Source organism: Danio aesculapii, chromosome 8, assembly GCF_903798145.1.
Source record: "Danio aesculapii chromosome 8, fDanAes4.1, whole genome shotgun sequence".
NCBI classification, from domain to species: Eukaryota; Metazoa; Chordata; class Actinopteri; order Cypriniformes; family Danionidae; genus Danio; species Danio aesculapii.
Genome location: NC_079442.1, coordinates 1,557,235 through 1,629,323, shown reverse-complemented (window position 1 = coordinate 1,629,323; position 72,089 = coordinate 1,557,235). Strand labels below are relative to the sequence as shown.

At 35.6% G+C, this 72,089-nt stretch overlaps 2 protein-coding genes across 2 annotated transcripts in view; one reads left to right on the top strand and one right to left on the bottom strand.

Moving 5' to 3' along the window:
• The window catches only part of adgrd2 (adhesion G protein-coupled receptor D2), a 36,087-nt gene extending 14,218 nt beyond the window's left edge, over positions 1 to 21,869 (top strand). The window contains 15 exon segments of the mRNA XM_056464583.1: positions 285 to 390; positions 688 to 740; positions 839 to 962; positions 9,715 to 9,818; positions 9,896 to 9,998; positions 10,130 to 10,283; positions 10,632 to 10,765; positions 11,015 to 11,130; positions 11,824 to 11,944; positions 16,480 to 16,521; positions 17,121 to 17,174; positions 17,634 to 17,787; positions 18,333 to 18,391; positions 19,865 to 19,895; positions 21,217 to 21,869. Of these exon segments, the coding sequence (XP_056320558.1) occupies positions 285 to 390; positions 688 to 740; positions 839 to 962; positions 9,715 to 9,818; positions 9,896 to 9,998; positions 10,130 to 10,283; positions 10,632 to 10,765; positions 11,015 to 11,130; positions 11,824 to 11,944; positions 16,480 to 16,521; positions 17,121 to 17,174; positions 17,634 to 17,787; positions 18,333 to 18,391; positions 19,865 to 19,895; positions 21,217 to 21,224 (1,363 nt within the window). The 3' untranslated portion in view covers positions 21,225 to 21,869.
• A 5,845-nt stretch (positions 21,870 to 27,714) lies between these two features.
• On the bottom strand, positions 27,715 to 50,761 carry nr5a1a (nuclear receptor subfamily 5, group A, member 1a). The gene is made up of 8 exons (XM_056464256.1): positions 50,678 to 50,761; positions 48,734 to 48,841; positions 46,746 to 46,887; positions 41,024 to 41,454; positions 38,971 to 39,129; positions 31,682 to 31,801; positions 31,099 to 31,243; positions 27,715 to 28,006 (listed from the first exon to the last, which is right to left on the bottom strand). The coding sequence occupies exons 2-8, from the start codon at positions 48,833 to 48,835 to the stop codon at positions 27,750 to 27,752; spliced, it is 1,356 nt and encodes a 451-aa protein (XP_056320231.1). The 5' UTR covers positions 48,836 to 48,841; positions 50,678 to 50,761; the 3' UTR covers positions 27,715 to 27,749.
• Positions 50,762 to 72,089: the final 21,328 nt, after the last annotated feature.

The window sequence follows — 72,089 nt, the reverse complement described above, 5'->3', positions numbered from 1 at the left end:
CAGATCCATGCGAAACAAATTGGAAATAAAAACATCTGCTTTTTACTGCAGTTCATTTTACTGGATGTTTTCATGATTGAAGTGTAATAGATTTGAACAATATACAAGGGTTAATACTGTAATAGTTAATACTGTAATACTTCAAACCTACATTGCTGAAGGAAATGTACACTTGGGTCAGAGAGAAATACACAGAGAATTGTTTTTTGTTTCCTGATATAGTGTGGTTACGTTCTGACTGTGTTGTGATTTTGCTTTTGTGTGTGTGTTATTGTTAATATCAGGTTTGTGGGAACAGTTTTGGGCTCGTCTGTCATTTCCAGCACAGTTCTGGCAGATGAGCAGCCCATCAGCGTGGCCATTCACTTCACACTTCAGCACAGGCTTCAGGTAAAGCCCAGAAGCTGCCCATGTTACTGAAATGACCACTAAACCTCTTAAAGGAAGAAGGAAAATGACACTTTTAGAGAATAAACTGTTTCTTCTGGATTCAAGCCAGGTCATATGGATCTGATGATGGATAATGAACTGGCAGATGAGGCAGTTTTTCATAATTATTCGCCCTCCTGTGAAATTTTTATTCTTTATTCTAGAATATTTCCCAAATGCAGATTTTTTTTATGATTAAATTGTGTTTTTTGCCAGTCATGCTTGTTTTTAATGAATGATTTCTTCTTTAATTTTCAGAACACTTCTGTCAAGTTTATTCCAGTCTGTGCATTTTGGGATTTCGGCCTGATGTAAGCGATCCCCACTCATTTACATCTGTAATATTAGTTCATTCTTTGTTGCTGTTCATGAAATGGCTTACATCTTGCCTGTTGTCTTGACTCTTCAGGTCAGACGGAGGAGGATGGTCAACGAAGGGATGCGTCGTCATTTCTACTCAGAATAATTCTACTTCCTGTCACTGCAACCACACTACCAACTTTGCTTTGCTGCTGCAGATCTATGAGGTTCAGGTGAGCAGTTATATTATACAGTCAATTATTCATTTATTTTAATGATTTTTCAAGTATTTTTAAGGGTTTTTTTCTTTCAGTTTGGTTGGAATTAAAGCAGTTTTAACATGTAAAAATGACATGTTTTAATGTGAATATTATTAGCCCCCTTAAGAAATTCAGGGTGTCCGCGGGGTCTTAAAAAAGCTTCAATCTCTAAAGCTAAATTTTAGGCCTTAAAAAGTCTTAAATCTACTGAAATATTGTGTTGTAGGTCTTAAATCTTTTTAATAGGTCTTAATTTTCCTTTGTTTATGTATAGCTACTGAATCTGGCCACTAGTAACACTAGTACAATCCCAATCTCAATAAAACTTTTTATTTAAAAAAAAAACTAAACATTTTTAACTCTATTTATAGTATCTGTAATGTTTTAATTACTTTCCTTACAGTAACATTTGTTTAAAAGTTCTCCATTTATTTACTGCTGAGGATACTGACCTGACCTATATTTTTAATTACTACATGATTATTACTGTATTATTAAGTGTGTTAAATTATCAGTTTTTGATAGGGCAAGTGAAAATCTTTTCCAACTGGGATATTCTAAAAAATCCTTAGCGTTTAATCCTTGTATAAGTCTAAAATTTCATTCATAATGGTCTTAAAAAGGTCTTAAAGTCTTAATGGTGCAGTATGTAAGTTTTACACCCAGTGGTTAAAGTAGGTATTGCACTCCTGGATCAAAACAAACGGAATCACAGGTTGCCAGATTGACGACCAACATGAGCGAGTCTCGAGCCCAAAGGCTGATTTAAGACTGATTTAAATCGTGCTCTAAATAAAAGCAACAGCACCAGATAGAGGAAATATTCTCCATATTAAAAGGAGTTTTTGTCCTAATGAACATCTCAAATTGATATATTAGAAACGGCTTCTGTTTCTCACAGCTGAACAACAGAAAACTGACAATGATCAGCTCAGGGACACCTCATCTTTGAATGCCATTTTACATCACATTATTGCCATATACTGAAAGCAGCAGCAGATAGTTCAGCTCAGATCTGGAACATAAAATAAACCGTTTGAGATTGAACTTCAGAACTGTGACTCAGTGTAAACCAACACATATGAGTGATTCAGCATCTACATTTAATAATGACAGAGAGGTTTAATATGTATTAATTACATTATAAACCTTACCACTTCATGAGTGAGTGCATATTCTGTGCTTCTGAATGGCTGTATTTACATTACTGTCGTGTTTCGTCTGGTGCAAACAGCTAAATTGCTTATCACAATCTCCTGCCGTAGTGTGTTGTTTGGACACAGGGTTACATTGTAACCTGCTCATCTAATGTTTACGCTCGTAATATTTATATTCATATTATTTGCTAATTAATAACCACCTCATGTGTGAATCTGCGTCTGATTTCGGAGTCTGCTTCTGTCCACCAGTGGTCGCATTTTGGTCACGGACGCATGCTTTAAGAGCCTTCCCGACTGACTGAATGAATGAATGAATGAAATACGCTGTTTTCCACTATCTGGCAACCCGGGGTGCTGGAATATAATTGGCTAAACTGGCATTGGGCAGGATAAATGACCAAAACAAAGACAGATGTTCCAGCACGTAACACACATGTTCACAGCAGAATATCTGACTTCAGTATTGTTTCTCAGATAAACAAGTACGTTCACTGAGCATGTTTCTGAATATCTGCTAACATATGATGGTGTTTTTGTGCTTTAGAAGAGTCGAACACTCACACACAGCACCTTTAAATTGAACTTGGTGAAACCTGCAGAAATTGTGTTTTCCAGTCTACAGAACAAACCACTGTTGTCCAATGACTTGCCTAATTAACCTAATTAAACCTTTAAAGGAATAGTTCAACCAAAACAATAATCCATCATCATTTCCTCAGCCTTCAGCTGTTATAAACCAGTTTGACTTTCTTTCTTCGGGTTGAACAGAACAGAAGATATTTGTAAGAATGTTAAAAGCCTGTAAGCATTCAACACTTTTGAAGCAGAACTGAAGCAGATAAACACAACACACTGTTTTTTCTTTTTGTTCAACACAACTTTATTGAGGTTTAAACTTTCCTCGGCCCCCATAATAAAATATGGCGGTTTTTCCCCCGCCGTGCAGCTTGGGCTTTGGAGGCAGGTCTGTTGTTGGGCCACATGTGCTGCCTCTCCATTCGGAGCTTTATCTTCATCTCCTCTTTCAAACTGTAAATTGCCCTTGTCGTCCTCCTCCTCCTGTTCATCACCCTCTCCTCCAACTCCTTCCTCACAATGTCAGTTATAGTCTCTTTCTTCTCCATGTTGTTTTCCACCTCCTCACTTTCCTGCCCTTTCATCACCTCCTCTTCGACTCTAGAGTTTCTCTTTGGCCTCCTTCTCCTCCTCTTCTTCATTTCCTCTTTCTCCATGTCCTCCTCCTCCTCTTTTTCAATGTATTTTATTTCCTCCTCATTTTTCTTCATCTCCTCCTCCACCACACTTTTCATCGCCTCCTCCTCCTCCTCCTTCATTTTCCTTCTCCAAAACTCCTCTTCTGACAACCGGCTGCTTTTGTTTTCCTCCTCCTTTGTCTTCTCTTCCTTTGCATTATCGTTTTCTTTCTCAGTCATCACCTCCTCCTCCTTCTCCACCACCTCCTCCTTCTGCATCACTTCCTCCTCTTTCTCCATCTTCTTCTCATAGACCTCATAATCTGTCCAAACACAAATGATTGCAGTTGCACATAGTCCACAGTCATTTCCAAGGAGACGTTAAACTCCAAATAAGAGTAAAAATACAGTTCATTCATAACATTACAGTCTAAAAAACAACCAAACCCATCATTTACCATCAGAGGATGGAAATCTGAAGGGCTCATCGCTGGGAGAGAAGCAGAACCATCTCAAAGCAGCTCTGAGGAACGAAGCAACTTTGCTCTTCTTTTTCGTCTTTTTCACTTTCTCTTTCTTCTCGTCTGTTAAAAGAGAAGCGATTGCACATCTTGACACTCTTTTCCACAGTAATTCGAGAGGAAATTAAAATGAACATTCACCAAATATATGTAACTAAACCACAAATTTACCATGAGTTTAAACATACTTTAACCATGAAATTTCCCTTTTATTTTGTATTGTATTATTATTTATTGTAATTGACGATAATAATATTTGATTATTCTCATGTTATATAAAACTGGTTACACAAATAAATGATCAATGCACCAAACGATATAAAAATACACCTTCAGTGCACTATTTTTTAAAATAGAAAGGCAAATACTTAATTTTACAGAGGGATTTTAGACTAAAGTTGTATCAGAAAAGCTGAAAATAAGATTCAACATCAATTTGCTCAAACCATGTCATTTAAGATGCTCTTGAACAGCCTTATAATACACCATAATATTCAGCATTTACCATCTCAGCATATTCTGTTTCTGCTATTGATTAACTGTGCAGCACAGTGATTGAGATATCATAAATATGAACTAATAAAGCCAGACGTTATCACATGTACATCCTGCTATAGCCTCACTGTTAACCATTTTAGTAAATGACACTGTATTTAACTGTATTTTACAGTATTTATGTGCTATGTGTCTGTATTTTAAAGTTGCTTTGTGAAAATGACAGTGAAGATATCTGTAAATACATATACCACAGGATAAATACAGTAAATACAGGACTTTTGCTGTAAACTGCTGCAAGTTACTGTGGATTTCACAGGAGTTTGTTAACCGCTCTTCTTGAAACAGCTGTCTATTATACTGTACAAACATTAGGTTTTAATAGCAAGTATCTTATTATGTCAGGAAAACACTGGATATTCATATCAGAATGTAAATATGACTCACTATTAGGCCGTTCTTTGAGCTGCAGCATTTCTTTCTGGCTCTTGGAGATGGCAGCCGATGTGGTGCAGTCAACACTCAGTGTAAGATGCTCAACCATGATGTAAATCGGTTTTCAGGCTTTCACCTGTCAAAAACTCGGGGTTTGCTAGCTGAAATAGGATGAGGATTTCGGTCTTGGACCGTGAATCACTCAAACCGGCAGATGTTCAATCGATGAGAAACACTAGGGCAGTGGTTCCCAAACTGGGGGTCGCGACCCCTGCGGGGGTCGCAGAATAATTTCAAGGGGTCGCGAGAGTTATTTAAAAATTGTGTAATTTTCAGTGATTATAATAAATATTTTTCAGTATTACAAGTGAAAGCTAATATTTTCAGATTTTTAAAAAGATATTACTGATTCATAAAGTATTTAGGACACATTCGGGCAGAATGCATCTTTGTACTTGGAACGCAGCGCTCAGGAACAGTTTAAAACTGTTGTCATGTCAACTTGCCGCAGTAAACAAAGCCTTCAACGCTTGCCCCGCCTTCGCGCTCTTCTTATTGGCCCACTGCTCTAAGAACTGAACACGAATGATTGGTTAAAATCAGCTGTCAATCACTCAGGCAACGCCTCCTGTCTTCAGATGACAGGAGTTACAACCGCGAAAATGTAAAGCGCTGAAGACAAGAGAATGAAAACAACACTGACAGATTTTGTCTTAGAAACACCTAAAGCTACAAATATTGGCACATCTAATTACTGATCATGTGCTGAATGTTAATCCACCAGCTATACTTATTGAAGAGTGGATAAAAGACCTCCATTGGCTTCAAGTCTGCTATGAAAATAACTAGCATTCACTGTAAAGTCTGTGGGATATCTTTTGGGATATCCGTCCGTGTATCTTTTGGTCACTTAATTATGTTATAAAAATGTCTTTTCTTGTGATAACGGGATTTCATTAAGACATATTTTCCTCACGCATGCATATTTATTTTTTTGCTTGTTAGTTTTGATTAGTGTTGATTTTCAAATGCAATAAATCTGTTTATAAAACTTGTAGTAACATTGCGATAATTGGTGGGAGCCACTAAATTTTGGCTGGTGCGTCTACATTTTTAAAGTTAGAAGCACCAGTGTTACCAAGCAAAAATGTTAATTTCGAGCCCTGTAATCTATAGTAAATATAGTTAAAATATTGTGAACAGCTTAAAAAAAAAGCTATTTTTATTGTTTGTATATGCTTTGGTAGTGGGGGGTCGCGAGTTCTTGACGATCTTACAATGGGGGTCGCGGGTTTAAAAGTTTGAGAACCACTGCACTAGGGGACTTAGATATTCACTCACTACGAAAGACACACCTGCTCTACGCCACTACAACAAACCCACAAGAGCTTCTCCTATGCTGCAAGGCTAAAGTACACTTTTGGAATGCGTTCTATTCTCGGAACATGTTCCACGCTTCACTATGGTAACGAGACCCAACACTAAGAAATGGTTTCTTTTTAAGACAAGTGACTGAGGACATGTGCAAATGACCTACAATAAATAAAAAAACTGATAAATAAATAGATCAAAAGCCATCTTGGTAACACTTTATAATAACTACACACTATTAATCATGTGTTAACCATTCACAAATAGTAAATTAATTATCTCATTAACTCTACATTAATAGACGTTAATTAGCAGTTTATAAATACAGATACACATGCTGTATTCTTGACTTAAGCACATTTATAATGTTCTTTGTACAGTACTTTTATTTTAGGTAAGATTGCAAAGATTAATTTTTCATTTGATGCAGTTTCATTTGTGCATCTTCAAATCAATAATAATTAATAAAGTCATTTCTTTTCTTTTTTCCTGTTCAGAATAGAACTGAGCGTTTAATTGTCATTTATTAGGGATTTATAAAGCATAACTAGTCCTAACTTTAGATTAGGTGACAAAACTGCATAAAGTTGATTAATAAAACCTTTATTAACATTCTAATTAACTATTAGTACATGCCTGAATAATAAGATATATATAAATGTTAATTTGAATAGTTTATTAATCATTTACGATTCTTAAATTACTGGTTTGTGAATAATGCAATGCTTTGTTAATGATTATTTTATTATTAATGATGAAAACACAATCATTAAGCACATTATAAATGAGTTTATAAGTCAAGAATACAACATATTTGAATCTGCATTAATAATATGCTCACTAACGGCTATTAATCAGAACCCCTAGTTTTTCACGAATGTTTTTTGCGATTAAAAACGACATATTTTGTGGCGGTAATTCCCAGAAATTTGCAGACAATTTTGCGATTATTATTTATTTATTTATTTATTTATTTATTAATATTTTTTAATAAATAAATATAAATGTACAAAATTATGTGTATTCACCATTATTAGGTAGCCTATGTCAGAAAGCCTGTCCTAGGAACCTTAGTTTAGTAATTGTTTCCCGCACGGACACATTTTACATGACTTGGGTTCCTAGGACAGGCTTTCTGACAGCCTACTATGTTAGGTGTGCAATCTGAAACACTGACAAGGGATTAAACCAAAGGAAGCTTGTATTACTCTCATTTTTATCCACAGTCTCTCAGATTTCCCTCCCCGGAGCATCTGACATCATGTCACACATAGGACCTGCGTTAGGGCCATACACTGTAATACACCTAAAACACTGGATACAGTAAAACTCGTCAATGGCAGGGAAGTGTTTTCTCTTGTTAACTGCAGGAAAAGAGTTCAAATAATATATTGATTTGGCGCACATCATAATACCAGCCATACATGTAAAGCACAAATAATGTCCTTCAATTCAGTCACATCCAGCGGCCGTCACCCTTGTCTGTTCCATTGCTCCGTTTGCTCCAACTTTCTTTTGCAGTCTGAAGCACATCAAACACACAAATCTCCCAATTCACACCACAAGCTGTCTATATTTCATCTTTGCATTGACTTCACATGTAAATCACTCACGCTTCATCTGCATCTGCTTACTGCACAAGCTGAAAACTCGCTCGCCCCCTTCATGTAATGTAATGAGGATGCAGGTGACATGTCATTTTTCAAGAGACACTCAAATACATCCCGTGAGCTGCGTATACAACCTCTATAAGTCACTTAAAATAATTAAATGCAAGCTGAAATAAATATAATTTGATTATATGGTTTGGAATTTGATGTTTTAATAGATTATTTACATTTGTTTTCGATTATTTTGCGTTTAATTAAGAATTTTGGGGGATTGGAAAAATGTGCAACTTTTTGTTGATTTTTGCGTTGGATTTAACGATCATAATCTAGATTAAAATAGCTCTCTGAATTCTGCCGAAGGCTTTCAGAATATGTGTGCTACCCAAATAATGACTGAAAGTAAGTCTTTGAGAACGGGTTTCTCAAGCCAGGTGGCGCATTAGACCAGGGGCTCATCTCCTGTTTCCAAAATGCATCACAATCTGCTGGAGAAACTGATCTACTATGATAATTAGTGATGAAAATAAATAGTGTTTATTAGATGTACTTGTGTTTACTAACTATTCAGTTAAACATAAGTTTTGAACTGTAGACCTACATAGGCTCCAAACAGCCATTTATTTGAAAAATATATCTATTTTATTTTTATTATTATTATTTTTTTGATGACCTTAATCTGACTAAAGTTATAACTGAACTAAACAGAAATGGAATTAAGACATGTGGAGGATGCAGATATTAGTGGCATTATTGAAGTAAACACCGCAATCAAACTATTACCGTCATGTAGGAATTTTCGCCATATTTTCCGAGACACACGCAACTGTCAGTAAAGGACCGCACACACAAACACACACACACACACACACACACACACACACACACACACACACACATTGCGAAATGCGAAAGCTTTTTACTTACCATTCGGCGTGCGTTATTAAATTCCATAGCACTCTCACCAGTCCTTACTCCTTATTGCGTCTAATTCCCGTTTGTTTGTCACGGGGGCATGCATGAAATGTTCATGAGTGAAACGGCCGAACTGCAGTTAAAGTCAGCCAAAATGACAGGAAACTCTTATATGAAAGCACTTCACGTAAACACCTTCATTATATTATTGTCTATTAAGGCAAATTACTAGATTACAGATGTCCATGTAAGCGTAGTCAGTATTGTCTTCGAAGTAAGTGATAGATCCAGAAGGGCATCCTGTTGATTTGATTCAAAAGGGCACTTTTTGACAGACGGCTCACCGTTCAGGTATACATCTGCACTAAAATATCAAGGTGAAAGTCATCATAGCTTGCGTAGAATAGACCCAGCTCCCAACTCAACTTTGAGAATAGATTAACGGTGATATTTTTTTAGCATGCGATAAGAGTTTTTCGTTAACGCAGCACGTTAACACCACTAATATATATATATATATATATATATATTATATGTATTAAAATAATTTTGAAAGATAGTTTTTACATTTTTATCATTATTATTAGTAGTAGTAGTTGTAATAGTATTCCTTGTCGTTATAATCATCATTGTAGTAATAATAATAGTAGTCGTAGTCCTAGTATTAGTAGTAGCTGTAGTTGTCATCGCCGTAATAATAACAGTAGTAGTAGTAGTTCTAGTCATCATCGTCAAAATAATAATAATAGTAGTAGTAGTCATCATCATAATAATAATAATAATAATAGTAGTGTATATATATATATATATATATATATATATATATATATATATATATATATATATATATATATATATATATATATATATATATATATGTATAAAAACTCTAATTCTAGTTTTGGAATTGTATCGTGATGTCTAGAATCATGTCTAATCGTGAAACCCCTAAACTTTCCCATCCCTAATGTCCACACATGTAGTGAAATGCCAATAACCCTCAGGCTTGTTTTGCTCTTGTGTTGTAGAGAGCTGCAGTACACGACGCAGGTCTGCAGATCCTCAGTTTGATCGGCTCTGCTGTGTCTCTGTGCGCTCTCATCTTCACTTTTATTCTCTTCATGGCCGTCGGGTGAGTTTCTCTCCATATATGAGACTTCACATTCCTGCGTCTTCCTGTGTTATTTCTGTCTCTCTGTGGCCCTCTAGTGTCCCGAAGTCAGACCGAACTACAGTGCACAAAAACCTGATGGCAGCTCTGATTGTGGCTCAGTTTCTGCTCATCCTCAGCGACTGGGCAGCGGGAAACCAGGTTTGACTGATTAATCTGACAATATATGCATATACAGGGCTCAATAATTGAATACAGATCTGTCTTTTAGATTAAATAATATCAGCTGAATTTTGCTGAGTGTGTGTGTGTGTGTGTGTGTGTGTGTTCAGGAGGCGTGTTGGCTGGTGACGGCTCTCCTTCATCTCTTCTTCTTGTCCTCCTTCTGCTGGATGCTGGTGGAGGGTTTGCTGCTCTGGAGTAAAGTGGTGTCTGTGAACATCAGCGAGGACCGCAGGATGAAGATGTACTATGTGCTCGGCTGGGGTGAGAACTGCTGCTGTGTATGTGTGTGTGCCCAAATGGAGACCAAATGTCCCCGCAAGTATAGCAATACCAGTAGAAACAGCTCAAATCACACAGAATGAAGTATTTTTAAAAAGGATTGAATAAACAATGCTGATTTGTTTGATGTGAAGGTTGATTTAGGGGTGCAGGGAGAGAATATACAGTCTGTACAGTAAAAAATAATGACATCTATGGGAAATTTCCATACAGATAGCTGTACAAGTGTGTTTGTGTAAGAAAGTATGTGAGAGCGTGTGTGTGCATCTCTAATTTCGACTGATGTTCTGTTTGATTGGTGTTTCTGTGTCTGTTGTGTGTGTGTGTAAGGGCTGCCGGTGGTTATAGTGGCTGTGACTTTGGTGGCCACTCTGGACCAGTATAAAGCACAGCAGCACTGCTGGCTGAACCTCCAGTCCAGTGTCATTTGGGCTTTTGCAGGGCCGGTGCTCTTTGTTTTGGCTGTAAGTTTGTCTTTTATTATTTTGAGCAAATAGGATTGTAAAAACATTTATTTGTTGTACTCTCCCACTCTGCCATTCACTGCGCTCTGAGTTTACCAACTATGACCACTTCTGCTGCAGAGAAACACGCAAATGTGAAAAAGCTCCATACTCTGCTGTGTGTGTCTGTGTGTGTGTGTGTGTGTGTGTGTGTGTGTGTGTGTGTGTGTGTGTGTGTGTGTGTGTGTCTGTGTGTGTGTGTGCGCGCAGGTGAATGCTGTGGTGCTGTTTCGTGTGGTTTTGGTCACAGTGTCCAGTGCGCGGCGCAGAGCCAAGATGCTGACGCCCAGTTCAGACTCCAAACTGCACACGCTGGATCTCACCTGGTGGGTCACACCTGCAGATGCAGCAGCACACAACCGGCAGACATTAACAATAATACATGCTCTGACAGCTCGAGTGAGCAGCTGCAGTGTTTCTGTACTGGGTGCAGATGTAAAGTCGCTCCAATTATTCATTAACTTTACTTAAATATTCAGAAAATAGACTTAAATGAATGTTTTTTTCAAATATTTCCCAAATGATGTTGAACAGATTCAGGAATTTCTCACAGTATTTCCTCTAATATTTGTTCTTCTGGAGAAATTTATTTGTTTTATTTCGGCTAGAATAAAAGCAGTTCTTAATTGTTTTAAAGCCATTTTAAGGTCAATATTATTAGCCCCCTTCAGCAATATTAGTTTTGGATTGTCTCCAGAACAAACCACTGTTATACAATGACTTGCCTAATTACCCTAACTTTACCCTAATTACCCTAGTTAAGCCTTTAAATGTCACTTTAAGCTGAACACTAGTGTCTTGAAGAATATCTAGTCTAATATTATGTGCTGTCATCATGGTGAAGAGAAAAGAAATCAGTGATTAGAGATGAGTTATTAAAACTATTATGATTAGAAATGTGTTGGAAATAATCTTCACTCCGTTAAACAGAAATTGGGGAAAAAATAAACAGGATGGCTAATAATTCTATGTTCAATTTCTATTTCGATATATTTTTAACATAATGCATGTGTGTGTAGGGCAGCGACGCGGCCCGTGTTGATCTTGTTGCCAGTTTTAGGCCTGACGTGGCTCTGTGGTGTGCTGGTCCATTTATCTGATGTCATGGCCTACCTGTTCATCACACTCAATGCTTTTCAGGTAACACACACACACACACACACAGTACTCATGGTAGGCCAACAGACATAGCTGTTAGTAGGTGGTGAAGCGACACAACCAGCTTCAGTAGTAGGAGGAATAAATCCCAATTGTGAATTGGCTTTATTTCCATCTAGCTGGTATAGTGGTGGTTGTGGTAGTTGTAGTAGTAGTAGCAGCAGCAGCTGTAGCACTAGTAGTCATTGTCATCATCGTCATCGTAGTTGTGGTGGTGGTAGTAGTTGTCGTCGTCATAGTATTAAAATAATTTTGAAAGATAATTTTTATTGTTGTTGTTATTGTTGTTATTATTATTATTATTATTATTATTATTATAAGAAATGTTATTTTTATTAATAACAGTAGCGTACATTTTTAATATTATTATTATTAGTAGTAGTAGTAGTCGTAATAGTATTCCTCGTCGTTATAATCATCATCATCGTAATAGTAGTAATAATAATAGTAGTGGTAGTCCTAGTAGTAGTAGTAGTAGCTATAGTTGTCATCGCCGTAATAATAACAATAGTAGTAGTAGTTCTAGTCATCATCGTCGAATTAATAATAGTAGTAGTAGTCATCATCATCATCGTCATGATAATAATAATATTAGTAGTAGAAGTAGTTGTCATCATCGTCATAATAATAGTAGTAGTATTAGTCGTCATCGTCGTAATAACAATAGTAGTAGTCATCATCATCTTCATAATAATAATAATAGTAGTAGTCGTCATAGTAGTCGTCATCGTCAAAATAACAGTAGTACTAGTCGTCGTTATCGTCGTAATAATAATAGTAGTAGTAATTGTAGTAGTAGTAGTAGTTGTAATCGTCATTGTTGTAATAATAATAGTAGTAGTCGTTGTAGTAGTAGTCGTCATCGTCATAATAGTAGTAGTAGTCGTCATCGTCATAATAATAGTAGTAGTAGTAGTCGTCATCGTCATAATAATAGTAGTAGTAGTAGTAGTAATAGTAGTCGTTATCGTCGTAATAATAATAGTAGTAGTAGTCATCATCATCGTCATAATAATAATAATAGTAGTAGTAGTAGTCGTCATTGTCGTAATAATAATAGTAGTAGTAGTCATCATCATCGTCATAATAATAATAATAGTAGTAGTCGTTGTAGTCGTCATCGTCGTAATAATAATAATAATAATCGTAGTAGTCGTTGTAGTAGTAGTAGTCGTCGTCGTCATCGTCGTAATAATAGTAGTAGTAATTGAAGTAGTAGTAGTTGTAGTCGTCATCGTCGTAATAATAATAATAGTAGTAGTCGTCATCGTCATATTAATAGTAGTAGTAGTCATCATCATCGTCGTAATAATAATAATAATAATAATAGTAGTAGTCGTTGTAGTAGTAGTCGTCATCGTCATAATAGTAGTAGTAATTGAAGTAGTAGTTGTAGTCGTCATAAGAAATAATAATAGTAGTTGTAGCATTTGTCTTAATATTAATATTAATAATAATAATAATAAAAATAATATAACAATAGTATTAGTCATAGTCGTTGTATAAAAATATACTTAAAGGGATAGTTCACTCAAAAATGTTAATTCTGTCATAATTACTCATCTTTCATTTGTCAACAAACCTGTTTGAGTTTCTTTCTTCTGTTGAAAACAAAAGCTATATAAATGTTTGAAACTGGTTTCCATTGACTTCCATAACATATATTTTTATACCATGTTTGTCAGTGGAACGTTCTTCAAAGTATCTTCTTTTAAGTTTAACAAAAAAAAAGAACTCCTAAAGGTTTGAAACCACTTTCAGGTGAATAATTAGTGAGTAAATGTTCACTTTTGAGTGAACCATCCCCTTAATATTGACCCGTTTATGATTTTTCTTTTTTCCTGTATCCGGGCAGCTGTAACTCCTACATGTTCTGAAAGGCTCAGATCCGTCAACACATTAGAAATGAACTTCATGCAGTTGTGTTTCTGTCTTTTTCTTCCTGCGCCGCTGTAATAAATGAGAGTGGAGTTCCTCCCTGAGCTTGTTAATGTAGATTTACTGTGAGCGTCTGGGAAACAGATAAAAGCAGCAGGAGGAAGATAGAGACGCTTGAGCAGCTCCATCATTGCTGGAAATCTCTTCTGTCACGAGTGTTTTATAATGCAAGAGCTACACTGTGTTTTAATATGAATTATATTTAGAAGTAAATAGCAAGTAGTGAGTTATTTTGGGGTTTTGGCTCAAACAAAAAGCCATTTAATTTGTTATGGGTATTATTTAATGACTTTTAGACTTGTATTTTTCTTGTTTAATCATAGTATATTATAATACAAGAGCTGCAGTGTGTTTCAATATGAAATATATTCATAAATAAATAGCAAATAATGAGTTGTTGTTGTGTTTTTGTATTTTAGCTAAGCAAGTGCAGTCTTTTAAATAGTTATGGTTAATATTTAATCACATTTAGACCTGTTTTTTTCTATCATAATATATTATAACTTGATATTTATTTATAAATATAATTCATGTTAACACACACTTTAGCTCTTGCATTATGAATTATTTTTTGTGTTTTTTTTTGTATTTTGGCTCAGAAAATAGTGTTTTAATTTGTTACGGCTATAATTTAATCAGTTTTAGACTTGTTTTTTCTGTTTTATTATAATATATTAGAATATAAGAGCTACAGTGTGTTTTAATATGAATTATATTTATAAATAAAGTGCAGCTAATGAGTTATTTTTGTATTTTGGCTCAATCAAAAGCCATTTAATTTGTTATGATGATATCTATCTATCTATATCCATCCATCCATCCATCCATCCATCCATCCATCCATCCATCCATCCATCCATCATTAAAATGCAGTTTTATTTTATTCTATTTATTTTTTTTGCATTATTTTGGCCCAATTTCTTATTACTGTAATGCAAAAAAATAATTAATTATAATTACAAATTAATAGCAGCGATTAATCGCATCCAAAAAAACCTTTTTATGCTGTGTATATTTATTAAGTTTATATAAATAAACACAGGCATCCATATATTTGAGAAAATGTTTATTTATGTTTAATGTAAAATATATATGTTTCTGATACAAATTATATTCATCTAGTAGGACATGTTCCTGGGTTACCATCTATGTTGATCCTGGAACAACATTCCTATCAGCCAATTGGAACAACATTCCTATCAGCCAATCAGAATGAAGGTATATGTTTAGCATTTAAGTTTACGGTTAGGTTCATGCTCTTCTACATGATTGTTATGTAACTATTATTCCCCTGATTTTGGGAGTAATTTATAGTTATGATTGGGTTTAGGGGTAGGGTAGGTATGGATTACATTTTCCAATGAAAATGATGTTCCAGGATCAACATAGATGTTAATGCAGGATCGCATTGTACTTGGCAAAATCATGACGAGCTTATCACATATACATAATAAATATATATATATATAATAGACAAACGCGCATGTCAAAACAAACTTTTATTTTGGATGTGATTTAGTCTTTGCCCAGCACTAGAATGAATGAAAACATATAAATGGATAATAATGAATAACTATCTGTCTGTCAATCTGTCCATTCCATAATGCAAAAATTGGAAGTTGAAGTATATTAAAAATATGACTGCATCAATGATAAACAATGATTATAATTATAATGTGGTTCATTATATTAGAGTGCTTATTGAAGTTAAACTGCTTCTGGAGAGGATGATTTATAGCCTTATTTTCTTTATGCAAAATATAATTTCTTATATATATATATATATATATATATATATATATATATATATATATATATATATATATATATATATATATATATATATATATATATATATATATATATATAAAAACAGTAGTCAATATTGACGTGGATCATCAATGTTTTTAATCTACTTCAGATGTTGACTCGACTGTTTATTAGGAGTCAATCTAGGACCATGTATACTTGCAAAATAAAAGAAAGTTTTGCAAACAAAAAATAAAGTATTGAGCAAAAATAAATAAATAAATGCAAATTTACAAAAATCACAAAGCGAAATTTTATTTTTGAGAAATAAAAATAAATTTTGCCAACAAAAATAAAGAACTGCAATGGGAAAATTAAGTTTTGAGAAAAATAAAAATGAAATTTGCAAACAACTGCAAAAAAAATAAAGCAGAGCAAGAAAAAATAAATAAATAAATAAATAAATAAATAAATAAAATATTCGCAATAAAAACCTTCCCTTTGCAGTTTTTTTATATTTGTTAGCAAAATAAATTTTTATTTCTCAAAAATAATTTTTGCTTTGTGATTTTTGGAGATTTGCATTTATTTATTTTTTGCTCAATACTTTGTTTGTAAAACTTTCTTTTATTTTGCTAGTGTATATATGGCCCTAGATTGACTCCATAGTTTATGGTGGAAAATTGTGCCAAAATCTTTAAACCATCAGTGTTGTTTTTGACATTACAGTGAGCCATAAACACCTTAATGAATCAACAGCAGATAAAAGCATCTTATAATTGTGTGAGTGTTCACGATGTTCACTAATCATGCAACTCTTCTCACTGCAGGGCCTGTATATTTTTCTGGTGTATGCGGTTTACAACAGCGAGGTATGAACTGTAGCTGCGTCTCAATTCCCAGGCTGCATCCTTCAAAGTACGCAGACTTCCCTTTAAATCAACAAAGGCTGAAGCGAGTGCGGTGATATGAGACGCTCTCGCCTGAAAGGTCCGCCGTTAACCCTTAAAAGGGATCGTTTGCACCTGGTTTGCGACTCTTTAGACTTTTAAACAACTTGACTGACTCAACGTCAGCAGATATTCAGACTCTGATTGGCTGTTTTGTTTTCACATCTCGACTCCTGCCAATAGTGTTTATTTGCAGCTTTGGTCTGCTCCAGCCAATAGCAGAACAGCACCTACAGGGGAGGCGGGGATAAAAATACTAAAGCCCCATCTGATTGGTCAAATTTGAATAACCTATGCATGCAGCACATAAATGTGTGCCACATAAAATACATTTAATTATTGCGGCACAGATATTGCATATACTAAGATTGTGATGATGATAAATTTACTTCGGATGCATGCTTTGAAGGAGACAGCGATGTTAATATCTCAGAGCTTTTCCATGTTGTTCTTTAGTGGTGCAACTTACATGACTTTCAATGTAAGTGTCATACAGTATGTGCTTGTTTATGATATCGCAGGTGCGCAACGCTATCAGGAGGATTCAGGAGAAGAGGAAAGCTCTGTCATTTACAGTAAGAGTTCTGTTTGCACACTTCTGAGGTCTCATTTATATATAGATTAATCATAAATACAAACACAACACTAGACATGAGAGCTATTTCAAAAAACCTGTGCATAACTAACATATAATATATAAGATACTTCAAAACTATACACATAAGACAGGCCATACAAGTACTCTTACATGAGACTGAACAATGCTGTGCAGGATATTGTGCAGGAGAGCTAATAAAGCTGAATATTGTGCAGGAGGTATTTAAGGTTGAAGCTAGAAGTGCAACCTGATTGCGGTACATGTAATGACATTAATCAAACTGTACTATACGATGTAAAGGGATCATGTAACTAACATTCAAAAAGCCGCTCATGTAAACACCTTCATCATATTACTGTCTTATTCAGATTAGGGTGAATCATTCGAATATGGGTGTCCATGTAAACATACTGTGTGATGTCATTTCCTCCTGCAGAACTGCTCTCAGCCAATCAGCTTCTTGCCCTCACAGAAGTCCCCCAGAGCATCGTGGGTGCACAGTCTGCAGACGCACTCCAGTCGGGACAGCAGCGAGAGCTCGACTCCCATGAGTTCCTGCAGCGGCGGAGGTTCACTCGTGTACAAGAACGGTGTGTGAAAATTAAATCAGGGTCACACTGAGGTGTTTAACGTCCACAGTTGAAGAATTATTCACCCTCCTGCTAATGTTTATTTCCAAATATTTCCCAAATGATTCAGGAATTTCTCACAGTATTTCCTATAATGTTTTTTCTTCTGGAGAAAGTCTTATTTGTTTTATTTCAGCTAGAATAAAAGCAGTTTTTAATAGTTTTAAAGTCATTTTAAGGTCAATATTATTAGCTCCCTTAAGCAATATTAGTTTTGGATTGTCTCCAGAACAAACCTAGACTTGCCTAATTACCCTAACTTTACCCTAATTACCCTAGTTAAGCCTTTAAATGTCACTTTAAGCTGTATAGAAGTGTCTTGAAGAATATCTAGTCTAATATTATTTACTGTCATCATGACAAAGAGAAAAGAAATCAGTTATTAGAAATGAGTTATTAAAACTATTATGATTAAAAATGTGTTGAAAATCTCTCCGTTAAACAGAAAATAAATATACAGGAGGATTAATAATTCTGACTGTGTGTCGCTTCTCTTTATCCGGCAGAGCGTTTTAAAGAGGACAGCATCGTGAGCTTCCCATTAAAAGCAGCCAGCAGGAGTCAGGTGGGAAAACTTAAGCTTTTCATTTGTCACTGAAATATTAGCCTGTCAATCACCTACAGCAAACCACACCCATCCAATCAATTGCAACAGCAAACCACACCCATCCAATCAATTGCAACAGCAAACCAAACCCATCCAATCAATTGCCCTAAGAAAAAAATAAGCCCTGCCCACTGTACACACCGCAAATAATGCTTTTCTTACTGCATTTTTAGTCAAACATCTACACATTCTGACATCCAGAAGCATTCTCTGGATGCGTATGGAGTCAATCTAGTACAGGGATGGGCAAACTCGATCCTGGAGGGCCGGTGTCCCTGCATAGTTTTGCTCCAACCCTAATCAAACACACCTGCTTGTAGCTTTCTAGTGATCTTAAAGACACTAATTAGGGTGTTCAGGTGTGTTTGATTAGTGTTGGAGCAAAACTCTGCAGGACACCGGCCCTCCAGGATCGAGTTTGCCCATGCCTGATCTAGGACCATATATATACATGCAAAATAAAAGAAAGTTTTTCAAACAAAAAATAAAGTATTGAGCAAAAATAAATAAATAAATGCAAATTTCCAATAAAATCGCAAAGCGAAATTATTTTTATTTTTTTGAGAAATAAAAGTAAATTTTGCTAACAAAGAAGAAGAACTGCAAAAGGAAAATGAAGTCTTGAGAAATAAGAATGAAATTTACAAACAAAAAAAGAAGTGCAAATAAAAATCAAGCAGAGCAAGAAAAAAAAACAAAAACAAAAACATATTTGCAATAAAAACCTTTCTATATTTGCAAAACATTTTTATAGCATTTCCTTTCCAAACCCCGTCCAGTCAGTTGCAGTGCTCATTTCTATTAGCTTTTCAGTCAACCGTGAGTTTGTGATGCTGTTTTCACTTTGTGGCCCTGATTTGACAAGGGGGCGGAGTTAAGGAAACTTGGGTGTTTACGGCAGGCCCGCCCCTACTGGGCTGTAAGACCACCTCGGTGATACGGTGTCTCCAGGTGATGACATCACCTAAATGTAGGCAGGTCCAGGCCTGCTTTAAACACCCAAGTTCCCTTGTCAAATCAGGGCCGCAAAGTGAAAACAGCATCACAAACTCACGATTGAGTATATGCAGATATAGATATCTTTTACTGACTCTGCTTGATTTTTATTTGCACTTCTTTTTTTGCAAATTTCATTTTTATTTCTCAAGACTTAACAGCGACCTTCTTGCTGTGAGGCAATCATGCTACCCACTGCACCAATGTGACACCCTATTTATCAACAATAATTAAAAAAAAAAGCTAAAAATTGCAGTTAGATGCGTTTCAGTTTGTTCTTCCTTATTAAATACCTGCTTGTGGATTAAATGCCAGTGTATAATAGTTAAAGCCACTAAATGTAAAGAAAGTGTGTGGTATTTTGTATGTGAAGTGGCCTTGTCTTGAAATGACAGGTGTGTGCGTGCGTGCGTCTGTGTGTGTGTGTTGTTTCAGGTGGTTCAGCTAACAGCCTTTAAACCCTCAGGTAAGCAACTGCATTTTTTAATCACTGGTAGAATACATCAATTTAGAGGAGTCAAATATTCCTGCGCATGCATGTAAATATCATTAGCAACCCTGATACAAATACACTACAGTCCATGGTGTAGCAAATAAACTCTACACAACCTGACTAAAGTCTTGTCGTCTAGCCAAGCTTTAGGAACAGCAGATGATAACTTGACTTCTAGTTGATGATTTGGTATCAGAAGTGTCTTATATGAAAGGTAAAGACCTCTAGATGACGCTTATTTGAGCACAATAAAATCTGATCATGTCTTGATGTTGACTGATTTCATTAGGACAGTAAGGTCTGACTCTGCTTAGACTAAAGTCTGCTCACTGAACCTTCAATAATGTCCAGTATAGAATATGTGCTCATGCTGCAGTGGAAACAGAATGAATATTGTGTCTGACTCCATCATGAGCTTGGAGGACTGCATCCATACATCTCTGACATGACTCAAATCACTGATTAATAAAGTCATCTGGAATGGTGAAGAAAGCCTTCTTGCAGGACTCCCAGAGTTCATCAAGAGTCTTTGTGTTCATCTTCAACGCCTCCTCCTTCATCTTACCCCAGACGTGCTCAATAATGTTCACCTCTGGTGACTGGGCTGGCCAATCCTGGAGCCTCTTGACCTTCTTTGCTTTCAGGAGCTTAGATGTGGAGGCTGAAGTATGAGAAGGAGCGTTATCCTGCTGGAGAATTTGCCCTCTCCTGTGGTTTGTAATGTAATGGGCAGCACAAATGTCTTGATACCTCAGGCTGTTGATGTTGATCATCCACTCTGCAGATCTCTCACACACCCCCATACTGAATATAACCCCAAACCATGATTGTTCCTTCACCAAACTTGACTGAAAACTGTGAGAATCTCGGCTCCATGTGGGTTCCAGTAGGTCTTCTGCAGTATTGGTGATGATTCAGCAGAAAAATCCACCTTCTGACACTTTTCTAAATGATCAACTAGAAGTTGAGTTTGTTATTTGCTGCTCTTACAACTGAGATCCACCACAAGGCATTTGTTAGGTAGTGTATTTAAACCAGAAAAACACTTAACTTTAGATGTGCACAAACATTATGAAGCTTCTTTTTTTAATGATGCACTGAAAATAGAGCTTGCTGATTAATGTGCATTTTGTCAGTAAAGCCGGTTCTAGTAAATCTAAAACACATGCTTTCAGATGGAGCAGCATTTACTATACAGAGCCATAAGCTGTGCAAAGTTTTGCTAAATCACTTTAATCAGACCATAGTGACATTGAAATAATCGTTCTGTTTGCTCTCTCTCTGCTCCACACAGGCTGCTGAGGAGAAATGACTCAACGCTTGTGCACGGATGAAGACTGAAAACTGCTCCACAATCCTCCAGAGTGAGTGAATAATCCAGAACAGCAGCGTTCAGAGACTTGACATGGGGTTTAATGCTCCTAATACACAGACTGAGACTTATGTTCACACCGTTAACCATGACCGACCACACAACACTGGCTTTCTCTGCAGTTGTGAGTTAGCGTTGATTCGGGTTGAGATCATGTGCAGCCCGTTCATCAACATGTAAAAAAACCTATCAGCTGATTTACCAGAGTATTACACCGTGTCGTAACTACATGTGATGCAACAAGATTTCATTGGTAAGCAACTTATGTGCCTGCATGACAAAACACGACAGAAACATTTAAATACCAGCCACTGCACCTCTAAATATTATCTAAATACATATTACACCTATTTCACATTATTAAAGTACGTAGGCTACTGAGTGGCTGAGGGTGTTGGTTTGCACTGAGTTTGACTTTTATATTCAAAGCGTCTGCTAGTTGTTTTATTTTGCAGATCTGAGGTGAACTATCTGCTGCTGCTTTCAGTAGTATGGCAATAAATGCCATGTAAAATGGTATTCGGACTCACGTTGGGAGCATTTAACACTGAATAAAGCCCATAATCAGTACCTGAGGTGATTGTCATTGTAGTTTATGCTGTTGTTCTGCTGCGATGTCACGGAAAAAAAGAGTCTATTTCTAAAATAGAAGTTTTGCATGACTCCTTTTAAAGATCGCGTTTTGGATGTCACGTAGCGTTTGAACACAGTTTTAGAGTATCATTTCAAAAGCATGTTATTTAATTTAGGGATGCACGATAAATCGCCAGCCAGGTGTTAATATTGACCGATGAATGGTATTTTTAATGTTATCATTATCGGTGTGATCACACACTTAGGCTGATATCTTTAAGCTGATTAATTATGTATCAATCAGAAAAATGCATGTTTTTAATTATCGGCTAAAATATCGGCTGTATTGATATCGGCCGATAAGTGGTATTTTTAATGTTATCATTATCAGTCTGGTAACACACTTAGGCGGATATCTTTAAGCTGATTATGTATTAATCAGAAAAATTCAGATTTTTTTAAAATTATCGGCTAAAATATCGGCTGTCCGTCATATTGATATCGGTCAATAAATGGTATTTTTACTGTTATCATTAGAGGTCAGTTTAAACTTTTTCTGAAGTAAAATAAAATCAGTTGTTCACTGTGTGGGTTTGCCTTTGGTTTCGTAATCATGAAGAAAACGAACAAAAATTCACACTAATAATTATCGGCTAAAATATCGGCTATCCGTCATATTGATATCGCCCGATAAAGGGTATTTTTAATGTTATCATTATCAGTCTGGTAACACACTTAGGCGGATATCTTTAAGCTGATTATGTATTAATCAGAAAAATGCATGTTTTTAATTATCGGCTAAAATATCGGCTATCCGTCATATTGATATCGGCTGATAAAGGGTATTTTTAATGTTATCATTATCGGTCTGGTAACACACTTAGGCGGATATCTTTAAGCTGATTATGTATTAATCAGAAAAATGCATGTTTTTAATTATCGGCTAAAATATCGGCTATCCGTCATATTGATATCGGCTGATAAAGGGTATTTTTAATGTTATCATTATCGGTCTGGTAACACACTTAGGCGGATATCTTTAAGCTGATTATGTATTAATCAGAAAAATGCATGTTTTTAATTATCGGCTAAAATATCGGCTATCCGTCATATTGATATCGGCCGATAAAGGGTATTTTTAATGTTATCATTATCAGTCTGGTAACACACTTAGGCGGATATCTTTAAGCTGATTATGTATTAATCAGAAAAATGCATGTTTTTAATTATCGGCTAAAATATCGGCTATCCGTCATATTGATATCGGCTGATAAAGGGTATTTTTAATGTTATCATTATCGGTCTGATAACAAAATCAAATTACTTCTGTATTTTTCCACTGGTTGAAACTGTGCTGTTGTTTTTCACTGGTATTTTCATTTTGGTGAATATGCATGCATTATTTTATTTTAGTAGATTTTATTTACTGATATATAAAAGAAAGTTGGCCATAGAAAAGTTCAGAGATCAGTTTAAACTTTTTCTGAAGTAAAAATAACAATATTTTTATTTATCAGATAAAATATTGGCTATCGGCCAATTTTTATTTATTAATGTAATTTTTACTCTTGATTATTTTGGGTAATATGCATGCATTATTATTGTTTTTGTCAGGCAGTGGTTTTTATTTGTTTAAAAGAAAGTTGGCCATAGAAAAGCATAATAAAGTTCAGAGATTGGTTTATACTCCTCAAGGTAAATTAAAAAATTTAAATCAGCTGTTCGCTCCTTTTGTTTTTGCAATCATGAAGAGAAATTGGCTAAAATATCGGCTATCAGCCTCCAAACCTATAGTCATCGGTGCATCCCTAAATGATTTATTTGATAAAAATATGTTCAGCTCTATACTCATGTGTGAAACGAGGTTATCTAGTTTTGGTGCATGATAAAGACAATAAATAACACTCACCGGCCACTTTATTAGGTACACCTTACTAGTACCGGATTGGACCCTCTTTTGCCTTCAGAACTGCCTTAATCTTTCGTGTCAGATTCAACAAGGCACTGGAAATATTTGCTCCATATTGACATGATAGCATCATGCAGTTGCTGCAGATTTGTCGACTGCACATGCATGATGCCAATCTCCCGTTCCACCACATCCCAATGTGTCCTCAGGAATTTGTTTTCAATGTTAAACTTGCGAAGTATGAATTTAAGGAAAGGATGAAGACTGAACTTTGTGCACTTGATATTGAGGAAAAAGCCCCAATTAGACATGTGAATGTCTGCAGCCCCGCCTCCGTTTTCAGATGTCTCTGTTTCCCCCCCATCCACACTGACACACAGCAGCAGCGTTTTAAAATGAAAATGGCCTCTTCAGCGTTTCCGAACCGCTCCGTTTTCAGGGCTCGAAAACTCCGGGGTAGTGTGGACGAAAGGTGCATTTTAGGCTTCACACACATGCACACACACACACAACGAACAAACACAAGTTGCAATTCATTTTATTTTATTGCAACCAAATAGTTGTGAGTTGAATGTTCAGAAATAAAGGTGGTCATCTGTGTAAAAATGTGCTTTAAATACTCGTCACATCATTTCAATAAATACCTTCTTCTCTTTCATTACACTCATTTCTGGAGCTTCTGTAATGTTTGTTTTAAATAGCTGCTGAATAAATGAATTCGACAAACAAGGAAAGTACAAAACTCCTCATCTGCTGGAAAGCAGAACGAGACAGAAAGAAGCCTTTAAATGAACCGCTGCTCTCAGACGGCAGAGATCAGACAATAATGTTGAGTATTTCTCCTGTTTTCCAGTCCAAACATCTAAACGCTGTTAAATCAAGATGGATTTACTGTACAAGTCTGAAATGGATCAATAATCAAGTCTGAAAGTGTGTAAATCAAACACACAATGGACACTGGAACGATTCATTCAATCAGAACAAAATGATTATTTTTGTATTAGAAAATAGGGCGGCACGGTGGCTCAGTGGTTAGCACTGTGGCCTCACATCAAGAAAGTCGCAGGTTCGAGTCCCGGCTGGGTCAGTTTTTGTTTCTGTGTGGAGTTTGCATGTTTTCCCCGTGTTGGTGTGGGTTTCCTCCGGGTGCTCCGGTTTCCCCCACAGTTCAAACACATGCGCTATAGGGGAATTGATTAACTAAATTGGCCGTAGTGTACGTGTGTGAATTAGAGTGTTTGGGTGTTTCCCAGTACTGGGTTGCATCTGGAAGGGCATCCGCTGCATAAAACATGCTGGAATAGTTGGCGGTTCATTCCGCTGTGGCGACCCCTGATAAACAAGTTACTAAGCTGAAGGAGAATGAATGAATGACTTTAGACCGTGATGGGTATTTGATTATAAGTTACAAACACTTGTCAAACTTCTATATTTAATTTAAATGTAATGAGAGACATATTTATAAATAAATAATAATTAGTATAAAGAATTTTAATGTAATCTTATTTTGTGTGTAACAGTACGTCATCAATGTTTACAAGTGGTGTAATAACTCCAGTAACACACTATATGAAGCGTTCAATAAAATGCATCTTAAGAATCTGTAGACATTTGCAATGGAAAACAGGCACAGAAACACTTAATAAGAAAAGAGCACTATGAAGGAAACACTATGTGCATATAGAAACAGCCCAGCGTCCTCAGTGATTGTCTTGCTGGAGGAGTGTGTGTGTGTGTGTGTGTGTGTGTGTTCACACTGCAAAATATGCTTTTCTTTGAGTTTTTGTCTCGTTTCTAATACACATATCTACAAATTCTGAAATCAAGAAGCATTTTATAGGCAAGCGAAACATATTGTATATATTATAAAACACAGCTGTTTTCAGGAATAATCAAAATGAAGAGAGTTTTCCCTTTAAAACAAGCAAAACAATCTTTTTCCAATCTGAAACCAACATTATATTTAGTTTACCTTAATGACAGATTAGTTTGCTTGTTTAAGCCTTGTGTATTGTTCAGATTGACTCCTCTTTGGTTATGTTTTGGGCTGTTTTTGCCCCATTGATTTCCATTATAATCACATGTTTGAAGTCATGACAGCATATAATCATGCGTTCTTGATTGTTGCTGCTTCTCACCTGTTGGGAAAAGGTACAATGTGTGTAAGGTGCCGGACCGGCTCTCTTTGTTTTTATTTTAACTTGCCCAATGCCAGCTTAGCCAATTATATTTCAGCACCCCGGGTTGCCAGATGAAGGAAAACAGCATATTTCATTCATTCAAGTCAGGAAGGCTCTTAAAGCATGCGCCTGTGAGTGAAATGTGACCTCTGGTGGACAGTAGCAGACTCCGAAATGAGTCGCAGATTCAGAGTTCCACATGAGCTTATTAATTAGCGAATGATATAAATATTACTAGCGTAAACATTAGGTGAACAGGTTATATTGTAACCCTGTGTCCTAACAACACCCTATGTCAGGGGTGCTCAAACTCGGTCCTGGAGGGCCGGTGTCCTGCAGAATTTAGCTCCAACTTGCCTTAACACACCTACACGGATGTTTCTAGAAAGCCTAGTAAGAGCTTGATTAGCTGGCCCAGGTGTGTCTGATTGGGGTTGGAACTAAACTTTGCAGGACACTGGCCCTCCAGGACTGAGCTTGGGCACCCCTGCCCTATGTGACGAGATTTACAGTGATCAGCAATTTGGAAAGTAATTTTCCAATGATTTATTTGATTTTCCAGATCTGAGCTGAACTATCTGCTGCTGCTTTCAGTATTTGGCAATAAATGTGATGTAAAATGCCATTCAGACTCACATTATTAGCATTTAACACTGAATAAAGCACATGAGGTGTCCCTGAGCTGATCATTGTCAGTTTTCTGTTGTTCACCTGTGAGAAACAGAAGCCATCAGATGCCTCTGCTTTTAGTCAGAAAACAGCTCAAATCAGCCTTTAGGCTCAACAGTCAGGCCCACTCCTGTTGGTCCTCAATCTGGCAACCTGCCCTCGCTAGTGTTTTGATCCAGGAGTGCAATACCTAGTTCAGCCACTGAGTGTCAAACTTACACACTGCAGCTTTAACCCTTTAGATGGGCCTGTGCTGAAGAGTTTCTGGCTTTTATATGGGGTTCTGTGGAGTAAAACAGCAGATTATAGTGTGTGTGTGGAGAAATACACTTACAGTACTGTGTTTACTGTGTTCTGAGGGGCTTATTTTTTGTTTTCTCAAATATATCAAGGTGAGTGTGCATCTTTTACACTCTCACACACACTGTACTCCATATAAAAGCCAGAAACTAAGCTTTTTATGCACTGTAACTAATAATCAACATTAAACATGACAAATGTTACCTCTTCCCAACAGGGAAAACCAGCAACAATGAAGAATGCATGATTATATGCGGTCATGGCTTTGCCAGCAATAAATGTGATTATAATGGAAGTCAACGGGGCAAAAACAGCCCCCAACATAACCAAAGGGGGGTCAATTTGCCCAGAATGTATTGTTGAAATTTTGAAAAACTCCTCACCATTTTGATATGCATTAAAATTAGATTTGGCAGCAAAAAAATCCCATTTGCTGAAGCACAAGAGAAAGTTGTGGCCAAATTAAGACTCAGAATCACCTCAGAGTGCATGAAAACAGCCAACAGCACAGCAAGGGTTAATTTTAACGCATTATTTCTGGAAACGATGGGAATTGATGAACTTAATTGGCCGTAGTGTATGAGTGTGTGTGTGAATGAGTGTGTATAGGTGTTTCCCAGAGCTGGGTTGCGGCTGGAAGAGCATCTGCTGTGTAAAACATGCTGGAATAGTTGGCGGTTCATTCCGCTGTCTGACATACAGACTAAACCGAAGGAAAATGAATGAATGAATGAATTTCTGGTAAAATGCTTCTTGATTTCAGCATCTCTAGCTTACTAGAATCCAGACCCAAACGTGTGAAAAGCATGTCTATGTGTGTGTGTTCACTGTGCGCTGGACCTCTTGGCGTGCAGCATCTCGATCAGCAGGTTGTTGCAGGGCACTTCTCCACACAGGTGTTTGTAGCAGAGGAAATCTTCGGCCTCGGCGCTCAGCGAACGCAGCTCGGGCAGCCGCAGGATCAGCTGACTGAAGCGCTCCACACACTGCGGGTACGAGAAGAGTGTGTACTCCAGCAGAGCCCCGTTCACCTGCTCCTGAACGCTCTCCACAAACTGCGGGTTCTCCAGGAGCTTCACGTCTGAGGAGGACACACACACACACATGTATTCATCATCACATCTCAAGATTAAGTCAGAATTATTATCTGAATTATTTCAATCATAATAGTTTTCCCCCCACAGTCCAAACACATGCGCCATAGGGGAACTGATGAACTAAATTGGTCGTAGTGTAAGTGAGTGTGTATGGGTGTTTCCCAGTGATGGGTTGCAGCTGGAAGGGCATCCGCTGTGTAAAACATATGCTGGATAAGTTGGCAGTTCATTCCCCTGTGGCGACCCTAGATTAATAAAGGGACTAAGTCGAACAGAAAATGAATGAATGAATTTGTGAAGAGCTTGAAACAACATGAATATATAGAACCCTTATAAACAGACAGCTCTCTGTTATTCATCAACAATATCTTTTAGAGGTAAATAATGTACAAATGTTGTCGTTTTAAGATTGTGCTCCATTGACAAGCTGTTGTAACTCATTTTTTTCCTGTCTGTGTGAGTGTGTGTGACAATAAAGGCATTAACGGAGCACTTTAAAGCATTAGCGGAGCTCATCAGGAGAGCCATTCACACACTAATTAAAATGTTGAATAATCTTTTCACTGCGTCTGAAGGACATAAATGACTCAAAGCTGCGCACATTTGGCCGAAGAATGAAGAAAATCAATGCAAGCGAATGTGTGTGTGTGTGTGTGAGAGACAGAGCAGACGATAAATTCTTCAGCTTTCAACACGTCTTTCTGCTTTCAGATGTTTGTTTATTGTGCCTCGCCAAACTGTAATTGGACATTTCCAGGAACGCTTTCAGATAGCGCTGAATTTATTTGTGTGAATGTCTATGATTTATTGCATTTAGGCTATTAATATCAAGTGGCTCATGAAATCAGAGTATGATGAACAGACAAACATTGGAGCAGAACGATCTTTCAAATCTGAATTCTGTCTTGAGAATTAAAATCATATATTTTTTCGTCTAAATAAATGTGATGATAATTATAAAACCAAACTGGGAAACATTTATATACATTGCTCTAATTTCTAATGCACTGAATTACCTTTATTTTAGGAATTGATCATTTTTTTGTACTTATAATTAAATATAATTATAATTTCATTGTGTTCCTTGCTGTTTCTGCTGTAACTATATAGCATTCATTCCTTCATTTTCCATTCGGCTTACTCCCGTTATTAATCTGGGGTCGCTACAGTGGAATGAACCGCCAACTTATCCAGCATATGTTTTATGCAGCGGATGCCTTTCCAGCTGCAACCCATCACTGGGAAACACCCATACACACATAACACATACACTACGGACAATTTAGCTTATTCAATTCACCTATAGCGCATGTGTTTGGACTGTGGGGAAATGCCAATTGACCCAGCTGAGGCTCGAACCAGCGACCTTTTTTGCTGTGAGGCGATCATGCTACCCACTGCGCCACCATGACGCAATAATTTACTAGCTATTTCTGAATAATTTCAATTGTTAGTAATTGTTTTTAAGGTAGTTATTTCCAGTTTGTTTACATATTGTAATTTTACATCATTCATTTTCCTTCAGCTTAGTCTTTATTTTAGGGGTCGCCACAGTGGATTGAACTACCAACTGTTCCAGCATTTATTTAAGCAGCGGATGTCCTTTCAGCTGCAACCCAGTACTGGGGAACACCCATACACACTCATTCACTACGGCCAATTTAGTTAATCAGTTCCCCTATAGCGCATGTGTTTGGACTGTGGGGGAAACCGGAGCAACCGGAGGAAACCCACTCACCTACCCAGTGACCTTCTTGCAGTGAGGCCACAGTGCTAACAGCTGATCTACCAAACTCCACTTTATTATAAAGTTTTTTTTATTGCAATAAGTTTTATAAACATTAGTTAATACAATTTAATGTTTTCGGTCTATTTGTACACATTATGAAATAAATTAGATAATGACCTACAGCAAATTGAACTCTCAATGATATTTGGTTTTTGATACTTAATAGGGGTGTAAAGGATCATGGTTGATCCGTGATTCATACAGATCACAACCCACGGTTCAGAACACAAGGACCCAAGGACTAATACCTTTTTTTACTGGTAGATAAATCCTAAATTTGTAGCGATCGCAGAGAGATCGCCTCTTGCTCATTCAAATCACATGTATGAAAGCATTTAGGCTTTCCTGTGAAATATAAGGATGTGGTGGGTTATTGGGGATGTGGAGGGTTTCTAAGGTTATTAAAGGTGTTTTCTGTCACGACTTGTTTAGCTGCATTAATCCTACAGCGTACACTGAATGCATTAATCATTAAAAGATCGGGATCTCAACACCCACGCAACATAAACAATATATGATGGTGATTTGCATATGTTTAATAATCCTTCCAATAGCTGCACTCAAATCTGTGATTGAAAAACACAAAGATCAAGAAAGAGCTTGAGTCTTTAGTGTATTGAGTTAGTCATGAAGTTACAAACAGTCAAATAACACAGCAGTACTGAGAGAACAGTGTATAGTTTAGATATAATCACTGATGTTTATGGTAAAGATTAAAATCACCCTCATATGCGTTTAACTCGACGCTCAAAAATGAAAGTTGTAGGCAGCAGTTACATTATTTAACCAATAGGTGGCGACAACCAGCCATCAAAAATACACCACTGAATAATTCCTCAACAATGATCATCTAGCAATGAAGATTTATGAGTGAAAACTGAATCATTTACTGAAGAAGAGACTAAAAATAAATATGGGTTGTACAAATGATGGTAGATTTCTACATTGAGCGTAATCAGCAACAGTAGTAGTAACCGTGAATTTATCACAGAGTATTTGATGATTTATTTTTATTCAGCTGATTGTTTCTTTATTTTATTTGTAATAAAATTGCAGCTTCTAAGTTTTGTTTGGTTTTGTTTGGTGTCTTGCAGAACTGTTTCTGTAATTAATGAAAAGCTAATTACTTTAGTCTCCTCCCCTATTTGGTTGATCTGAAAAATGACTGAAACCATGACGTGACCTGAACCGTTACACCGCTAGCCCTTAATATGAAAAAAGTTTGGCCACCCTTGATTTAGCATTTCTAGCTTGAAGTGTGAGTGTGTGTGTTGCAGTGAGACTCACTGGGGTTGAAGAGGATGAGGAACTTCAGACAGGCCATCTCTCTGCTGTCCACCTGCAGCAGCTGGAGCCGGCGGGACAGATCCTGCCCTCGCTCAACCATGCTGGACAGAGGAGGACCAGCGTCCAACGCTGCTGACAGCTCCACCTGCAGCACAACACACACACACACCTGATTCACACATGCTCCGTCTGCAGTGGGTGTTCGTGTGCATTTGCAGTTGATGTCAGAAATGATTCGCCTCAGAGATTTTGCTCCATATTGACATGATAGCATCCCGCAGTTGCTGCAGATTTACATTTCCATGATGCCAATCTCCCGTTCCACCACATCCCAAAGGTGCTCTAATGGATTGAGATCTGGTGACTGTGGAGGCCATTTGAGTACAGTGAACTGTCAGATCACTTTATGCAAATACCCCAGCTCAGACAGTAGCCGATTGCGGTCTAATTTCATTGGTCAACTTCAGACACGCCCTCCGTCAAGCATTGACGCTGACGCCCAATGTGAATCGGGCATAATACAGTACACACTGAGGAAGGAGCATGTGTGAAACATGTTGATGATGTTCATGCAGGTGCTCACCTCCTGTCCTGTGATGAGCAGCAGGCTGCCGTCTCTCCCATGATGCACCTGTCTGCAGATGTGATCCAGAAGCAGCAGCTCGCTCCAGCAGTTGTGCAGCAGACGCATCTGATCACCCACCTGAATCACAAATCAACACTTATGATCAACACACAGTCTTATGATTCTCATATAGAGCTGAATATTATAGTGGAAAGTCAAAAATATTATTCAAAATCTTTATGACATTATTGCTTTAATAATTAGTTTCTTTTGTCTCGGCCATGATGACAGTATATCATCATTTCACTAGATATTCTTCAAGACACTAGTATTCAGCTTAAAGTGACATTTAAAGGCTTAACTAGGTTAATTAGGGTAAAGTTAGGGTAATTAGGCAAGTCATTGTATAACAGTGGTTTATTCTGGAGACGATCCAAAACTAATAATAACCCACATGAACAAAAATACTTTAGTCATTAATAGTAAATACAACAGTGTTAATGTGGCTCAGTGGTTAACACTGTGGCCTTACACCAAGAAGGTCTCTGGTTCGAGTCCCGGCTGGGTCAGTTGGTGTTTCTGTGTGGAGTTTGCATGTTCTCCCCGTGTTGGTGTGGGTTTCCTCCGGGTGCTCCGGTTTCCCCCACAGTCCAAACACATGCGCAATAGGGGAATTGAAACTAAATTGATCGTATTGTATGTGTGTATGGGTGTTTCCCTGTACTGGGTTGCAGCTGGAAGTGCATCCGCTGTGTAAAACATATGCTGGAATAGTTGGTGGTTCATTTTGCTTTGGTGACCCCTGATAAACTAGAGACTAAGCCAAATGAGAATGAATGAACAAGTGTTTTTGAACAATACTATAGTAAAGTACATGAATTAATCTGTTGTGGTGATTCTACAGTTGCTATACACAACAACTGCAGTCATATAAGCAAATGACCCAATAATGTAGTTTTCTATAACTATATGGTATATTATACTTCAGTACACCACAGTTTACTGTAGTAAATAATAAAGTATATTACAGTATTCATTACAGTTTATCAGTTCACTATAGTAACACTACAGTATATAAAATATATACAGTTTAATATATACAGTTTAATATATACAGTTTAATATATATACAGTTTAATATATACAGTATAATATATAGTTTAATATATACAGTATAATATATACAGTTTAATGTATACTGTATAATACATACAGTATAATATATACAGTATAATATATACAGTATAATAATATATACAGTATAATAATATATACAGTATAATATATACAGTATAATATATACAGTATAATAATATATACAGTATAATAATATATACAGTATAATATATACAGTATAATATATACAGTATAATAATATATACAGTATAATATATACAGTTTAATATATACAGTATAATATATATAGTATAATAATATATACAGTATAATATATACAGTTTAATATATACAGTATAATATATACAGTTTAATATATACAGTATAATATATACAGTATAATAATATATACAGTATAATAATATATACAGTATAATATATACAGTTTAATATATACAGTATAATATATACAGTTTAATATATACAGTATAATATATATAGTATAATAATATATACAGTATAATAATATATACAGTATAATATATACAGTTTAATATATACAGTATGATATATACAGTTTAATATATACAGTATAATATATACAGTATAATAATATATACAGTATAATATATACAGTATTATAATATATACAGTATAATATATATATAGTATAATATATACAGTATTATATATACAGTATAATATATACAGTATAATACACTTTACTATAGTATGGTTAAAAAACTGTACTATACTTTACTATAAATTATTTTTGAAGCATTTTTTCATGTTGGAATATTCAATTAAAATATATAAATACAGTACAGTCAAGCCCAAGATTACTAATACCACTGGGGTATGATTAGTTTCGGGCTTGACAGTATTTTATGTCAAGAAAACTTTTATTTTGTATGTGATTAATAGTGATTAATCTTTGCCCAGCATCAATATATACAGTCAAGCCTAAGATAATTTCTGGCTGAACTCTATATATCTATTTTATTTAATACTCATACCACATCTATTCCAGCAAAACTAAAGAAATAAGAGTTTGTTGGCATTAAATAATTATAATACTGAGGAAATACTGTAAACATGTTCCTTGCTCTGTTAAATGCCATTTTGCACATAACAGCTGCACATATAACGTTGTATATAGCAATATAGCTCTACATACACCTGTCAATCTGTATATTTGCATTCACTACTTACTTTTATTTTTTATAATTCCTCATATGTGTGAACATACCTGCCAATAAAACTCTTTCTGATCCTTATTCTGATTCTAAATATCACTTGGCAATTACATTTCACAGAAGGACTCATCATTTTGTTCTCACCCGTATTGCAAGGCCTTGTCAACATTTTAGCAGTCATAAAAATAAATAAATAAATAAAAAAGCACGTTCTGCAGTTGGTTTTCCTCTTGTTGCATGACCTCTGACCCTAAAACCCTGAGATCCAGATGAAGAGCTCAGTGGACAGACATCATAAAGCCAGAAAATCAGAGGCCTTGTGTCTGATCTGTATTTATGAGCCGCTCACTCCTCCTGTCCTTCATCAAACCCTCATCTTCATCCACATACTGTAAATCTTACACACACGCACACACACAAACTCCAGATGATCCTCCACACAGCTCCATAAAACCCTTTTCATTATATATATATTTACGTACAGTCACTCACCGGCCACTTTATTAGGTACACCTTACTAGTACCGGGTTGGACCCCCTTTTGCCTTTAGAACTGCCTTAATCCTTGGTGTCAGAGACTCAACAAGCTACTGGAAATATTCCTCAGAGATTTTGCTCCATATTGACATGATAGCATCACACAGTTGCTGCAGATTTGTCGGCTGCACATCCATGACGCCAATCTCCTGTTCCACCACATCCCAAAGGTGCTCTATTGGATTGAGCTCTGGTGACTGTGGAGGCCATTTGAGTACAGTGAACTCATTGTCATGTTCAAGAAATCAGTCTGAGATGATTGGTGCTTTATGACATGGTGTGTTATCCTGCTGGAAGTAGCCATCAGAAGATGGAGACACTGTGCTCATAAAGGGATGGACATGGTCAGCAACAATACTCAGGTAGGCTGTGGTGTTGACACCATGCTCAATTGGTACTAATGGAGCCAAAGTGTGCCAAGAAAATCTCCCCCACACCATTACACCACCACCACCAGCCTGAACCGCTGATACAAGGCAGGATGGATCCATGCTTTCAAGTTGTTGAGGCCAAAATTCTGAGCCGAGCATCCGAATGTGGCAGCAGAAATGGAGACTCATCAGACCAGGCAACGTTTCTCCAATCTTCTATTGTCCAGTTTTGGTGAGCCTGTGTGAATTGTAGCCTCAGTTTCCTGTTCTTAGCTGACAGGAGCGGCACCCGGTGTGGTCTTCTGCTGCTGTAACCCATCCGCCTCAAGGTTGGATGTGTTGTGTGTTCAGAGATGCTCTTCTGCAGACCTCGACAACGAGTGCTTATTTGAGTTTGAGCCCACAGAACTGCCGCTCACTGGATATTTCCTCTTTGTCGGACCATTCTCTGTAAACCCTAGAGATGGTTGTGTGTGAAAATCCCAGTAGATCAGCAGTTTCTGAAATACTCAGAGCAGCCCGTCTGGCACCAACAACCATGCCATGTTCAAAGTCACTTAAATCCACTTTCTTCCCCATTCTGCTGCTCGCTTTTAACTGAAGCAGATCGTCTTGGATGAATAATTCTTCAGCTGTACACAGAACTGTAATGAAACTTTCTAAAAATGATGATTTAATAAATACTCTGAAACTCATCACACCAAACACTTTCCCTGATGAAAAATGCGACAGGATTCCTGCACAGATTGCCATTAAGCGTCTCTGAAAGCAGGGACGTGCGTCTTCATTTCCGCGCTCATTTCCATGGCTACAGAGGAATGCACTGTGCGGGAAAATATGCGACAGTCATGCCGGTGTGAATGTTCGAAGACAAAAAGTTTGAAATTCTGCTTGAATTGGTCAGGCCAGGCCGTCATTATTGTGTGTAATGTGTGTGGAGACGGATGATTGAGGCATTTATATGAGCTGAAGCAGACTGTACTGGTGTCCACACTGTAGCTGTTTGGCAATGGCAGCAACAATGAAGCTCCTGTGATTTACTGCTCTGAACAGAAACTAAGTGTCCAGATTCTGCTCAAATTCCTCACAGGATATCAATCAGAACCAAAACTCGGTGCTGTAAAGATGCTGGGTTGTATATTTGACCCAATGATGGACAAACCTAAATATTGGGTTAAAAATGTGCCCATATTTTAAAATAAGGTTCCATTAGTTAACCCTTTAATGCATGATTAAGACAAATATTATCCAGATTTTAACTGTTTTATTTTAGTACTTTAATATGATAGTAAAATATTAATTCATTTTCATTTTTAACAAAATTCAGTTTTATTTGACCCAAAAACTGGGTTAAAAATGTGCTCACGTTTTACAATATGGGTCCATTAGTTAACCCTTTAATGCATGAATTATGGATCTAGATATTTTAGTACTTTAATATAAAGGTAAAATTAAAATTACATTTTTACAAAATTTAGGTGTTTTTTTTACCCACTTTATTTAAATCCATACACTGGGTTACAATTTGTGGTAACACTTTACAATACTGTTCCATTAGATAACTCTTTAATGCATGAATTATGGAAATATTATCCAGATTTGTTTTAATAGTACTTTAATATGGTGGTAAAATTGAAGTGCAATTTCATTTTTACAAAATTCAGTTTTATTTGACCCAATTATTTTAAACCCGAACACTGAGTTAAAACATTTGTGATCACACTATACAATAAGTTTGCATTAGCTAACACTTTAATGCATGAAATATAGATCTACATTTCTTTTAGTACCTAAAGTTTGTGGTAAAATTGATACCCATTTAATTTTTTTTACAAAATTTTGTTTTTTCTTTTACCCAATTTTTTAAAAACCAAACCACTGGGTTAAAAAGTGTGGTCACACTTTACAATAAGGTTCAATTAGTTAACCCTTTAATGCACGAATTATAAAAAATATTATCTAGATTTTTTTAAGTACTTTAATTTGGTGTTAAAATTTAATGCATTTTCATTTTTACACAATTCAGTTTTACTTGACCCCATTTTGTTTTTTATCCAAACACTGGGTTAATATTTGTGGACACACTTTACAATATGGGTGCATCAGTTAACCCTTTAATGCATGAATTATTACAAATATTATCTAGATTTTATCATTATTATTATTATTTAAATGTTTAGACTTTAATATGATTCCATTATATGAGTCCATTAGTTAAACTTTTAATGCATGAATTATGGAAAATATTATAGAAAAAAAAAAAAGATTATTTTTATTATTATTATTATTAATTATTCTTTTGTTTGAATGTTAGTACTTTAATATGGTGGTGAAATTTAAATGCATTTTCATTTTTACATAATTCAGTTTTGTTTTACACAATTTTTTAAAACCCAAACAATGGGTTAAAATTTGTGGTCACATTTTACAATACTGTTAAATTATGCATAAATTATGAAAAACATTATCTTGATTTATTTATTTTTTTTAGTAATTTAATATGGTGGTAAATTATAAATAATTTTCATTTTTACAAAACTTTGTGTTATTTGACCCAATTTATTAAAACCCATAATTGGGTTAAGTGTGGTCGCACTTTACAATATAGGTCCATTTGTTAACCCTTTCATGCATGAATTGCGTAAAAGACTATCTAGATTTTTTTGTACGATAATTATTGTAATGTTAGTACTTTAATATGATTGTAAAATTAAAATACATTTTCATTTCTACAAAATTCTATTCTAAAGTTTAATTTGAGCCAATTTTTTTAAAGCCAAACACTGAGTTCAGTAGCTAACCCTTTAATGACTGAATTATGGAAAACATTATCCTGATTTTTATTTATTTTTTATTATTGTACTTTAACATGATGCTAAAATCAAAATCTATTTTCATTTTTACAAAATTCTGTTTTATTTAAAAATGACTGAACCATTCACATATGTGGACACCATGCAACAAAAGTGTAAAATGGGACATGAAATCAAAGCTTTTCCCAGAGATGGGTTGCAGCTGGAATGTCATCCGCTGCGTATAAGTTGGCGGTTCATTCCGCTGTGGCGACCCCAGATTAAGAAAGGGACTAAGCCGAAAAGAAAATGAATGAATCAAAATCAAAGCTGAAATCACAAATCCTTTTTTTTTGACATGTTATACTAATTATACTAGCTCAATATAGGTATCAATAAACCTACAATATAATAACAATACAATTAATAAGTAACAATGAACAACTGCATTTCTATTTACTAATTAATTAATGTTAACATTTATATAATAATTACTATTTAATAAATGCATTGTTATTTTTTTCTCATGCTAGTAAATGTATTATCTATCGAGACCTTATTGTGAACGTGTCATTTAAATTTAAAGTCCCTATGAAAAGAGACAAAAATTGCATTAAGAATGACCTCATACTTCAGCTTCTCATCAAATCTTCTGACCAATCAAACGATCTCTAGTATCTGACATGCCCCGCCCCTCTTCAACACACTATTGCTAAATACACTTGAGCTGAACCCCTCTCACTAGCAGAGCTGTGATAAAAACAAAGTGTTATTGGCTGTTTTACACAAAAGGGGGAGGAGCTACTATATGCCCCACCCCCTCATTATGCACCAGTTCAAATTACATCACACATCCAACAAAAATGCATATTTTAAAGTACTTCATAGGAGATAATAGATATTTAACCACATGTTGGGTTAAAACAACCATACATTTCTTTAAAAAGTAGGACTTGAACACAGATATCAGCAATACTGTGAAAATAAGACTAACAATAGCATCTTGGTATGTTTTATAATAATGTTGTGAAGCTTTTATTTTAAATGTTACTCAGATCTGTCTCTTTTTTTGTGTAAAGCGCTTCGAGAATTAAGTTTTAAAGGCGCTATATAAACATAAATGATTATTATTATTATTAATTTCAGAACGCCCTACGTCTTATCTTCACTCAATGCATGATGTGGCGACAAAATAGCCGGCGTTCTCCAAAATAGCGTCTTTGATTAGACACAACACTGGTTTGTCTGATGGGAGCTGTGTCAACACGCAGGGTTTGTCTTATCTGCGAGCCGTACCTTTAGTTCCTTGAAGAAGACACAGCTTCTCGCCCACTCCACGATAGAGAAGAGCGTCTGGTCGGCCATGACACACAGCAGGCTGAAGGGTCGAGATTTCTCCAGCTTTCCTCTGCCGCTCTGCTCCTGGTGGAGATACGCACAGATCTTTCCTCTCACCTGCAAACACACACACACACACACACACACACACACGCATTTGATTATTTTATTCAGAGTGACTAATACTAGGGCATGGTGGCTCAGTGGTTAGCACTGTGGCCTCACAGCAAGAAGGTCGCTGGTTCGAGTCCTGCCTGGGTCAGTTGGCGTTTCTGTGTGGAGTTTGCATGTTCTCCCCGTGTTGTTGTGGGTTTCCTCTGGGTGCTCCGGTTTCCCCCACAGTCCAAACACATGCGCTATAGGGGAATTGATTAACTAAATTGGCCGTAGTGTATGAGTGTGCAAGTGAATGTGAGTGTACGGGTGTTTCCCAGTACTGGGTTGCGGTTGGAAGGGCATCAGCTGTGTAAAACATATGCTGGAATAGTTTGTGGTTCATTCCACTGTGGTGACCTCTGATAATCAGGGACTAAGCTGGAGGAAAATAAATGAATGAATTTATTCATTCATTCATTTTCTTTTCTGCTTAGTCCCTTTATTAATCTGGGGTTGCCACAGCGGAATGAACCGCCAACTTATCCAGCATATGTTTTATGCAGCAGATGCCTTTCCAGCTGCAACCCATCACTGGGAAACATCCATACACTCCCATTCACACTCATACACTACAGACAGTTTAGCCTATCCAATTCACCTGTACAGCATGTCTTTGGACTTGTGTGGGAAACCGGAGCACCCGGAGGAAACCCACAACAACACGGGGAGAACATGCAAACTCCACACAGAAATGCCAACTGAGCCAGCCGAGGCTCGAACCAGCGACATTTTTGCTGTGAGGCGACAGTGCTACCTACTGCGCCACCGCGTCACCTTTATTTTATTTTATTTTATTTTATTTTATTTTATTTTATTTATTTTATTTTATTTTATTTTATTTTATTTTATTCTTTAGGCATTTCTCTGTCAGCATTTAATTTAATTTAATTTATTTTTTATTATGTGTTTATGGATGTTTCCCAGTGATGGGTTGCAGCTGGAAGGGCATCCGCTGGATAAAACATATGTTGGATAAGTTGGCGGTTCATTCCGCTGTGGCGACCCCAGATTAATAAAGGGAGTAAGCAGAAAAGAAAATAAATGAATGAATGAATGAAAATAAAATAGAATAAATAAAAACCTGCAGAGACCACATGAAAATGTTTGGTTTCTCTGCATTTATTAGGTACTGTATGGGTTTGGGTAAAAAGCAAATGTTTGTTTTATTCTACAAAGATCTGAAAAAATAAAATAAAAAAAAATTGAAAATAACATAAAATAATAAACATTAAACTAATCGTCCAAATAAATATGGGTGTAATAAAATAAAACACAATTATTTTTTAATAAAATACAAGTCAGAATTATTAGCCCCCCTGTATATTTTTACCCCAATTTCTGTTTAACACAGAGCAGATTTCTTCAACACATTTCTAATCATAATAGTTTTAATAACTCATCTCTAATAACTGATTTATTATCTCTTTGCCATGATGACAGTAAATAATATTAGACTAGATATTCTTCAAGACACTAGTATTCAGCTTAAAGTGACATTTAAAGGCTTCACTAGGTTAATTAGGGTAACTAGGCAGGTTAGGGTAATTAGGCAAGTTATTGTATAATGATGGTTTGTTCTGTAGACTATCAGGGAAAAATATAGCTTAAGGGGGCTAATAATATTGACCTTAAAAACTGCTTTTATTCTAGCCGAAATAAAACAAATAAGACTTTCTCCAGAAGAAAAAATATTATCAGACATACTGTTAAAATTTCCTTGCTCTGTTAAACATCGTTTGGGAAATATTAAAAAAGAAAATAAAATTCAAAGGGGGGGCGAATAATTCTGACTTTAACTGTGAATAAATAAATACAAATCAAAAACAATCAAACAAAACATAAATCATGTTCATACCTGCTCCTGATCCGGGTCGCAGCTCTGTAGCTCCAGCACGAGCGGCGGCAGCGCAGGGTTTATGGAGACGCTGTGTGGTGAAGCGCTCAGGCATCCATCAGCGTACGAGTATCCCAGCGTGGAGTCCGGAGAGCTGGAGTATGCGTCCGGGTACTCTGCTTTGATGGATTTGGGTAGAGATGGAGCCGTGTACTGATACTGTGCCGGGAATGAGCCGTAATTCTGCAGAGCGACTCCGAGAGCAGGCGGAGGACAGTCATATGGAGACTGCAGACCCACAGAACCGAACTCCGTCTGCAGCGTCCCGTTAGCCTCTAGTTTGAAGCCGCTAGCTCTGATTAAAGCTCGCTTCTGCTGCTTCAGGGCTCGGTCTCGCTTGTACATTGGGCCGAACTTATTTCTTCCACCTCTCATCCGGTCTGCACGCACAGCTGAGAAGACACAGAGAGACGGAGAGAGATAAATAAAAGAGAGAGAAATAATGCATTTGTGTGGTAGAGCTTTGTGTTAAAGACACAGAAAATTGGCAGAACAAAACATTCAATTGAAAGTAAAATAAAAACAAATAAAATAAAATATAAATAAATAAATAATTAAAAGAGAGAGAAATAAAGCATTTGTGTGGTCAGACTTTATGTTAAAGGCACAGACAATTGTCAACAAACATTTAATTAAATTTAAAATAAATAAACAAAGAATAAAATAAAAGAGAGATAAATAATACATTTGTGTGTCAAAGTTTATGTTAAAGGCACAGACAAAATTAGTTTGATTCTACAATGGTCTGATCAAATTTCTCTCAAAAATGAAATAAAATAAAATATGTTAAATAATATCATGGGTGTAATAAAATAAAATAAAATTTAATTAAATATGCACAATAATATCATGGTTAAAACAAAATAAAATATCCAAAATAATATCATGGTTAAATTAAAATAAAATAAAATATGCACAATAATACCATGGTTAAAACAAAATAAAACATGCACAATAATATCATGGGTGTAATAAAATAAAATAAAATAAAATAAAATAAAGCATGCACAATAATATCATGGTTAAAATAAAATTAAATTAAATATGCACAATAATATCATGGTTTAAATAAAATAAAATTAAACAAAACAAAACAACATAAAATAAAATAAAATAAAATAAAATAAAATAAAATAAAATAAAATAAAATAAAATAAAATAAAATAAAATAAAATGAAATAAAAGTAAAATAAAATATGCACAATAATATCATGGTTAAAGTAAAATAAAATAAAATAAAATAAAATAAAATAAAATAAAATAAAATAAAATAAAATAAAATAAAATAAAATAAAATAAAATAAAATATGCACAATAATATCATGGTTAAAATAAAATAAAATAAAATAAAATAAAATAAAATAAAATATGCACAATAATATCATGGTTAAAATAAAATAAAATAAAATAAAATAAAATATGCACAATAATATCATGGTTAAAATAAAATAAAATAAAATAAAATAAAATAAAATAAAATAAAATATGCACAATAATATCATGGTTAAAATAAAATAAAATAAAATAAAATATGCACAATAATATCATGGTTAAAGTAAAATAAAATAAAATTAAATTAAATTAAAAAAAATAAAATAAAAGTAAAATAAAATAAAATAAAATAAAATATGCACAATAATATCATGGTTAAAATAAAGTAAAATAAAATAAAATAAAATAAAATAAAATATGCACAATAATATCATGGTTAAAACAAAACAAAACAAAACAAAACAAAACAAAACAAAACAAAACAAAACAAAACAAAACAAAACAAAACAAAACGCACATTAATATCATGGTTAAAATTAAATTAAATTAAAATGAAATAAAATGCACAATAATATCATGGGTAAAATAAAATAAAATAAAATAAAATAAAATAAAATAAAATAAAATAAAATAAAATAAAATAAAATAAAATAAAATACAAAAACAAGCAAACAATAAACTAATCATCCAAACACATATGCACAATATTATCATTGGAGTAATAAAAGAAAATGGAATATAATAAATGAAAAGCTGTATTCCACTTTTACTGATATTGCTGCCTAAAATGAAAACTAAACTCAAACACAAAAATTACAGCAAAATTAAAAACAACAAACATCAGTAAATAAATTACTCTAGTATCTGACCACAAACACCTTACTGTAAATGCACCAGAGCATACTCTCACAGGGAAATCAATTATAACAAACACAAGAGATGAATTCCTAAATAATATTTACATTCTCCAAATGAACTTTTTCTGATACAACTAGAAAAGCAATTCAGTGTTATTTTCGGAGCAGCGTGATTAAAAAGCCAAATACAGCCAGGAATGCTTGGCACGGTTTACAGGGCAAAAAAGCAACTGTATCTTTCTCTTCATATGGAGATTTTCTGCTGGTTTGTGAACTCTGAGACTAAAGTCTGCATGAATCCGCGAGTCTTATCAGCGCGTGAGGAATGTGTCACAGCGCGCGCGGAAACAGGTGCTTCTCTGCACTCGGCCTGGGAATCGCACACACACACAGCCAAATACGAGACCCACAAGCCTCCAAGTTACATGCAAAATTAACCAAGTGCAAAATATTCCAGCATATGTTTTTTACCCAGCCGCAACACAGTACTGGGAAACACCCATACACACTCATTCTCACACACACACACACATACACTAGGGTCAATTTAGTTCATCAATTTTCCTATAGCGCATGTGTTTGGACTGTGGGGGAAACCCTGGAGCACCCGGAGGAAACCCACGCCAACACGGGGAGAACATGCAAACTCCACACAGAAATTCCAGCTGGCCCAGCCGGGACTCAAACCAGTGACATTCTTGCTGTGAGGCCACAGTGCTAACCACTGATCCACCATGCAATTTCATTTGCAGCCAATATAGTTTCATAAAAGGCTGTACAACATTATGACACCAAAATGTTTACTGCCTAGTGTTAAAGATGTGTTAAGCCTGGAAAAAAATATGTATATTCATTTTCATTTGAGTTTTAAATCTAGAATAAGTGAAAGGCATTCGTCAAGCTTTTCCAGAACATAATTTGATTCTTTTCAACAGGTTGCCTCGTATTGATATTAGTGAAACTTTATCATCCAAAAATGAACAATAGATCTGCTAATATCAGCATATATTAATCCATTAATGAAATCAAATGTTACTGCAGCGTCAGCTAACATTAACACATATTAATGAACGCTAACTGAGTAAAGCTAAATGGTCAAATAATATCTCTTCCAAATTATATAAACACACATATACACATATATATATATACACACACATATATATATATATATATATATATATATATATATATATATATATATATATATATATATATATATATATACATTATATATGTATATATATATATATATATATATATATATATATATATATATATATATATATATATATATATATACATTATATATGTATATATATATATATATATATATATATATATATATATATATATATATATATATATATATATATATATATATATATATATAGCATTTTTTTGCAAAAACTGTCAGAGGTCAGACATATTTTTATCTAACATAATTCTAACATTATCATAAACATAATTAATCCACCAAATATTGCTATCTTGCCTCCTGTGTTGATGATGGAACAGTTCATTTAGATATCCCATAAACCAACTTTATGTAACTTAATGAAAGGAAACATGCTATAAATGATAATTTTATGTCATATCTGGAAGTATTTGGAAATCTTAAGAAACTGGGAATTCACATAGTCTATTATTATTTATTTTTTTACACTTTAATGTGTTTTTTTTTATTGTTTATACTGTTTTTACTAACTAAAAGTCCTTATAATACATGATATGATCATGTAATAAAGCATTGCACTGCTCCACATTCAAACACTTGTAGTAATACAATCAATGCACTCAAGAAGAATTCATTTTCCACAAGAACAAATACTATAGTGGTTTAGAGTAAACTCTCTCTCAGTAGTGATTATTAAACCACACTGAACTGAGCTAAACTGAACTGAACTTAAACTCTACAAACTGAACTACACTGTTCCAATTTACTATGATCTTTTATGTGAAGCTGCTTTGACACAATCTACATTGTAAAAGCGCTATACAAATAAAGGGGAATTGAATTGAATTTAACACTAGTTTGTTCTTGAAGCATACTATAGTAAAGCACTTGGATTAAGCTGTGGTCACACTGGGCTTTTCTCCCCATAGACCTGCATTCATACGCATGTGAATCCGTCAGACCATCACGTGACTGTGTGAGACCAATTGAGGATCAAAACATGACCTCTCAGGGCAGAAATGTAAAATATGGACCAATTGCTCGCTTTTTTAAATGTCTAATCATCCTTTTCACCTCACTGTACAACAGAATTTCGCAAGCACAAACTCTAGTGTGACCGCAGCATTTTTCTGTTGTGGCGATTCCACAGTTGCTATGGTAACACAACAACTACAGTACTTAATCTGTTGTGGTGATTCTGCAGTTGCTATGGTAACAACAACTACAGTATTTAGTCTGCTGTGGTGACTAAGGATGCTATGGTAACAGAACTACAGTATTTAATCTGCTGTGGTGACTCCACAGTTGCTATGGTAACACAACAACTACAGTATTTAATACGTTGTCGTTATTCTACAGTTGCTATGGTAACAACAACTACAGTATTTAATCTGTTGTGGTGATTCCACAGTTGCTATGGTAACACAACAACTACAGTATTTATTCTGTTGTGGTGACTCTAAGGTTGCTATGGTAACACAACAACTAAAGTATTTAATCTGTTGTGGTGATTCTACAGCTGCTAAGGCAACACAACAACTACAGTATTTAATCTTTTGTGGCCAATCTACAGTTGCTATGGTAACACAACAACTATAATATTTAATCTGTTGTGGCGAATCTACAGTTGCTATGGTAACACAACAACTATAGTATTTAATCTGTTGTGGCCAATCTACAGTTTCTATGGTAACACAACAACTATAGTATGTAATCTGTTGGTGTGATTCCACAATTGCTATGGTAACACAACAACTATAGTATTTGATCTTTTGTGGTGATTCTACAGTTGCTATGGTAACACAACAACTATAGTATTTGATCTTTTGTGGTGATTCTACAGTTGCTATGGTAACACAACAACTATAGTATTTGATCTTTTGTGGTGATTCTACAGTTGCTATGGTAACACAACAACTATAGTATTTAATTTGTTGTGGCCAATCTACAGTTGCTATGGTAACACAACAACTATAGTATTTAATCTGTTGGTGTGATTCCACAATTGCTATGGTAACAAAACAACTATAGTATTTGATCTTTTGTGGTGATTCTACAGTTGCTATGGTAACACAACAACTATAGTAATAAAAACAAATGACCCAATACTGTTTCTACAGCTATATGGTGTTTTATACTAAAACACACCACAGTTTACAGTAGTAAACCTAAAGTATACTACAGTATTTATTACGATTCCTCACTATCTTTAATACTACAGTATGCCAAAGCATTCATTAAAATTGTGTAGTAAATACTATAATATGTACAGTATATTACAATTTAGTTTGGTTCAAAGGAACTGTAGCATGTACTGTAACTGACTACAGTAATAGACATTTGTTGTGTTTTCCTCCACACATATAGTAGTGCTCACCCTCGAGTCTCATGCCGACACTCAGACACTTCTGGAAGCGGCAGAACGGACATCTTTTCCTCTGGGTTTTGTCGATGCCGCAGTCCTGGTTCTGTGTGCACGTGTATCTCTTGTTATTCTGAACCGTCCTCTTGAAGAAACCCTGGCAGGGTAAAGCACAGTGTGTTCTGTCAGACGGTTTAAAAACGCTTTATAGCTTATAATCGTGCTTAGACTGTTAAATTAACATGCATTTCTTACAATATTTTGCAAACACAACAACAAATTTCTAAATATTCTCGGAAAGATCAATAGATTTAGCTTTTAAAAACATCAGTTTTTTTAAACACTATATTAGTTGTCATTCTAATAACATTATTGGAATATTCGGTAACACTTTAGGTCACTATTCTTGCTATTAACTACTGGCTTATTATCTGCTTATTATTAAGATATTAACTGTTCATTAGTAGCTAGTATGCTCTTATTCTGCATCCCTAATCCTACCCAAAACCTAAACCCAAGTTCTACCTTACTAACTATTAATAAACAGCTAATTAGTAGTTTCAGTTAATGTTTTGTTAATACAGTGAATTGTGACCTAAACTACCGAATATTCCAACAAAAAAGATACATTGCAAAAGAAATATTATATTAATAATTTCTCAAACGTTACTTTAAAATGTTCTCTGTACATTCTGAACCAAGTAGTAACTTTTCAAATAAAGTACATTATAAAATCATCGTTTTTATTATTAAATACGCGAGTATTTAACTGAAACGTTGCTGAAACAAACAACAATGTATAAATCACGTTTTTGTTTACCTTTCTGAGAACGTAAAGACAAGAAAGCGATGAATGGACGTTATATTAACATTACATAACATTAAGTACATTTTTAGGAGTGACATGACGAACTCTTAATGTTAATTAATCAAAAATATATACAGAAACAAAACATGACACCCATTAGCTCATATATGAACGTTTCTTCATTAGCTACTTGTTGCTAGATGGCTTATATTTGAACATTACATCTTATAAATTAATTCTGAAGTTCCAACAGGAACATTAATCTACATTTTATTGAGATTTTGAGCCATTGTGGAAATCCGCGAGCATTATTGCTAACAAATCACTGAATAAACGTCGTTTAAAAAAATAGCAAACACCGCAGCGCAGCTAGTGATGCCAATAGAAGGGATACAGCTGCGGCCGGAAATTAACGATAATTATTGATATTATTTATTAAATTACGCATTAATTGTATTTTATTAACGTCTCCCCCTACCCTAACCTTAAACACAACCATCACACTAATCTAAAAAAGTAATTATACCGAGTATTATTTATATTATTATTTAAATTACTCGTATTTTATTAACGTCACACCGGCAACCCGCCCAGTAATGTAAAACAATTCACTATATTAACAAACCCTTAACTAACACTACTAGCTTCATAAACTACTAATTAGCTGTTTATTATTAGTTGGAAAGGTAGAAGTAGGGTTTAGGTTTTGGTTAGGGATGCAAAATAAGATATAGCTACTAATGAACAGTTAATATGTTAAAAATAAGCAAATAATAGTAGTTAATAGCAAAAACAGTGACCTAACTTAAAGTGTTACCACATATTTCAATAATGTTAACAGAATAATAACTAATAATGTTTAAAACAAGAAGTATTATTCATATTATTTATTAAATTGCCCATAAATAGTAATTTATTAACGTCAACCCAAACCCCAACCTACACAGTAATGTTAAAATATTAATTATTGTTTTACAGCGTCACAAAAATGTTATGCTAACGTTATATTGATGTGAGTATCCGCAGCTGTATCTCATCTAGACTTTACCGTCAATGGAAATCCGCATGCATTATTACTAACGAAATTACTGAATAAACGTCGTTAATAAAAACTAGCTTTGCTTATATTATACTAACTAGCATTGCTCATGAAAAAACCTTTCCGATAATAAAGGAAAGAGAAACTGTGTCGTACCTTACAACTTTCGCAGGTCAGAAGGCCGTAATGATATCCGGACACTTTATCTCCACACACCGGGCAAAGCTCCTCCAAATCCTCATCTGCTCTGAAGTCCATCACCGTCTGACACCACACACACACACACAAATTAATAATTATAACCCAATCATACCGTTTCAAAAATCACTGACACACTAAAACAAAGCATGGCATTATCTAAAGGCGATTAATTTAGCACGTGCCTTCAGACAATGACATAATATTCAATTTATCACTTTAATCTACTGTAAAATACCTCAATCTTAAAGTGTCACACTAAAATGATGCGTCTTAAAATAAGAATGGAAATGTTAAGTTCTCAATGCATCCGTGTGTCATGTCGACTGATAGAAGAAAAGATGGATATGATCGACTCTTGTCAAGCCTCCTATATGGACATGACCACCCACTGGCCCACTCCCACACACACACAACCAACACACACACACGAGCTCATCATGATCTTAAGTTCATTAATAGTTTATCTAATTTCTTTTAACCTAAAAATGACAGAACAAGCCATTAGTCGCAATTAAAATCCAAATTACTAACAATTATTCGATATAATTCTATTAATTATAATTTACTGATGAATAAATAGCCATTTCTGTCGTTATTAGTCTTATATATGTGGCTAAATAATTAGACAAGTGGTAGAACACATGGTTATTCTCTTTCTTTTTTTTTCTCCGAATATTTTAGGATAAATAAAACCTTGAGGCATTGCAAATCTACTCAACAATAAAAACGCTTGCTGGACAATAAAAAGACAAAGGTAGTTTACATATTTTAAATGCAAGAGACTATATTTGGACCCCTTTGCTTTTAGTGACTGTGAAAAAACTATTTAATTGACATCTATGATGAATAACTCACAAGTGAAAGCTTAATTGTTTGATAGGCTAGCATATATCTAAAATAAAATGTATATTAAACAATAAAGCACAATGTAGTGTGGCTATTTGTATAGCATATTATTTAAATGTTATTAACCATGTATTTTGATGATGAATTTTTGGTGTGATCTAGGCTAACAGGCTATATTGAAAACAAGACGCTCAAATGCTAATTATCAACAATAAAATACGTTAATAGCTTACTTTCGCATTGCATTTTAATGTAGTTAGTCTCTAAGAAATCAAAATCAATAAGAAATAAATAAGAAATCACAATGTAGTGTGGATATTTGTATATTATGTTATTAAATGTTTTTTACTCAATGTATTTTAATATATAAAATCAGATTTTGCTGTGATCTGTGCATCTAGGCTAATATTAAAAACTAAATGCTCAGATTATCAACAATAACCTACCGGTAATCTACTTTACTTGCATTGTTATGTCTTTTATCCCTAAGAAATCAAAGTCGATAATGGGAAATCACAATGTAGTGTGGCTATTTGTATATTAAGCAATTTAAATGTTATTAACTCAATGTATTTTAATAAATAAATTCATATTATGATCCGTACATTTAGGCTAACACATCGAAAACAAGACGCTCAGATGCTAATTATCAACAATAACGTTAATCTACTTGCATTACGATGTCTTTATATCTAAATCAAAGCTGATAGAAATCACAATTTAGTGTGGCTACTTGTATATTAGACTTTTTAAATGTTATTAACTCAATGTATTACATTTATACATTCATATTGATTGCACTCCGTACATGTAATATGGGCTAACATATTAAAAACAAGACGCTCAGATGCTAATTATCAACAATAGCCGTACGTTAATATAGTTTTCTAGCATTTTGACGTCTTTTATCACTTTATTTGTATTTATAAGCACTCCACCACGTCAGAAGTGAAATCTAAAATGTGTTACAAAAAAAAAAAAAGACACTAGATGATACTCATTCTTGTTCATAATGATTATTTTGGGAGGTTTAATCCCCCTAAGCGCACTCACCGTTGAAATGCGCGTCCAGCATGCGCGTGCTCGTCACTCAGCTCCGGTGTCCGGTAAAGAAGACACAGCGACGGATTCGTTTAGTCGTTCAGAAAGTTCAAGAGTAATTCTTGCAGGTCAGGAGAGAATCTTACAGGTCTGAGGGATTTTTTTCTCGGTGTTTGATGGTGTGGATCTGATTCAGAGAGCTGGTCTTCATTGGACAGCGCGCGCTCATGTGACAGCGCTCCGGTGCACGCATTTTATCATCGGAGAAAGAGAGAGAGAGAAAACATGTCGTGTCCATTTACATCATCATAGTGATTTATTAAAGTACAAAAAACACACAAACAACTCTGTAGCAACATTTTGTTCTGTTACACTAATTGTTTACCTCGCTTACGCTTCATTGTTTTCAGCTTATTAGCATATTATTAGGCAAAATAATCGCATTTAATTACAATTTTGTTCTTTTTATAGGATTTAAAACAGATTTATAGCTGATATTTATGATAAAGGATATAAAGTGATATTTTTTAGTGATATAAAGAGTTTTTTATGTTAATTATTCAAAAATAAATAAAATAAAACGCTTATTATCTAGTATTTCCTCATAATGCAATAATAATATTAATAATAATAATATTAATGATAATAATAAATGCGTTATAAACACGTTTTAAATGTCTAGTCTATAGTTTTAAAACTAAAAGAAACTAAATAGTAAATTAAAAAGAAAAGAAACAAAAGAAACTAAATAGTAAATTAAAATCAAACTTCCTGTGTAACTTTTAGCAATTTTTTTTACCTTGATAACTTCTTTTAAAAATGATTAAGTGAGAATTCGAGGAAAATAATCTATAGCACTTGCCATTTTGGAGTCATAATGGATGCAAATTAATGAATGCAGAAAATAAAATGAATGCATTTGAATACATAATACATAGACTGTGTTTAAACAAATGAAGGTGCATTTTAATTTGCTAAAATATTCCTGTTTACTAGCCTACATCAGACGTCCTTTGTCAGAGACGTATCCATTTTTACTAAATGAATGCGCACAGCTTCAAATAACAAAAGGAAGAAATCAAATAAAGCCAATTCATATACCTAACTAAAAGAAGAACATATATGCATTAAATAGCATTGATTTATGATTATGATTAAGTAGGCTGTGACTGAATAGCACAACTGAAGAAGACTAAGGATCCTACAAGCTCGATCTATAGTCTTAAATCATGCTTGTTGTGTGGTGAAGTGCTCGCGCAATTAAATGCATTGGATTGCGCGCCGCTGAGAGTCGTGATAGTGTATCAGTTACCGCTTGTCAAGGTTATAGTCGTGTTATGTTATGCCGGGCTGATGTGACTGGGTTTGGCTTTCTGTCCCTGATATGAAGCGCAAAGCGAAGACATCACCGCCGTGCTTTGACTCCGGAGAGACTATTTTTGCTTGACGAGCATTCCTGCGTCTTCTAGAGCCAGAAGGCTGATAGAGGAGCCGCAGATCTCTAATTGTGCATGCAAACCAATGCTGATTTATGACAAATAACTGAAGGTACAATAGAGTAGAAACGGATACTACAGCACTTAAAAATGCTATAATATAGTTAATATTCATTGTTTGTGGTTGTAAACTGCATTATGGGATGTTGATCTCTGCTCTGTTCACTTTTAATGTTGAAAAAACAACTCTACAGTTTAACAAAGTGACTTTTGTTGACATTTAAGTCGTTTCAAATAATTTAATTTATAATAATATCTAGAGAAATGAGTCTGTAATATCAGAAAATGTGCTGCAGTTTATTACAAGGTGTTTGTAGCGTAATATACAACACCAACACAGACAATATAGCACTGCAAACTATTACAAATGTCAATAAAAGTCACTTTGATCAAACTTTTTAATCTGAAAAGCTTTTGGAGGAAAGATCAAGCTCCCATAATGCAATTCAAAAGCTTAAATAAGGTGGGGAAAATCATGAACCACAAAATACAGTCAATTTAGATGCAGATAAACTGTCAATTTAGATATTTTTGCAGAGGTAAATTATGCAATAATGTGTAAAAAAGGGATGCTAATGGTTTTTGTTTTGGTTTTATACCCCCAGACTTTATTTTTATCATCTCCCACTCAGCAGGATTCACAAATACAATTACAGATTGAAAAACGGAATGATAAAATTAACAAAATACTTCAACAACAACACACACAATCCAAACAAATATGCACAATAAAAATCGACAGATGCACTGTAAAAATATCTGTAAATTAGCAGTTTTTCTTCATAGTTTTTATTTTTCCGCATTTATTTATGATTTTGATAACATTTATGCATTATGAGTTCTTGATCTTTCCTCCAACAATTTTTAACCTTAAAAGTCCCAAAAAGGTGACTTTTATGAACATTTGTAATATTTTACAGATTTATTTCTCTATTTATTATTAATTATTATACATTATATTATTTAAAACTACTGAAATGCCAACAAAAGTCACTTTGTTAAACTGTAGAGTTGAATTTTCAACATTAAAAGTGGACAGAGCAGAGATCAACATCCCATAATGCAATTCTCAACAGTAAATAAATGAAAAACACTTGCGAATCACTAAATACAGAAACTTGTAATTAACATATATTTATTAGTGCAGTTGTGCATGCAAAGAAATGCTGATTTATGACAAATAATTGAAGGTGTTGAGTAGAAATGGATATTAGCAAATAAAAAAAACACTACATTAATTTATAGTTGATATATTAATGTTGTTGAACCTTACTACAATTATACATTCACATGAAAAATATACTGTAATTTATGGTACATATTACACTAAAAAATATCTGTGAATTAGCAGTTTTCCATATTTTGTGATTCCCCCCACCCCCCCACCCCCTATTTATTTATGATTCTCAATTGCATTATGGGATACTAATCTTCCAACAGCTTTGAACCTTGAAACATTGTAAAAACAGACTTTTCTGAACATTTATAATAGTTTGCAGTGCTATATTGTCTGTGTTTGTGTTGTATATTAGACTACAATAACCTTGTAATAAACTGCAGCACATGTTTTGTGATTTTACACACTCATTTCTCTAAATATTAATTCTTATACCTTTTTAAAACGACTAAAATGTCAGTAAAAGTCACTTTATTAAACTGTAGAGTTGAATTTTCAACATCAAAAGTTGACAGAGCAGAGCTCAATATCCCATAATGCAATTCACAACCTTAAATAAATCGAAAACACTTGTGACACTGTTAATTAACATCTATTTTTTACACTGCACTTGTGCATGCAAAAAAATGCTAATTAATGACAAATAAGTGAAGGTGTAGATTATAAACAGATACTAGCACATCAAAAAATACTATAGTAATTTATTTTAATGTGTTTGAACCATACTACGAATTATACATTGACATGCAAAAAAAATTGCTATTGTAATTTATGGTACATACTACAGTGCTTTTTTCACTCAAACTTTATTACTCATAAGTAATTACATATAATGAAATTTGATAGGCCTACAGAAAAACTGAATGATAAAATACAAACTATAGCAACATTAATACAAATAAACAAATAACAACGACAACATGGTCATCCAAACAAATATGCACAATAAATTCACAGGTAAACACTCACCGGCCACTTTATTAGGTATACTTTACTAGTACCAGGTTGGACCCCTTTTGCCTTCAGAACTGCCTTAATCCTTCGTGGTGCAGATTCAACAAGGTACTGGAAATATTCCTCAGAAATTTTGCTCCATATTGACATGATAGCATCACGCAGTTGCTGCAGATTTGTCGGCTGCACATCCATGATGCCGATCTCCCGTTCCACCACATCCCAAAGGTGCTCTATTGGATTGAGATCTGCTGACTGTGGAGGCCATTTGAGTACAGTGAACTTGTTGTCATGTTCAAGAAACCAGACTGAGATGATTGGTGCTTTATGACATGGTGCGTTATCCTGCTGGAAGTAGCCATCAGAAGATGGAGACACTGTGCTCATAAAGGGATGGACATGGTCAGCATCAATACTCAGGTAGGCTGTGGTGTTGACACCATGCTCAATTTGTACTAATGGACCCAAAGTGTGCAAGAAAATCTCCCCCACACCATTACACCACCACCAGCAGCCTGAACCGCTGATACAAGGCAGGATGGATCCATGCTTTTATGTTGTTGAGGCCAAATTCTGACCCGACCATCTGAATGTGTCAGCAGAAATGGAGACTCATCAGACCAGGCAACGTTTCTCCAATCTTCTATTGTCCAGTTTTGGTGAGCCTGTGTGAATTGTAGCCTCAGTTTCCTGTTCTTAGCTGACAGGAGCAGCACCCGGTGTGGTCTTCTGCTGCTGTAGCCCATCTGCCTCAAGGTTGGACGTGTTGTGTGTTCAGAGATGCTCTTCTGCAGACCTTGATTGTAACAAGTGCTTATTTGAGTTACTGTTGCCTTTCTATCAGCTGGAACCAGTCTGGCCATTCTCCTCAGACCTCTGGCATCAACAAGGCATTTGCGCCCACAGAACTGCCGCTCACTGGATATTTCCTCTTTGTCGGACCATTCTCTGCAAACCTTAGAGATGGTTGTGCTTGAAAATCCCAGTAGATCAGCAGTTTCTGAAATACTCAGAGCAGCCTGTCTGGAGCCAACAACAATGCCACGTTCAAAGTCACTTAAATCCCCTTTCTTCCCCCTTCTGATGCTCGCTTTGACCTGCAGCAGATCGTCTTGACCATGTCTACATGACTAAAAGCAGTGAGCTGCTGCCATGTCATCGGCTGATTATAAATTTACGTTAACGAGCAGTTGGACAGGTGTACCTAATAAAGTGGCCGGTGAGTGTATATATATAAACTATCAAAATAATAAAGTGACACAATAATAATTTTTTTAGCATTTAAAATATTGTATGAATGAAATTCCACTGGCATATTTTGGTAAACATAACTCAATTACAGTCATACAATTTAAAAGGTGACTTGATTGCCCAAATATTTATCCTGCGCCTATTATTTTACATTGCAGACTTGCTGTGTGTTCTAGCACTTTTCCCCTTGTTTTATTCTGATTTTAGATGGACGTTTGTGACCTTCACATTTTTTATTGTGCAGAAGCATTTTATAAATGCAACAAAGCATGCAATACTATGACGCTAGGCTTCTCAGCTTTTTAACGATGGTGTCCATATTCACAATGTAGCACAGAAAAATAGCAGACAATTAAATGAAACACCATTGAACTCAGAGACCTATTCATATTGCACAGAAATATTAATATTATTAGTCTACAAAGAGTGTGCGCAAATGCCGTAGCTTAGTGCTTCTAGAAGCATAAGACAAAACATGTGCTTAAAAGTGAAAATATTTTCAGATGTAAATATTCATTCATATTCCTTCGGCTTAGTCCCTTTATTATCAGAGGACGCCACAGCGGAATGAACCACCAACTTATCCAGCATGTTTTACGCAGCAGATGCCCTTCCAGCTGCAACCCAGTACTGGGAAACACACACTCATAAACTGGCCAGTGTAGTTCATCAATTCTCCTATAGCGCATGTGTTTGGACTGTGGGGGAAACCGGAGCACCCGGAGGAAACCCACACCAACACGGGGAGAACATGCAAACTCTACGCAGAAATGCCAGCTGGGACTCGAACCAGTGACCTTCTTGCTGTGAGGCCACAGTGCTAACCACTAAACTACCATTGTAAATGTTATGAGGAATTAATAATAGAATAAACTACTCAGATTTAAGTCCAGAGGTCCAGTCATTCATATGCAACTGAATGGATAACAAGTATTGTTGTAAATAATGAAAAAGAGCTTGTTTTATCAAAGCAACACTTAATGATATCTCATATCAATGCAAGGTTATTTTTCAGTGACACATGCATGTAAGTTTTATTTTTTGTCAACACTGTCAGACCTTTACTGAAATGCTATAAAATCAGGCAGGTTCAGCTAAGGTTGTAGCTTTAGAATATTTATACACTCACTGGATATTTCCTCTTTGTCGGACCATTCTCTGTAAACCATAGAGATGGTTGTGCTTGAAAATCCTAGTAGATCAGCAGTTTCTGAAATACTCAGACCAGCCCGTCTGGCACCAACAACCATGCCACGTTCAGAGTCACTTAAATCCCCTTTCTTCCCCCTTCTGATGCTCGCTTTGAACTGAAGCAGATCGTCTTGACCATATGCCTAAATGCATTGAGTTGCTGCCATGTGATTGGCTAATTACCTATTAGGTGTACCTAATAAAGTGGACGGTGAGTGTAAATGTGATATCTAAATCTTAATTTGTCAAAAATAAATCTTAAATGCCAAAAATAGCATTAATATATGCTCCTCTAACATCTTTACATAAAATATTTTTATACATGTATATTATCTGTTTTAAAAGTGCATTTTAATATCTAATGGAAATAAAAACATTAGAAATGTATGATATATTTGTCATTCATCCTCTCTTTGTTTAATTATTATTATCCCCATTTATTTTTCTCGCTTGTGAAGTACTTTTGCTGTATAATGAAGTAAGGGACTGTACTGGATATGCTAGTTCTTGTCAATGAAGCATACAAAAATAATAATAAAATTCAACATACGTCACCCATTGTCCTTTGCAGGGCTAAAAACCCAAAGAATGGCCTCAACAATGGTCTGACAGCAGGCGGAGATGTTCTGGTAAGGGGTCTTGGGTTTGAGAAATGTCCTGCCCTTGAGGGGTTTCTAAAACTACAACATGCTCTTTTCCCGTTTGGTGCCCGTCCGAAAGATTTACTTTGTCCATAAACAACAATGTGGACAGTCGCAAGGCCAATTCCATAGGCAACCTTGGACGCGTACTACGGTATAAATATATTTACCGAAGTCTACAGCTTTTTTTCTATCTCCACAGGATGTTCACTTGTACAAAGCTAAGCACATTGAGTATGCCTCAATATAGAAACAGTCATCGTCATAAGCGCTGCAGGTTTGTACTATTTAATATATTGTGAGGTGTTTAAAAAACATTTTAAGCGTGAAGAAGCGAAGTGAAACTCTAATATTGAGGTAAAGTTGGTTTATTATTCGCACATTCGTTAATATTTGAATAGTGACAACCTGTGACGCGGCCCTATATTGTTTACCGCCACTTTAAATATTCATGTAACGTTATGACTTCAAAACACAGTATTTATTTGACTTAACAATGTTGAACGATAGTCATTGGCTGCTAATATGATTAATTAGAGTTTAGAAAAGAATGCTTTTCTGATATTAAAACTAAATTATTAAGGAGAACTTCCGAATGTGCGAATATAGAACCAACTTTACCTCATTAAGTCTAGAAGGGATTCAGCTGCGGTTACTTGCGCATGCGCATATCAATATAGCGTCATTTTTCTGACATTATATACAACTAATTACTATTTTTACGTTACTGTGAGGGGTAGGTTGAAGGTTGTGGTAGGAGTAGACATTAAAACACAATGTAAATGGTTATTTACTAAGTAATATAAATAATTTATGTTAACGTGCGTCTGGAGGATTGCAGATGCTTTCACAGCAAACGCGTTTCCTTAATTTTATCTATCTATCTGTCTATCTGTCTATCTATCTATCTATCTATCTATCTATCTATCTATCTATCTATCTATCTATCTATCTATCTATCTATCTATCTATCTATCTGTCTGTCTGTCTGTCTGTCTGTCTGTCTGTCTGTCTGTCTGTCTGTCTGTCTGTCTATCTATCTATCTATCTATCTATCTATCTAAAGATATTTTGAAGAATGCTGAAAACCTGTAACCAAACAAATATTATAGAAGTCAATGGTTACAGGTTTTCAGCATTTTTCAAAACATCTTTTTATTCTCCCTCAAGTGTTTTCAAACCTTTATGAATTTCTTTCTTCTGTTAAACACTAAAGAAGATTTTTTGGAGAAAGATGAAAACCTGTAACCACTGACTTCCATAGTAGGAAAAACAAATACTATAGAAGTCAATGGTTACAGGTTTTCAGCATTTTTCAAATTATCTTCTTTTAGTGTTAAAAAACTCACAAAGTTTTTTTTTTTTTAAAAAAGGTAAGTAAATGATAACAGAATTTTCATTTTGGGTGAAATATCCCTTTAAATGACTAATAGGAGATAATGTACAGATGAATTAAAGGGACAGTTCACCCAAAAATAAAATGTTACTTACAATTTACTCTCCCTTCAGTGGTTTCAACCTTTATAAGTGTCTTTATTCTGTTAAACACTAAAGAAGATATTTTGAAGAATGCTGAAAACCATTGACTTCCATAGTAGTAAAACCAAATGCTATGAGTCAATGGTTACAGGTTTTCAGCATTTTTCTAAATATCTTCTTTAGTGTTTAACAGAATAAAGACACTTATAAAGGTTTCAAAAAAAGTAAAGGGTGAGTAAATTATGATCAATTTTAGTATTTGGGTGAATTACCCCTTTAAATGACTAATGGGAAATAATATACACATGAATAAAAGGGAGAGTTCACGCAAAATGATAATGTTCTCATTATTTTTGTTTCATTATATTAGTTTCTTTCTTCTGTTAAACACTAGAGAAGATATTTTAAAGAAAGCTGAAAACCTGTACCCAACCCAATACTATAGAAGTCAATGGTTATGGGTTTTCAGCATTTTTCAAAGTATCTTCTTTTTAGGGTTCAACAGAAGAAAGACTCAATTTTTCATTTTTGGTTGAACTATCCCTTTAAACATTAAATTAAATAACATTTTTTTGATTCAAAATCAATTTTTATATTACAGCATATTAAAAATTACAACACAAAGGGATCTTAGAGTGCTGCACACACCTGTTTTGTACTGGAAATGGATAATGTTCCTCAAATACTATCAAAATGTTGCTCTGTGCAGACAGTGGTCTTTCTACCCATGATATCAGGACTCCAGCAGCTGTTAATATCCAGCGCCAGAAAAACCTCCTCATCCCCCTCACTGTCAAGGCCACGAGCATGTAGGTACAACACACACACATGCACACACACACAGCATTCACTCTCTTTCCCTTCTCATTCATCTCAATGAGTGACCCGACTCTCAGAAAGCGCTCAGAAAACACAGTCATGGCCAAATTAGCGCAGTCAGACAATAAACAGCTTTCATAGCTCTGATGCTTCATTAACTACTTTAAAATGCGACTTCTGTATAATTTCTGTTCTTCTTTTCAGTCCTGAAAGTTTATGTGTATATGTTTTTACAGGGATTTAAATCTGATATATAGCAGTATATTAATGAACTATACAGTGTTCAGCACTACTGAGTTCAGCCCTTAGGATATATAGGATGCTTTACAGTAATATACAGTATTTGTGCACATACATTAGATTTGTCAGTGGCAAAGACTGATGAACTATTCTAACAAACAAAACAACAACTGAAGATCAGCTCAAATATTATTACATCCAAATTAACATGGGCAGAACACTATGAAATTGTAAGAAACTGAAGAAAAAAAATCAAGAAAACACACATTTCATTCATTTATTCATTCATACATTCATTCATTTTTCTTTAGTACCTTATTTATCAGAGGTCGCCACAGCGGAATGAACCACCAACTACTACAGCATATGTTTTATGTAGTGGATGCCCTTGCAGCCACAACCCAGTACTGGGAAACACAGATTCACACTCATTCACACACACCCACACCCACACACACCCACACCCACACCCACACATAGTAGGGCTGTGCATGATTTAGTTCTATGGGAACTGAATGGATTGTTAAAAGATCAGTGTTGCTTACTAAATTAAATCCGATTGACAGATGGACAAATTAAGTGCAGAAACGAGACACGCCCTGATAGCCACACCCTAAATGACTGATAGACCCACCCTAAATGACTGAAAGACCCACCCTAAATGACTGATAGACCCACCCTAAATGACTGAAAGACCCACCCTAAATGACTGATAGACCCATCCTAAATGACTGAAAGACCCACCCTAAATGACTGATGGACCCACCCTAAATGACTGAAAGACCCACCCTAAATGACTGATAGACCCACCCTAAATGACTGATAGACCCACCCTAAATGACTGATAGACCCACCCTAAATGACTGAAAGACCCACCCTAAATGACTGATAGACCCACCCTAAATGACTGATAGACCCACCCTAAATGACTGATAGTCCCGCCCTAAGTGACTGATAGACCCACCCTAAAGGACTGATAGCCCCGCCCTAAGTGACTGATAGCTCCACCCTAAATTATTGATAGTCCCGCCCTAAATGACGGATATTTCCGCCTTAATTGACTGATAGTCCCGTCCTAAATGACTGATAGTCCCACCCTAAATGACTGATAGGCCCACCCTAAATGACTGCTAGCCCCACCCTAAACGACTGATAGGCCCACCCTAAATGACTGATAGGCCCACCCTAAATGACTGATAGCTCCGTCCTAAATGACTAATAGGCCCACCCTAAACGACTGATAGCCCCACCCTAAATGACTGATAGTCCCACCCTAAACGGCTGATAGCCCCACCCTAAATGACCGATAGTCCCGCCCTAATGACTGATAGCCCCGCCCTCAGTGACTGATAGCTTCGCCTAAAATCACTGATAGCCCGATCTAAATTTCTGATAGTCCCGCCCTAAAGGACTGATGGCTCCACCCTAAATGACTGCTAGAACTGCCCTAAATGTCTGATAGTCCCGCCCTAAATGACTGGTAGTCCCTCCCAAAATGACTGATAGTCCCGCCCTAAATGACTGATATCTATGCCTTAAATGACTGATAGTCCTGCCCTAATTTTATAATAGTCCTGCCCTAAACGACTGATAGCTCCACCCTAAATTATTGATAGTCCCGCCCTAAATGACGGATATTTCTGCCTTAATTGACTGATAGTCCCGTCCTAAATGACTGATAGCCCTACGCTAAATGACTGATAGGCCCACCCTAAACGACTGATAGCCCCACCCTAAACAACCAATAGTCCCACCCTAAACAACTGATAGCCCCACCCTAAACGACCGATAGTCCCACCCTAAACAACTGATAGTCCCACCCTAAATGACTGATAGTCCCGTCCTAAATGACTGATAGCCCCACTTTAAAGGCATTCCATGTGACCAGGAAGTGAAGAAAGTAATTTCAGGGGGGGAGAGAAGGTTCTAGTATTTGATTAAAGTTTGTGAGGGCAAATACATTTTTACAAAATAATGGAGCGCAGAGATACAATGTTTATAACAAGAACATCTGTTCATTCATTTTCTTTTCGGCTTAGTCCCTTTATTAATCTGGGGTCACCACAGTGGAATGAACCGCCAAGTTATCCAGCATATGTTTTACCCAGCTGAACCAGCTACCTTCTTGCTGTGAGGCGAACGTGCTACCCACTGCGCCACCGCACAGCCTAAGGACCTCTATATACATTTGAAAATAAGAAGAGTAAATTTTGATTTCCTCCTTTGATATCCTCCACATTTCTGTGTGCATGTTCTCCCCGTGTTGGTGTGGGTTTCCTCCGGGTGCTCCGGTTTCCCCCACAGTCCAAACACATGTGCAATAGGGGAATTGATGAACTAAATTGGCCGTAGTGTATGACTGTGTAAATGAGTGTGTATAGGTGTTTCCCAGTACTAGGATGCAGCTGGAAGGGCATCCGTTGTGTAAAACTTATGCGTTAATAGTTGGCGGTTCATTCCACTGCGGCAACACTTAATAAATAAGGGACTAAGTCCAAGGAAAATTAACTGTATCAACACAGGCGGCATCGTGGCTCAGTGGTTGACACTGTGGCCTCACAGCAAGAAGGTTGCTGGTTCGAGCCTCGGCTGGGTTTGTTGTCATTTCTGTGTGGATGTTTTGCCCGTGTTGGTGTGGGTTTCCTCCGGGTGCTCCACAGTCCAAACACATGCGCTATAGGGGATCTGGGTAGACTAAAATGTCCGTAGTGTGTGTGTGTGAATGAGTGTGTATGGATGTTCCCAGTACTGGGTTGCAACTGGAAGGGCATCCACTGTGTAAAACATATGCTGGAATAGTTGGTGGTTCATTCCACTGTGGTGACCCCTGGGAAATAAGGGACTAAGCAGAAGCAAAATGAATGAATCAACACACTTTTTGAGGTTTTTTGGGACAACTTGATTGTTTTATGTCCACTTAAATTTGTCAAACTACTTCACTTATTTGCTTCAAGTCGTGTCAACACAAATGGAGTGTGTGTGTTTGTATCCAACATATTTTAGAGTGCAGCTGTAGCAGAGAGCGCGTTTGATGAGGATCTGGCGCTCCCTCAGACACACTCCTGAAGTGTGGTCCTGCAGGTGTGGTCCTCTCCTCCTCTGCATCTCTCATCAAAACCCTTTAGCCCTGACACACGCCGAACGCCTGCCACACACACACACACACACACGCTGGCCTAAACCGAAGCCACCGCACACATGCATGTCCTTACCCCTCGACCCTGACACACGCCAAACCTCAGAACTGATAGCAGCAGAGCACGCTCAAATCCACTACACACACACACACACACACACACACACACACACACACACACACACACACACACACACACACACACACACACTCATACAAACAGAAACACACATACTTATACATACATTCACTCATACAGAAACTCACATATACTCTGACACACACACACACTTACACAAATTCATTCAAACAAACACACGCACACACACAATTACACACAGACACACTCAAACAAACACACACACACACACACACACACACCATTTCTCTCTCTCTCTCTCACACACACACACACACACACACACACACACACACACACACACACACACCATGCACACTCTTTTTACACACACACACACACACACACACACACACACACACACAAACATCATGCACACTCTTTTTACACACACACACGCACAAACATCATGCACACTCTTTTTACACACACACACACGCACAAACATCATGCACACTCTTTTTACACACACACACAAACATCATGCACACTCTTTTTACACACACACACACACACGCACAAACATCATGCACACTCTTTTTACACACACAGACACACACAAACATCATGCACACTCTTTTTACACACACACACACACGCACAAACATCATGCACACTCTTTTTACACACACAGACACGCACAAACATCATGCACACTCTTTTTACACACACAGACACACACACACACACACACAGTTTCTCTCTATCTCTCTCTCTCTCTCTCACACACACACACACACACACACACACACACACACACACACACACACACACACACGAAATCCTGCAAACACTCAGATCAAAGTGTGTTGTGCTTTTTAATAATTGTGTGTTATGACAGATCAGGAACGCTGGATGAGCAGCTGTGTGTGAAACCACCCAGCAGACCAACACACACACAGCAAATATACTGACTCTCACACACACATATATCCCATGTCACAAAAACTGCTTTCTTTCATCTGAGAAATATCGCTAAGTTACGAAGTATGCTATCCATCCCAGATGCAGAAAAGCTAGTCCATGCTTTTATGACCTCTATACTGGATTACTGTAATGCTCTGTTTGCTGGCTGCCCAGCATCCTCTATTAACAAACTTCAGCTAGGTCAAAATGCAGCTGCCAGAGTTCTTACCAGGTCTAGAAAATTTGATCACATCAGCCCAATGTTATCCTCCTTACACTGGCTGCCTGTTAAGTTTCGTATTGAATTTAAAATATTGCTTCTTACATATAAAGCTTTAAATAATCTAGCTCCTGTTTATCTAACCAACCTTCTGTCTCGCTACAATCCAACTCGCTCTTTAAGATCTCAAAACTCAGGGCTTCTGGTAGTACCCAGAATAGCAAAGTCGAGTAAAGGAGGTCGAGCCTTCTCATTTATAGCTCCTAAACTCTGGAATAGCCTTCCTGATAACGTCCGAGGCTCAGACACACTCTCCCAATTCAAAACTAGATTAAAGACCTATCTGTTCAGTAAAGCATACACTCAGTGCACCACTTAGGGGGCTTCCACACAGGTTATGCCTCTTGTTTATATACACTGTGAACATCAGCTACGCTAATTATTCTCTTTATTCTCCATTTCCACCTGGAGATACTCATCCTGAGACCCTCAGACCAAGCAGCGCCACTGATTCGATCTAAGACCACCGTTGTACACACACACACACACAACAACATTTTACACACAGACACACACACTACATTACACACAGACACACTCACACAAACTTGCACACAACGTTTTTTTCTCTCTCTCACACACACACACACACACCATTTTACACACACAAACATCATGCACACCCTTTTTACACACACACACAAACATCATGCACGCCCTTTTAACACACACACACACACACACACACACACACACACACACACACACACCATTTTCACACACACACACACGCACGCACGCACGCACGCACGCACGCACGCACACACACACACAAATCATTCACATGGTTTTTCACACATCGTAACACATACATACATAGCAATAACACTGACTTATACACACACACACACACACGCACACACACACACACACGGCGCAAACGCACATTCATGGCACACACCCATGCACAGAATTAACTTCACACAAACAGGACACACACAGACAATTTACACACACACACACACATCATGTACACTGTTTTACACACACACACAAACATCATGCAAACCCTTTTCACACACACACACACACACACACACACACACACACACACACACACACACACACACACACACATCATTCACATGCTTTTCACACATCGTAACACATACATACATAGCAATCACACTGACTTATACACACATACACACACACACACACACACACACACACACACACACACACACACACACACACACACACACACACAGTGCAAACGCACATTCATGGCACACACGCATGCACAGAATTAACTTCACACAAACAGGACACACACACAGACAATTTACACACACACACATCATGTACACTGTTTTACACACACACACACACACACACACACACACACACACACGAACACACGCACACACACACACACACTGCAGGAGCTGTAATCCTCCCGCTCAGCCTTGAGTGTGTGCAGTAGTGAAGGACAGATATGAGGAGGAGGAGGAGGAGGAAGAGCGATGGATGGACACCGTTTGGCTGCAGTTTGTGGATCGGCCTTGAGGAAGGATCTTCATACCTGCTGCACCCCCAACACTGATGCACACACGCACACACACACACACACACATATACACACAGAGGTCAGAGGTCTAACAACTCTGCATTTCTCCTGCTGCCAGTGTCCTTGTGCAGGTCAGAAGATGAAGAGGCTCTGATGTCAAAGACGCTTTTCAAATGGGGTGTGTGTTTAAAACAGTGTACATGATGTGTGTGTGTGTGTGTGTATTATATATACACTTTAGTATAGGGACCAATTATTACTATAACTATTAAGATTTTAGCTGTTTATTATTATTTTAGTACTTATAAAGCACATATTGAGGCGACACGGTGGCTTAATGGTTAAAGATTAAAGTAAAGATTTTGGAAAAGATACATTTTTAGATCCTTTAGAGACTCGGGAAGATCATTCCACCACTGAGGAACAGGGAAATGAAACGTTCTGGAAATAAACATTCTTCAAAATATGAGAACTATTTCAGGGTTTTGAAAGATCATTCCTGCTAAAAAAATAGAGAAAACAAAGATTTTGTGAATAACATTTCTTCTAAAAATGAGATGCTAGATGCTTTAGAGGTTTTACAAAATTACGCCACCACTGAAGACCAGAAAAAAATAATGATTTTGGAAAAAAATTCTTCCAAATAGGAAATTTTAGATGTTTTGGAGGTTTTGGAAGATCATTCCACCTCTGGAGAACAGAGAAAATAAATGTTCTGGAAATATTTTTCTTAAAGATTTTAGATTTTTTAGAGGGTAAAAAAAATCCTTCCACCACTGAGGAACAGAAAAAAAGAGGTTTTAGGGGGGAATTCTTTAAAAATTGAGATTTTAGATATTTTAAAGGTTTGGAAAGATCCTTTCATTACTGAGGAACAGAAAATAAAGGTTCTGGAAACAAATCTTCCTTAAATTATTGTAGATGTTTTAGAGACCCAAAAAATCATTTCACCACTGAGGAACAGAGGAAATATAGGTTCTGGAAATAGTCATAATTCCAAATATAACATTAGAGATATTTTGGAATATTTGAAGAACAGAGAAAATAAAGGTTTTGGGGGGAAAATGATCTTCTAGAATTTTTTTAGATGTTTAATAGGCTTTGAAAGATCAATCAACCACTTACAAATAGTGAAAGTAAAGGTTGTGCAAATAAATCTTCCTTAAAAGATTAGATTTGAGATGCCTTAGAGTTTGAAAGACTATTCCAGCACTGAGGAACAGAAAAAATAAATGTTCTGAAAATTATTATTTTCTTAAAGATTTTAGAGGCTTTAAAAGATTTTTCAACCACAGAGAAGCAGAAAAAAAAGGTTTAGGGGGGAGCATTTGTCCAAAACTGAGATCTTAGAGATTGTAAAGGTTTAAAAAAAACATTTTATCACAGAGGAATAGAAAAATAAAGGTTCTGGAAACAAATCTTCCTTAAAATATTGTAGATACTTCAGAAACTTTGAAAGATCATTCCACCACTGAGGAAAGTAAAGGTTTTGTAAAGTATTTCCTTCTAAAATTCAGATTTTTTATATCCTAAATGTTTAAAAAAATTATTTTACCAGTGAGAAACAGATAAATAAAGGATCTGGAAATAAATGTTCCTTAAAAGAAAATATTTTAGATGCTGTAGATAAAGATCGTCTCACCACTGAGGAACAGAGAAAGGAAAGGTTCTGGAAATAAACATTCTTCCAAATAAGAGATTTTAAACGTTTTCGAGGTTTTGCAAGATCATTCCACCTCTGAAGAACAGAGAAAATAAAGGCTTTGGGGAAAATTATATTCTAAAATTACTTTTTTAAAGGTTTTATAGGCTTTGAAAGATCATCCCACCACTGAAGAACAGGAAAATTAAAGGTTTTGTGAAATATTTTCTTCTAAAATTCAGATTTTTGATGTCTTAAATGTTTTAAAAATAATTTTACCTCTGAGAAACAGATAAGTAAAAGTTCTGGAAATAAATTTTCCTTAAAAGAAGATATTGTAGAAGCTGTAGATAAAAGATCATTCCACCGCTGAGGAACAGAGAAAGGAAAGGTTCTGGAATTAATCATTCTTTCAAATAAGAGATTTTAGAGGTTTTGGAAGATCATTCCTCCTCTGAAGAGCAGAGAAAATTAATGTTTTATGTAAAATTATCTTATTTTATCTTTTAAATGCTTAAGAGAAAGATCATTAGACCTCTGAAGAACAGAAAAAGTAAAGGATTTTTTTTTCTGGAATTAAACTTTCTTCTAAATATGAGAAGAATGTTTACATATACTTTCAAGGTCCTGGAAAATGTAAATTCAGTAAACAAACCTCCCTCACAGCCATATTTGATACATTTCTAATGACTAACACATGAATAATCAAAGTTCAACCAAGTTGCTTTAATCCAATAGATGTTGATCGTCTTTATGTAAAAGTTGTTCTCATGTGAACAGAAAGACACATAAACCCTGGTGAAGGTGAGGTGAATGTGGATGTTATATGATTATTAAAAGATATTTAAAGGGCAGTTCAACCCAAAAACTCATTTATTCACACAACATGCTCATGTAAGTCATATTGCTTTGGAGCGGGTGAATGATGACAGACTTTTCACTTTTTTCTTCAAGCAGGCCACGAGTTCAGCAGGTCAGATTATTGATGCCGTCGGAATGAATGGAGATGTGTTTTGTCTGTGCGGCAGGACGCCTGCAGTGTCACGTCTCTATTGCAGCGATAAGACGCATTATGAAAACACTCATATCAAGCTCTGACTGATTCATAAACACACTCGCACTGAACGGAGCGCGTTGTCTCCATCAATCAAAACATCAACTCCATTTATTCCATTGCAAAACTGCTTTCTGAGACGCTGATTTGAAATGTATGTTTTCAGAATCTTACAAATAATGAATAGTTTTTCTTAACCTCAAGGTGATACTAAAAGATTTGAGGCCTGACCTGAAAAATACTCATTTTATCCATTATAAAGCATAGCCATAACCTTCCTGTGAGACAATAAATGATTAAATCCTTTCTCTTAAATTGACTCAAGTTTGCATGGACATTATAAACATTAGCTCACAGCAGATGGTTGTTTTCATTTGTGTCTATTCAGCTTCATATGGAAATAACTTAGTTAATACTTTAGTTTAAGTAACTTCACACCATTTACTACTAGTACGAACAAAACATCTGTTTCGTTGGCTCAGAAATTAACTAACAAATGTTTACTCATTGCGTTAATATCAATGCCAAAAAACTGACCTTCAGAGCTGAAATCCAAATGCAATGGATGGAACTTTTTCAATAAATATTCAGAATCTCAAATGTACACAAACCAACTCCTTGTATAGATACGGGATACCAATAATACAAATTCATAGCCTGTGCTATGGCTACTATTAACATTTGGAGGAAACGTATATATACATTTTGAACTGTGGTCAAAACTGACTGGAATATCGGTGCGTTTCAACAAATTCAGTGCACACCTTCCAGCCAATCAGAATCAAGAAGTTCAACAAAACATGAAATAATACCATGCAATATATCCCTAGCTGCGAATTAGTATGCATAAACGATGTTAAAGCTATATAGAAGCACAATACCATGTTAAAGCTATATATACACACACACAATACCACGTTAAAGCTATATGTAGAAGCACAATACCATGTTAAAGTTATATATAGGCACATTACCACATTAGAGTTATACATAGAAGCATATTACTACATTAAAGTAATATATAGGCACAATACCACGTTAAAGTTATATATAGGCACAATACCACGTTAAAGCTATATAGAAGCACAATACCATATTAATGCTTTATATAGAAGCACAATGCCACGTTAATGCTATATATAAGCGCAATACCATGTTAAAGCAATATATAAAAGCAGAATACCATGTTTAAGCTTTATATAGAGGCACAATACCATGTTAACACTATATGTAGAAGCACAATACCACATAAAAACCTATAAGCACAACACCATGTTAAAGCTATATATAGATGCACAATACCACATTAACGCTATATATAGAATCATAATACCATGTTAAAGCTATATATAGAAGCACAATACATCGTTAAAGCTATATAAAGTACAATACCACGTTAAAGCTATATTTAGAAGCACAATATGTTAAAGCTATATACAGTATAGAAGCAAATTACTACGTTAAAGCTTTATATAGAAGCACAATACCACATTAAATCTACATATAGAAGCACAATACCATGTTAAATCTACATATAGAAGCACAATACCACGTTAAATCTACATATAGAAGCACAATACCACGTTAAATCTACATATAGAAGCACAATACCACGTTAAATCTACATATAGAAGCACAATACCACGTTAAAGCTATATATAGAAGCACAATACCACGTAAAAATCTGTATATAGAAGCACAACACCACATTATCGCTAACTATAGAAGCATAATACCAAATTAAATGTATATATAGAAGCACAATACCATGTTAAAGCAATATATAGAAGCAGAATACCAGGTTAAAGCTACATAGAAGCATAATACATACCACATTAAAGTTATATATAGAAGCAAAACCACGTTAACGCTTTATATAGAATCTCAAAACCATGTTAAAACTATATATAGAAGCAAAATACTATATTATATAGGCACAATACCATGTTAGATGAAATTTTAGATACATTACAGGCTTGGGAAGATCATTCCACCGCTGAGGAACAGAGAAATTAAAGGTTCTGGAAATAAATATGAGATTTTAGATACCACGTTAAAGCTATATACAAGCACAATACTTGATCGGAAAGAGTAAAAATTAACGTTTTATTTCAAACACAAAGAAATAAATAATAAATTTTGTCTTAATTACATTCAGATATTTATTCTTTGTTATGTGAGATCTAGAGGCTGGTTGTACAGTACATTATGCCTTATTTGACACAGTTTAGGCCTCAGGAAAAATCATGATGTTTTCAATACTTATTTTACGCGCTGTATATATAATATATAGATCAGCATTATTTGCAAGCTTGCGAATGTGTCGAGCCAGGCAGTGATGTCCACCGTCTCAGATGTGTGTTTACTCAGTGAGTTCAGTGAGGCGACACTATCAGTGCATAAATATTGTTGATTCTGCAATGACGGAGACTTGCAGTTCAGTTTGGCTGGATTGATGAGAAGCCTTCACAGAGGTGTTTGTGTTTACGTGATAAAACTCCTGTGTCTTCGGCACAAGAAAAACGCAGAAAGCGGTGAACGAATGAGGTCAAGCTCAACTCTATTAGCCAGAAACAGAATCTGCTGACTTGTAAGGACGGGTCACAATGATATCGGTTAGACAAATAAAGAAAAGTCACATGAAGAATAAATGGCTGTTTTTATAGGGGACTCATCACAAAATGACAATTAATTAATTTTCCTTTGGTTTCATTTTTACAGTGAAAACGGCCATAAAATCGTACCGACCTGAACCGTACTGTACTGTACCGTATCAGCATGTTAAAGTTATATATAAGCACAATACCACGTTAAAGCTATATATAGAAGCACAATATTACATTCAACAGTTAAAAACAGTGAAAGTAAAGGTTTTGGAAATCGTAAAAGATTTAGAGACTTGGGAAGATCATTCCACAGCTGAGGAATAATGAAATGAAATGTTCTGGAAATAAACATTCTTCAAAATATGAGATTTTAAATACAACGTTTAAGCTAAGTATAAGTGCAAAATCATGTTAAAGCTATATAGAAGCACAACACCATGGTAAAGCTATATATACTGTAGAAGCACATTACCACATTAAAACTATATATAGAAGCACAATACCATGTTAATGCTATATATAGAAGCACAATACCACGTTAAAGCAATATATAGAAGCACAATACCACGTTAAAGCTATATATAGAAGCACAATACCACGTTAAAGCTATATATAGAAGCACAATACCATGTTAAAGCTATATATAGAAGCACAATACCATGTTAAAGCTATATATAGAAGCACAATACCATGTTAAAGCTATATATAGAAGCACAATACTATGTTAAAGCTATATATAGAAGCACAATACCACGTTAAAGCAATATATAGAAGCACAATACCATGTTAAAGCTATATATAGAAGCACAATACCAAGTTAAAGCTATATATAGAAGCACAATACCATATTAAAGCTATATATAGAAGCACAATACCATGTTAAAGCTATATATAGAAGCACAA

Coding starts and splice junctions, on each gene's coding strand:
- nr5a1a (XM_056464256.1), bottom strand. CDS start 48,835: ATGGACTTCAGAGCAGATGAGGATTTGGAGGAGCTTTGCCCGGTGTGT. Junction 46,888..48,733: donor TGACCTGCGAAAGTTGTAAG/GTACGACACAGT, acceptor TTACCCTGCCAG/GGTTTCTTCAAGAGGACGGT. Junction 28,007..31,098: donor CCTCATCCTCTTCAACCCCA/GTGAGTCTCACT, acceptor TGTCCTCCTCAG/ACGTGAAGCTCCTGGAGAAC.